The 68,436-nt window shown below is 45.9% G+C and overlaps 2 protein-coding genes across 3 annotated transcripts in view; both read left to right on the top strand.

Moving 5' to 3' along the window:
- The first annotated feature begins 7,750 nt into the window (after positions 1-7,750).
- On the top strand, positions 7,751-53,151 carry plekhh1 (pleckstrin homology domain containing, family H (with MyTH4 domain) member 1). The gene is made up of 30 exons (XM_035380914.1): positions 7,751-8,065; positions 15,272-15,453; positions 27,048-27,110; positions 29,231-29,380; positions 29,478-29,561; positions 29,799-29,880; positions 30,068-30,205; positions 30,439-31,355; positions 32,078-32,156; positions 34,810-34,901; positions 35,275-35,425; positions 36,272-36,408; positions 37,317-37,427; positions 37,789-37,875; positions 38,572-38,730; positions 40,046-40,126; positions 40,237-40,416; positions 40,825-40,936; positions 41,326-41,438; positions 42,910-43,086; positions 44,117-44,214; positions 45,676-45,853; positions 47,177-47,332; positions 47,630-47,727; positions 48,134-48,275; positions 48,772-48,914; positions 49,152-49,281; positions 49,504-49,593; positions 50,215-50,361; positions 51,172-53,151. The coding sequence occupies exons 2-30, from the start codon at positions 15,310-15,312 to the stop codon at positions 51,358-51,360; spliced, it is 4,428 nt and encodes a 1,475-aa protein (XP_035236805.1). The 5' UTR covers positions 7,751-8,065; positions 15,272-15,309; the 3' UTR covers positions 51,361-53,151.
- Positions 53,152-56,913: 3,762 nt separating this feature from the next.
- Positions 56,914-68,436, top strand: part of slc25a21 (solute carrier family 25 member 21) — a 114,573-nt gene continuing 103,050 nt past the window's right edge. Inside the window, exons 1-2 of one of the 2 annotated variants that reach the window (XM_035383967.1) lie at positions 56,914-57,135; positions 57,493-57,581. In XM_035383967.1, coding sequence (XP_035239858.1) covers positions 57,512-57,581 — 70 coding nt within the window. In that variant the 5' untranslated portion in view covers positions 56,914-57,135; positions 57,493-57,511. Of the gene's footprint in view, positions 57,136-57,492; positions 57,582-68,436 lie in introns of those variants that run through there. The other variant, XM_035383977.1, reaches the window with a different exon arrangement.

Genomic DNA, 68,436 nt, shown 5'->3' with positions numbered 1-68,436 from the left:
CTGCAGAAGAGAGGTGTGGAAGGATATACGGCCTGGGCTCTCTATAAGTAGGAAACACTCGGCCAGGCTCTGACTGAACGGGGGGGGGGGGCGCTGAAGGAGAACAGCTGAGTCCTATCGGGGGTTGGGGGGGGGGGGGGGTGATCTTCAGCACAGGAGAGCTGCTTTCCCCTGGGTCTCTGCGCGGGGGCTCTGTGATGTCACTGAAAATGTGTGGTCTGACAAGGTTTTTTTTATTGATGTTGGTAGTTTGTTGAGTACAAAACATGGATCTGTTGTGGGTAGAAAAGTGTGTCATGTGATGATGCAGGTCGACCAATGACCTGTGGGAGGGGCCTGGAGCACCCTCACTGGCTGTAGAGCCTGCAGCTTGCTTTACTGTCCTTTAGGGAACGGAAAGAGAGAGTGATGAGAAGAAAGAGGACAGGGTGGCAGAGTGAATGAAAGAGAAGGAGAGGAAAACCATAAGCGGACCTCATCGTAAATCTTCCTGTTTTGTCAAAGCTGGGGGGCAGCGGCCTGTAGCTGGAAGCACACCTGGGCTGATACCTGTATGCTAATGAGCTCAGTGTGAAGCTCCTCCCCCTTCTCAAGGTATTCTGTTGGGTGCCCCAGAGGTTTGCGAACAACATGTTCCCTGTAAAAGGACTGTTGTCTGCCTATTGTTTCTGAAAGAAGGGGATGTTAGGGTCAGCTATTGTTTAAGGAAGAGGCCCCATTCACAGGGGCCGGTGGGATTCTCAGCTTTGAAATTTAAACTCATGCTAACCATGACATTTTCCCCCAGAAGTTTTATTATGGGAACAACAGACGTCAGCAAACCCAAAACAGGTGTAACTGAGCGGGGGTTGGGGGTGGGAATGTGGGGATGGGAACTCAGTGTGGGCCTGACTACCTCACATGCACACACACACACGCATACACGCACACACACACACAGTGAGTGAGTGAGTGCGTGAGTGACCGTTTGAGTAAGTGGATGAGTGAATGGGTGAGTGAGAGAGTGAGCGTGTGAGTGTGTGAGTGTGTGAGTGTGTGAGTAAGGGAGTGAGCGAGTGTGTGAGTGTGTGAGTGTGTGAGTGCGTGAGTGACCGTTTGAGTAAGTGAGTGAGTGAATGGGTGAGTGAGAGAGTGAGCGTGTGAGTGTGTGAGTGAATGAGTATGTGAGTGAGTGAGTGGGTGAGTAAATGACTGAATGAGTGAGTGAGTGAGTGAATGGGTGAGTGAAAGAGTGAGTGTGTGAGTATGTGAGTGAGTGAATGAGTGAAGGAGCTCATTTGTTCATCACTTGAGGCGTCTGTGTGAGGTGCTGCATGGCTGTACCAGAGCCTGGCCACCCCAGCAGGCCCCTCCACACTACAGCTGAGAGGCATCCAGCTGGGGAGAGATCTATCTGCCCAGGATCTCACCAGCTCCCCACAACACTTAGTGCCCCCACCCCCCTTCCCCACCAGCCCCCCCCCTCCACCCCCCCCCCTCCGAGGATCAGCGGCCAAACACCCATCCATCCTGCCCCTCCGTGCATCTCTCAGCTGTGTCCCCCGACTGTACGCTGGAGTAGAGAGTTTATCATCTCTCCCTCATAAACCCACGGGCCAGCGTGACTGTGTCCTGGCCCGCCTCTCCTGTTCGGCCGGGGGGGGGGCGACTGGTGCCGTGCCACGGGGGCTGTCATACCCAGCGTGAATGAATGAATCACAAGCTTGGCCGCAAAAGAAAGCGGTAGACGCGTCTTGTCTTTTTTCTTTTTTTTTCCTTCGGCGGATTCATCGCCCGCCAAAGCGAATCGGGAGTTTTGCCGGTCGGTGTGTTCCAGACAGGATGGTCGTGTGCCACGTGTCACCGGTGGAGCGGGCGGGAGCTTTCGGCAGGGCTGCCGACACAGGGGGGGAACACCGAGTCACTTGTCCCGGGCCCTGGGTCAAGGGGGTGGGGGCCCAAAAGGGCCCTCTAACCTTTGAATAATCTGCCGGAGTAATTTGTCAAAAATGCCTATTTGTGAAAACTTTATATAGTATTTGTGAGTCACATGACAGCTTGTTTTCTGTCTTAGTTTGTTGCTGCATTTCATCTATTGCGCACAGGGGGGTGGGGAGGGGGGGCCTTTTGAGATCATCTTGTCCCGGGCACGTGCAAGACACACGGCGGGCCTGGCCTTCGGCACCCAGAGATGAACCAGCCGAACATTCTGGAATCCGTGTGAGGACGAAACGCATCTTGGACCAAACGTAAGGTTGGCAAACAGTTAGCTCTCGTTAGCCCAGATTAGACAGAACGTCCCGTGTTTCAGCCAAAAAATGATTTGCCAGGGGTTGCTCTATGGCTACAGTGTGCTGAAAATGTAATTAACTTGTTGAATAATGTCCCTGTGACTAGTGTGCGTGCATGCATTGTAACCCATATTCAATGGAGGGAATGTTGGCAACATGAAGCATCGCTGCAAAAAGTCTGTCTTAAGACGTATTTTGGTCTTGTAATGAGACCTGAAATCTTATTTTTTCAGTCAAGTAGAAAATATTAGCTTGTTTTGCTTTTCGCTTGTCAAGTGAAATTATCTTACCCCATTTGGCAAGCCTAGAAAATGAGTCAAACTGTCTCATCTCATTGACGATTATTTTGTCTTATTAAGCAAAATAAAAGTAATGGAAATGAGATTTTAAGTCTAAATATAGGACAAAAACGCTTGTTGAGATTGACTTATTTTTTGGTTTTTGCAGTGATCCTTGGCCAAACCCTCGACAAGGCCAGAGTCATAAAGTCTCTTGCCTCTACGTTTCCGACCTCCCAGATTTTCCCTCATCACTCTCCTCTCACCTGTCTCTCACCTTCTCTCTCTTTTCTCTCCCTCTGCCTTTCACAACCAATTCCCCCATATCGCGTCTCTGCATACCAGACTGGGATTATACAGGGATGAACACAGACAGGAGTGATCTGTCCATTAACCCTGAGTGTGTTTGGGGGGGGGGACTTGTTATGTCTACAGGGAATGGAGGTGATTGATAAAAGACACACAAGATGTTTTCTACGCCAACTTTTAAAATAATTATTTTTTTTACTACATTTTTAACACCCCTCTCCGCTTTTATGGGGAAGGGTTGTGAGGCGGGCCTTGTTACTCCCGTACATTTTGACAAGCCCGAGTGCGGGGTGCGCATAGTCGTGCCAGCTGCAGTCTCCTCGTGTCCCCGGTAATTGATTGTGAAAATGGCGGAGCCCCAGGTTCAGCCAGCCAAGCAGATGTGTGCGTCAGGGCTCGCAGCCGCCAGTCCAGCCAGCTGCCACAAACGCGCGAGGTTTCCGGGCAGCGGCCGACCGATCAGTTGTAAAACGTTTGGGGGGGGGGGGGGGGGGGGTGGGGGTGCGGGGTGGGGGGGTGCGGGGGGCGGATGGGGTTTGAAAAGTTCCAGACTGGAACTTCTTTTGGAAACTCTCCTCTCAATAATAAATCAAATCAAAAGTGTAGGTAGTTGCGGTTTTTGCGTGGAGGGGGGGGGGGGGGGGGGGGGGGGGATCTGCACCACGGCGTCAGCATGTCCCTTCTTCTTCTTCTTCTTCTCCTCCAGAGCTGTGAGGGCCCCGGAGGAGACGCACACAAAACACGGAGGAGACAATAACAGTGTCCCCGGGAAAACGGCAGGGCAGCCGCCCCTAATGAACGCCTGTGAGTAAACTAAAACAACCTGGAGCCTCCGCACCCTCTGATTTAGGGATAACCGCCTGACCGTGCTCCGTTCCCCCCTGTCTGTGTTCGAAGGTGATCGTTTCCCTCGGGTGTGTGTGTGTGTGTCCCCCCCCCCCCCCTCCCCGGTGGAATCGCTGCTGAAAAAGATACAACATTTGAAGATTAGAAAGGATTTGCGAGACAGATTCGACCGACTGACCTGCTGCCCTTTCGACGTTTTGGTATAACTGACTGACGCCTGGCAGCATTTGAAGCATGTGAGAACACAGCTGACTTGTAAGGACCTTTTTTTTTTGTTATAAATCCATTACACCGACTAACATTTATTGCAGTCAGGAGACAGTCCTGAAGGGAATGAGATGGAGTGAACAACGAACCCTCTGCTGTGACTCCTTCAGCCTAAAACGCAACTCAGTGGCTGCTTTTGAATGAAGTCAGTGAGAGAGCCACACGAATACAAAGGACTTTGGTTTGAGACAGGGAAAAAGATTTTTTTCCCCCCAGTTGTGTTTACAGAAGAATCAGATGTGGCGCATATTCTCCAAAGAAAACACAGCCACGTGTGCAGTGTGACCTCAGCTTTAAATATTGAATTGACACATCCAGCAATTTTCACACCCTTCCATTGTCACCAGTTTCCACTATTTTCTTTCACATTTTCGGGTCCTTTTTTCATGTGAAGTTTCCATCGTGGTTCTGCTCACAAGACGGTTCCAGCAAGGCTGCCCAAAAAAAAAAGCGGTTAAACTCTCAAAGGACATTACGAAGATAGAAAGGGGGAATTTGAGCCCATTAAGCTGTCAATGACTATGTCACTGAACTGAAATTCGCCAACATGCGAACTGTCCAATCATGTTGTGCCGTTTTACATATTTCCTGCGGTAGAACCAATCATATCCGCGTGACACATCGTTGACATCATGCCGTGACCGACGCTGCACACTTCGGCAGTTCCCGCCAGCTCCACTGGATGTGGAATCACTGAAAGACTTAATTCAGGGGTCGTTGTCCTCCATAAAGCTCACCTAGCCCTGAAGTAATGCAGTAAAGGTGCATGTCTGAATTTTGCCCCCTTCCCCCCTTCCCCCCCCCGCTCCCCCCCTTCCACCCTTAAAGGATACCTTTTATGACCCTTTTAATGTTACGAAGGAGATGTGTCAGAGGCGAGGTGTTCATAAAAAGCAGAGCTCTTGGCACACACACACACACACACACACCCCGTTACCTGTTAAAATCAGGCAGCGGCCCGGTTCAAAAGCATGTAAACAATACAGGAGGCAGGCGGGAGTTGTTTTGACTGAGAGCACTGACTCATTATCCAGCAGGGCCCTCCGTACACCATCGCCTAAGCCCTGAGGCTGAACCTGAGCCATCAGCCACCCAGCGCCGCCAAAGCTGCACAGCAGGGCACAGGTACTATTATAACCAACCGCCTACCAGCGCAGGCTCTCACTCTCTCCCTGACACACACACACACACTCACACATACACAAACACACGCACACAACCACACACATTCACTCACCCACACTTACCCACCCACTCACTCATACACACACACACACTCACTCACTCACTCACTCACTCAAACACACACACACACTCACTCAAACACACTTACCCACTCACTCACTCATACACACACACACATTCACTCACCCACACTTACCCACTCACTCACTCATACACACACACACACTCACTCACTCAAACACACACACACACACATACACAAACACACGCATACAACCACACACATTCACTCACCCACACTTACCCACCCACTCACTCATACACACTCACTCACTCACTCACTCACTCACTCAAACAAACACACACTCACTCATACACACACTCACCCACACTTACCCACCCACTCACTCACTCAAACACACACACATACACAAACACACGCATACAACCACACACATTCACTCACCCACACTTACCCACCCACTCACTCATACACACACACTCACTCACTCACTCAAACACACACACATACACACGTTCATTCACACACAAACACATACAAACACATACACACACTCACTCACACACAAACACATACACTCACTCACTCACACTCACACACATACACATACTCACTCACTTACTCACTCATACACACACACACACACACACACCAGCCAACTTATTTAAAGCGAGTAGTACATGAAGTTGTTGGCTTCAGACTTTACACACTGCCGAAATGAAGTGACTTATTAGCTTGTCTTAATTTGAATTGTGCATCATTTAAAATCGACGTATTGCAACTCTTCACAGAAATTTCAAAATGTCCTCCCACTCGGTGAAGAGATATACAAAATGAGTGTTCTGGAACAGAAGCATTGATTGTGAAATTTTTTTTTGGCCCAAGGTATGCTCACAAGTGGCTCTGTCAGAGATAGATTGAACAGGGTTGATTTCATTCTGTCGGTAAGAAGCGGACACTGTAAGTGCGAGTTGGAACGACGCCCCAAATATTAGATGTCATTGGTACGTGTGCTTTGTCTCTCTGACTGGATCCGGAATTCCCAAAGACTCCGGGGGATTATACATCCAGAATCTTGGCGGACGAGATGCGGAATCTTTGCAACCATTTCCAATAACCCCATTAGAGTGCAGTGACTGATCAAATCCCACAGCAGTATTGTCTGGAAACACTGACTAAGCTTATAAAGATCTTCCCTAAATTAATATCACAGACACTGCAGTGAATTGTGTATTAGGGGGCTGGGAGATGAACACAGGAAGGCAATGGGGATGCCTGTCTATATTGATACAGTATGCATGGCAGATTGATTATGCACTATACTGGCCACCAGCATTCTCCATGATGTTATGATGGAGGCACTGCTATTCTTAGTGTTTATTTATTGCTGTTGATCTTCTCGAGAATCACCTCGAACACATGGGTGCAGGAAGAATAGTCAGGGTTTCCAAGGAAACTGTGGTCACACCTTTTTTTTCCCCCAAGTGTTGAGGGTGGTGATGTCATGGCTACAAGAATGGCGGTAACAATACATTTATAACCGACTAGGAATTGTCCCACCCATTCTTTTTAAATCATTTTTTTAATTTATCAAACAACATCTATATAAAAATAAAGTATATACAGTACCTATATAAAGGTAATGCATATACTTAGTGGCATCGGCTGTGTCCTATGGATATTTCTGGATATTTAGGCACATCACTAAGACAGTGATGTAAGTAGCTTATTTGATCACAAGATGTTCCAGCTGGATCAAAAAACAAACAAACAAACAAAAGAACATCTCCCTTCTTAAGTAGATATGCCCAGTGCCAAGTCACTTTCAAACTATTTAAGCAAACCACCAATCAATCTTTAAATAACGTCATAAAAGCACAGAGGATTCGTGTTAATTATTTTGACCAGTGACACTGCATATGGTCAGTGTTTTAGCTCCACGGGCATACTTCTTCCGTTACACTTCTGGAATGTTTTGTTTGAAAATGGCGAGTAAAGCTCACAGACTGCAGGTTCCTAATTATTAACCAAGATGACCCGATGGGTTGAAAGCAGGTTTTTAGGGGCCTTGCTATCTCCGTGTAGTAGGTAAGAGAAGAGACATGCCTGCAGAAATACAGGGTCTGAAAGTTTCTCTTAATTGCCCCCCTCACAAAGGTTTTACTGCTCAAGTAATTGCATTTCACACAAAATTTAAACGGCTTGAAATATTTTTACACACGTGCATCCCCTAGCCCTCTATGAAAAACATTCTACTTAGAAACGAGTAATAAACATTCTTCAAATAGGAGTGAGCATATAATGTCGGAAAACAACTTCCATGTCCTTTGGATTCACGCAGGTTCTGCGGTTTTGAAAATCGCGTTGCCCCCAAACAAACATAGCCTACACTGTGAAATTAAGCAGATCCACTCAACCTTTTCGATTTCGGGAAACAACTTTAAAGCATAATTAAAGTAACTGAAAACAACATAACCTGGACCGTTTTTTGATGAAAAAGCACGCAACAAGTGTGCTGACATATTACAATGCAAACTCAAATAGGTAAACGCGAACTCTGATGCAATATCCTGTGCAGTACATACACAAGGGGGCTTGGCTCCCGGCGTAACCCGATCCACGCAGCTCGCCCTTTAAAGGAATAAGGGATGATCCCGGTGAATGGGGATCAGCGGCGCGGCGTCAACGTTGTCTGAACTGTGCATGTTAGGGAAAATAGCAAGAAAGGGATAGGAAAGAATGGGTTCTTAAAAGAGAGCATTGGGGAAGTACTGCGGAAAGGAGAGCAAGTGTGTAGCACAACGATCCGAGCGCCGTGATGTGAATTGCGGAGAGAAGGTGTCGGTGTGAAAGCGAGAGGTCCAGGAAAACGCGGAGAAATTCACAAGGTAATCGCTTTTATTCAAACGTGGAACTGTCTTTATATCGAACTGGGAGTTCGACAGCGGCGCGCTAAACTTCTGCAGCGCTTACTCGCGCGAGGGTCCTTCCTCCGCTGTGCACGAGATTGTCTGGGAATTCGGGATGAGACCCTTCATCTCGCCGCTTCTTGTAAATGAAATCAATGGAATCGGCAACAGTAGAGCAGCATCAGCTTTACCCTGACATGAGCAGGGTGCCGAACATGTTGTAGGTCAGGCGGATTATGGTAGCTCGAGAAAGTCTGTTCTTTGTAGCAGTTTCTCGTCTCATGCACCTGCACCGTGTGTATATTTTCAGCAGCAGTTACGTGGTCGCGGTATAGGGTTATTTGTGACGTTTAACGCGCTTTTCCACATTATTGTAAAAAATGTGCACGCGATTCCAAACTGTTCTATTCTGTCAGATAAGAATAACGACGCTAAAAAAAGTATTCATAGTCCTGAGTTCGTAATGTGTTTATTGTACTTATGTGTAAATGTTATTTCATTGTGTTCATGGATTTATGGGGTCATAATGTTAAATATTTATGATCAGTTGATAGCCCCATTGTTCCAAACTGTTTTGACTGAGCTTAATCTACATTTTACTACATTGGTTCCTGCTCAAATATAGGAACCATTTCGCTTTAATGTCTGGTTATTGTGCTGTTTTGACATCTTCACAAATATAATCTAAATACTCTCGACCTTAAGAGACTGTCACAGTGTTAATGAGCAGCTTGTTATCTAACTGATTGAGATGACAGGGAGTCAGTAAAGAGGATTTGGTAGGCTTTTGATCCAACTCCAATTCAACCGCACTGTACATCATACAGCCTTATTATTTCCCCAGTTATACCTTTATTAAATAAAATATAAAACTTGTTTTTTTTCATTTTACAAAACTGGAATACTTCACTGAGGGGCGTGTGATTATTGCAAGCTCACATCCTATTGTCTTATTACCGTCTTATTATTTTTTTATAACTATGCGTTTATGAAATAAAATACACTGTATTACTATAAATACACTACATTGCTAAATACACTATGTTACTGAACTGGAATCCTTCACGGAAGGGCATGTGATCATTACTAGCTCGCATCACCTCAGTGCATGATTCACCCTCCCCCTTTAGCCGTGTGTCACTAAATCAAACAACCTTTCTGTTACCTGGACCGTGTCTGCTCCTGGCTGCCTTTTGTCAGTTGCCAAAAAACTTCCCAGAGCAAACGTGACTGTGCTGTGGGTGACGGCGTATGCACCACAGGGTGCCCTCATTGTTGAGTGGGGGGCAGGGAGGGGGGGGGGGGTTGGCTTGTTGAGTGTTTTGTGTCAGTGCGGCGGACAGTGAGAGGAAGATGTTTACACCTCAGCGCGGAGGAATGTCTCGCGCTATATTTACTGCTCCGGCTGATAATGAGTGTGGCCAGTTTACGGAGGCCTGTCATTACTCCGCGCACCGCGCACGGCTTCCTCTGAGGCGTAGGTGGGGGCTCCCGCCGGCTCCCGAACGCCGCAGCTGCCGCCTTTTAAGAGAGTGAAATTAGGCTAAGCTGTGGAACGGCGGTCTGCTGTGTAGGCTGCCCGATATTTTTATGGTTTTTTTTTTTTTTTTTTGCTCCACGCTGCACACCGCGGCCGGGTTCATCTGTGTTCAGTGGCTCGTTCGCCGCCTCCACGAGGTGCCCCGACTTTCGCGGTCTGAGTTTTGTCAGTTGTTTGAGTGTCTGTGTGATTGTTAGGCCTCCAAAACCTAACATTCTGCCTACGTCGCCGTGATGTTTATGTGACACGGCAGTGCTGGCACTGAGAAACAGCGGTTGAATGTCACGTGTTTGCAGGTTTTCTGCTCCCTTATTTCTTGTTTTTTTATTTTTAATTTATTTTTTATTTTTTAAAGGATGGAATTCCCCTTCCTTCTTTCTGAATGTATGTGTTCCACACTTAAGCCGATGTCCATTTATGTGATCATAAACCTGGTATGGAAACAAAATGGAAAACCAGAACTCTGCTGTTGAGTCTGTTTTCAGTGGCTGAAACAAGCTTGCAGTAAAGCGATGTCTGTGTGTGTGTGTGTTTGGTGCCTGTGTGTGTGCGTGTGTGTGTGGTGTGCGAGCGTGTGCGTGGGAGTATTTTGCTAGGCAGGCTCCGTCCCATACCGCGGGACTGCTGCAGTGGAAGTGACGGTCACGGCCTTCCAAGTTTGGACTCTTTCGTTTTGTCCAAGTCCGCGCTTGCCAGCTCGCTCTTTATTTGCGCACGCCGGCACAGATTCATGCGCCCTTATTAAGGCGAGTCAGATCTCGACAGAGATAACGAATTAATTGGCTGAAAAAGTCTGCTGGCGTGACATCATCGAGTCTCTTTATTCGCTGACATCACCGCAGCTGTGGCGCTCAGCAGCTGGGGAGGAGGAGGAGGAGGAAGAGGAGGAGGAGGGCGGCGTGTGCTTGCTTGTGCATGCGTGTCTGTGTCGGCGTCTGCGTGCCTGCGTGTGCATCTGGGGACTGTGTGCATACGATGGAACTTTGGCCCTGCACACCGTCTCTGTTCTGACTCGTAACTGAAAGTAACTTGGGGGGGCACTTGCTTTTCATACCCCCCCCCCCCCTTTAAAAAAAGGCAGATGTGGACCTGCTTTTTAATCAGGTCCACAGCTGCAAGCCCCCAAGATGCTTGGGACAATAGTCTGAGGCTCCAGTTCTTGATTGTAAGAGCCTGATTCTTTGGCCACGACCGCTTTTCCATTTTATATATATATATTTTTTTGCTATGAGACAAAAGGCATGAATTCAAGATAATGATCCCAACAAATGCAATCAATATAGCAGGGATTTTATTTGTATTTATCCACCAGTGCGTTGTTTTTATTATGAAGATCCAGTGTGTCAGTTTTTATTGTCCTGCAGAAATGTATGATGACAAAATGAATTATGTCATTTGTCGTGTTTTAATGGCATTCTTGTGTTGGGCCTGTGTGGTTGGGTTTGGGTCCTGCTCTTGACCGACATAATATCTTTAATTTTAAGGAGCCTGTTGCAGTTTCAGTTTAAGCATTTCCTGGGTGCCTGGCCTCCCCTCACGTACCAAACCACTCCAAAAGCGGCCTTTGTCTGGCCCTGACTTGCCGATGTGGATCTGGACAAATTACAGTCATTGGTGTTTGACTTCCGCCGGTCTGTCACCCTGTATTTGCACTTGTGCAGAGTTTCCCAAGGACTCCCGTCCCTTAGATGTTTTTTTTTAAAAAAAAGTGCTATTCAAGCCTGTTTCCTGGAATGAGAATGAATGGCAGTCCCCACAGTGGGGGGTTCATATCTGGGGTTGGTTTGAAGCTTTGTGTACCTTGTCATCAGGCAAGTGCTGGCTGTGTGGAAAAAAAAAAAAGTGAAACTTCAGCAAAAAAAAAGAAGAAAAAAAAGTCCATTGGACAAAAAACTAATTAAGAAAAAAAAAAAAAAAACGATTCCGTTCTGCCTCTTAATAATTGTCATCTCACCTTTTGATAAAAGTCTAAAGTCAGCATTTTGGAGGTCGTGAAGTGGGTGGTAGAATTAAAGAGAGTAACAGCAATTCCCAGCCAGTGTGAGTTAAATCTGTTCAGTTGTGCTGGTTTTGCTCCAGAAAACCAGGTCACGTGTGTCTTGGGCCACTGGTCTGAGTGGTTCTGCACACTGCTGAATCCATTACATTACATTGCAGGCATTTACCAGAAACTCTTATCCAGAGTGACACACACAACTTTTTACATAGCATTTACTATTGCATCCATTTATACAGCTGGATATATACTGAAGCAATGCAGGTTAAGTACTTTGCTCTAGGGTACGAAGGCAGCATCCAACCTGGAAATCAATCCTGTGACCTTTATTGCCTTATAGAAGAGAGACTATATCCGCACACTGTTTTTTCTGCTCCCAAAGTGATTTAATGGTACAACGTTTCGACCTCAAAGGTCTTCGTCAGGTACATCAACTAGAACATGTGTCTGGGTGGAGATATATCTATAAACTATCTATAAAGATATATATATATATAAACAGTGTGCGGATATACTCTCTCTTCTATACTAACCATTTTTTTAAAATCCTGCACCTGTTTATCCTGAATATTTCGGATGTGCGTGCATTCCCCCGGACTGCATCTGTAACCTTTATCTGCCTCACCCATTATACAGCACTGTTGCTATACAGCCAATGAGGTGCTGTGCTTCTTCGCCACGGCCAGCGATGACCAAAGCCTCTGCGCTTCCTGTGTGCCCGCTACAAAATGGCCAATAACACTCTCTGGACTCTTGACTTGATGACCCTCGACGTTCTGACCCGATGGAGACCACGCCGTTTCGAAATGTCGGTTTGTAAACCGGCTGACTCTCTGGGAGTGTCTGCTACGTTCTGAGATGCCTGCCCCGCCCCCCCCCCCCCCCCCGAGTCTCCCGAGCCTCCCCCCCCCCCCCACGGGAAGACTTCGGCGCTGGTCGTGGAGGTGGTCCGAGGGGAAGGGGTAGCAGCTCCTCCCCTGGTTCAAGCCGTCCTGGAAAATGCCCTCGGGGGGAATTAGCACGCCCCTGCCGAAATGTCTTTAGCCGGCAAATGGCTTGTTTGCAACCAGCTGTCATCTTGTCGGCATGTGGACGCCTCCTCCGGTGGAACCGGCGTCCTTTCAGCTCCCCCCTCTCTTTTCTCTTTCTCTTGCCTCCTTTCATCCCTCCTTTTCTCTCTCTTTCACTCCACGCCATCATCCCCTTCCAGCCCGTCATATTCCCTTTCCTGGTTTCTTTCCCTTTTTGAAGAACAACAGCAAAAAAAAAAAAAAAAAAATCAGAAAATCTGGATAGTGTGTAGTTTGCAGTTCTTCTTTCCTTCTTTTTATTTTTTATTTTATAGCATTTCTGTAATTTGTCAGCAAGCCTGTAGTTATAACCATGATAATTGCAGAGCAAGCGCTGAACTTTTATATTCTGCACTTTGAACCTCGGCTCTGCTGGACAGTCCCGTCTCAGTTCCTTGCTTTCCTTCGGCGTCGATCGCGTCTTTGGGAACGCGAGGCGTAGCGCGTCGCTAGCAGCGAGCAGGTTGAGCCTACTCTTTAAAATGTTTACGCTTCCCCGACCGTGTCGTAAAAAAAAAAGTTTTCAAATAGAATTTTGCTCTATTTATGTCTGGAAATTTCACACTGCGCAACAATATGACCCTAATACCCTCCGCTGAACATTTTACGACAGAAATCTTTTTCTGTGCGCATTAATTTTAGACATTAGTGGTTCGTGAATTTTTTGTGGCGCTGTATCGTAAAGAATATTTATAGCTGTTTGGATCAGCGCTGTAGAGATTAGGCAGATCCATGAAAATGCTTTTTTTTTTTTTTTTTTACTTTAAAAAAAAAAAGTTTGATTCTTTGGTGTCCTCCCCCACATTGTGTTATTAGTCATCCACCCTGAAGACCCTTTTTGCAGATTTCAGGCTGGGTGTCTGTGCCAAAAGCTGTGTACATGGTCCAGCCGTTTCACCTGTGGGACGGGTGCGTGTGAGCGCTCAGCCGGTGAAATGGCTGCCTCTCATTCTCTCCCAAAAAAAAAAATTGTTGTCCCGCCTCGGGTTCCCACATTTTCGAGGCCCTACATTCATTCCGGCGCATTCTTCCTCTTTCTTTACCCGGGGCCAGCTCAGCGCCTCCCTAATACCCTTAATGAGACTGTCATGCAGAAAGACACTCACCCCTATTGTGTTGCGTTAGATACCATTTCACCCATGGCTTGTAATTAAGAAGGGATTGGATTGACAGGGATAGTTGTGGTGGTTGTCGGGGAGGGAGGGAGGGTGGGAGGGAGGGTGGGAGTGGGGGCAGGGGGTGATGGCGGGTGATGGTGGGTAAAAGCAGCAAGAACAGAGCTCGATTCGCCCTGGAACATCTAAAAGGGCATCTAAAAGTCAGCCGGATCTGATCCAACCGAGGGTAGGGGGAAAGGGGGGAATTGGGGATGCCCCCGCACCCCGTTTGGGAATCCCCCCCTCCCTCCGCCTGCTCCAGAGGGGGGTTCATTCCCCCCCCCCCCGGCCTGAGCTGCTCTCTGAAGCGGCGGTCCGCGAACCCCCGCGCTGCCCGCCGGGCGGGGTTCTGCGCTCGGACAGGAAGCTTTTGTTTAACCGTGTCATCGTGATCTCACGGGCTGAAGGCGAAGCGTAACTCGCCTTCCTTTTCCTGGGTGAACCGCGCGGAGTCTGCTCAGCCCGAAGAACAAGAAGAAGGAGAAGAAGAAGAAGGGGGACAAAAGAAAAGAAAAGAGAGGGAATAAAATGAGAACTTGCTCTCGGTGCTAATTTCAGAGTCTTTAGAAGTGCCTTAGAAGAGCTGTCAGCAGTCTCTTCTCTTATGACTCATAGTCATACATTACCCTGGGAGGTTTTTGCTGGAGTTTATGCAGGGTGAATGGAAAGAAAGCAGAGAGAGTTTTTGGCTTAGAGTCTGGGTCAAAAATGGAAACCCTCCCCCCCCCCCCTCCCCACCCCCCCCATGAGGTACTCCTGAGGTAGATTAGATTTAAGAAGTTGTTGTTTCATGTGGTATTATGACCTGTCCGCTCACTTCCCCGGGCTTCTGGTTCTGCTTGTCCTGTCTTCTCTCCTTGCGGAGGTGGTAATTGGAGAAGGCAAAGATAGCCACTGACCTGAAGAGCCACGGTTGAGTTAAACTGGTGGAATATAGCCTGGTGTACGTGAGTGTGCGTGTCTGTGTGTGTGTGTGTGTGTTTGTGTGTGCGTGTATGTGTGCATGTCTGTGTGTGTGTGTGTGTGTGTGTGTGTGCGCATGTGTGCCTGCCTGTATGTGTCTGTGTGTGTGTGTGCGTGTGCGCTTGTGTGTGTGTGTGTGCATGTGCATGTGCATGTGTGTTTGTGTGTGTGTGTGTATGTGTGCGTGTGTGCATGTGCTTGAGTGTTTGTGTGTGTGTGTTTATGTGCATGTGAATGTGTGCTGCCTGTCTGTGTGTGTCTGTGTGTGCACATGTGCGCAGCCAGTGACCTGGTGCTGTTTGTTCCCGCAGGGCCATGTACGTGTGTGTGTGTGTGTGTGCATGTGTGTGTGTGTATGTGTATGTGTATGTGTGTGTGTGTGTGTGTGTGTGTATGTGTGTGTCTCTATGTGTGTATGTGCGTGTGCAGTCAGTGATGAGGAGCTGTTTGTTCCTGCAGGGCCGTGAGCGCGTGCGCGTTTGGAAGGCGGGGTTTCGATGGCGGACGTTGTGGAGAGCTCCGGGACCGGAACGCTGGGGCTGGAGGCCATGGACTGGCAGAAGCGCTGCGTTGCCCTGGAGATGCAGCTGCTGCGGTTCCGTCTGCAGGCCGGGAAGATCCGGGAGCTCCTGGCGGAAAAGGTGAGAGCGCGCGCGCATGTGCGCGCGCGGAGAGAGCGGCGTGGCATACCCGCGCACTGCGCCGCCGCTAACGCTAACGAGGAACGCCATCCCGCCAAAACACTTTCACTCTCTGCCCGCCGTCTCCGCCACCTCGCAGTAAGACATCCGGCGTCAATTAAACTCTTAACAGAGTTTATACGAGTCCACCTGAGCCACCGTGGACCCCTGTGAACTCTGTAAGAGTTGATTTAACACTGAGCGCTGTTTTCACAGTGCTGCTCGCTGCCGGTGTCCTAGTTCTCAGTTTTCACGGGCTGTTCTTTGGGAACCCCCGGTTGGTTTGGGCTGATGCACACGGCGGGACAGGTCTGTGTGATGGAGTAGCCCCCCCCCCCCACCCCCCCGGTCCCCACGTGCAACATTCTTCACGCTGTCGTAACGCATTGACTTCCACCACTGTAAGAAACGGTTAAACTGTAAAGGCTTGGCAGGGAGCCAGAGAGGAGCGTTCGGAGAAAACCACTGAGTCGTGTGAGCGTGTATTTGAGCGAAAACACAGTTCTGTGCCTGTGTGTGTGTGTGTGTGTGTGTGGGCGTGCATGTGCGCGATCATGTGTTTCGGACAAAATGTCGTTTTTTTTGTGCGCAAATGTAAATCTATAATTTATAGCAAATACAACAAATGGAAAATTCCGTGGAAAAAACCAGGATGGAAAGTGTTTGCATAAACTTGCGGTTGGCTGAGGGCATCAGCTAACTAGCTCCTGCAAGCACATACAGTGCAGTGCTATTTATGTCTTTAACACCATGGCTAGTGCTCAGTGTTGTTATTTGCATGATTATAGGACAGAACAAAAATATCTATATCTCACTATTCCAGGTGGAGACATAATCAAGTGACCATGTTTACCTGGGTACAGAAGTACCAACTGTTAAAAAAGAAAAGAAAAGAAAAGGCCATTGGGTTTAGTCAGTGCTGAGCTTTCCCTTAAAAACAAGGCCAAACCCAATTAACTCACATTGTGAATTTCTTCCCCTCTAGAACAAGCTGTTGTGTGTAATTAGAAGTAATGGTCAGTTTACTCACCGAGAATACGCCCTGAAAGATTTTCATTGACTACTCACTGTAAAAGCTTTATGTATTAATTTAATATGTATTTTAAAGGTGCTGTGTCTCTTGTTTTGTTTGTATAAAATTTGTCAGTGAAGTTTTTTTCTGTTTTATTGGAATATTTAATTTGGCACTTGTGTGTCATAGGAAAAAATGAAAAGGGTGTGGATGAAGCCAAAGGGTATTTCCATATTTTGTTTATTTTTTCTTAGCAACTTAAACAAATAAGCCACACTGTGCGTCATTAGGTTAAATCTAATATGGCTTATTGTGTTTTGCGCAATCCTTGATCCGAAACGTGCACGCTAGAGGAAAAAAACAAGCGAGGGCAAATAGCTGAGGAGGCTCGAATGGATCCGATCGTCCTCGTTCCGTTGTGGTTCGGTCGGCAGGATGTTTACAATCCAAACGCAGATAATAGAGGAAGGAGGTTACTGACGGGACACTCGAAGGAGCTCGTCCCATTGGTCGGTTTTGGTCTCCGCTCCTGTCAGTCTGGGACCTCGGGTCAACCCGGGACCCCATACTGTTTTTTTGGGGAATTTTTTGTTTTTTTTTAAGTGACCTTTTGGGTTTTGCTGTGGGGTTACTGGGGCAGGAAGGGAGCAGAACAGCGCTCTGCCGCCGCGACCGATCACAAAGTAGCTGCTAAAAAAGGAAAGGTACGGGGAGGAAAATGGGATCATGGCGAAGGGGTCGGTTGCAGCATTAGGGTAATGCTAGTATCAGGGTTCGTTCTGTTTTGCAGAATCCTTGATCCGAAACATGCACGCAAGAGGAAATAACAAGCGAGAGCAAATTGCTGAGGAGGCTGGAATGGATCCGACGATCCTCATTCCGTCTTAGTCCAGTCCGGTCGGTTTTTTTGTATTCTGTAGTGTTTTCGTGGCTTTTGTGATTTTGCTGCAATAAGAGTTTCCCATCAGGGACGATAAAGTCTGAACTGAACTGAACTGAACTGAACTGAACTGCTTTTGTGTTCACCAGCTGCTCAACAGGCTTCGCGTACGAAAACAACGCAGCCTGTCCAGCTCTGTGGATAATCTAGAGCAAGAGGACAGGCCTGGATTGAGAACAGACTGAGATGTTAGGATCCTGTTGGTCGTTAAAAATTTATTTGCCTGTGATCAAAGAGACTGCTTTATTAAACACCATTCACAAAGGAAACCTTATACATCTATTTATTCAGTATCAATTCGGACATTTCTGATTTTATATACAGTTGTGTTGCTCAAAATGGCTAATTATAATAATAAAAGTTAGGCTTATTTTATTTAATTGGATGCTAAAAAGTACTTTGTATCACAAATACAAATACAAATACAAAAATGCATGTTTTTCAGGCTTACTGGCCTCTGCTTCTCTAAATTGGCTCTTAGATACAGATGAATCCGGAAAAATACTTTCTTTCATGAAAAACGCAATTTTAACTTTTCACAAGGTAATGAACTAGTCCAGTGTTAAATACAGTCAATTTTTCACCTGTGTTTAACTTAGTTCTTTAACTTTTTGTGTATTGAAAAACAAGTAGAGAAAATGCATCACTTGCGTAGGCTCATATATCATCAATATTATCTTGTGTAAAAAATCTGAACATTTTCTGGAAGTTTCTTGTGTGGGAGTATCATAGTGTTTTTGTCATTGTACATAGGCTGTCCATAAATTAAGCACACGAATGACCAAAAAATTGGAGTCAGAAGTCTCACGTTTCCTGAGAGGTTAGCGTATCCGTCTGATTGACTCACACAGACCACAGTCCTTAGGGACTCTGTGTTTTTTTCCGGGTTGTTTATAGTTAAACGGTTTTGGGGCTATTTAGCATACTTTCTCCATGCCTCACTGTAACGAACTGTGATTAATCTAATTAAAAAGGTTCGAGTCCCTTTGATGATCATACCGCATGGACCAGTGTGGTATTAAAGTACTCAAAGAGAGCTTCATCACCTCCAGCTTCCCAACAGAACCCCAGGAAGAAAATGTCCGCCAGCGAAGCCTGAGCCTTCCTTCCTGTGGTTGTAACCCCATTAAACGCGAACATGAGTCAAATCTGATTCATTTGTGACCGAGGGGACGTGAGGCATGGTTTGCTCTTTCCTGTTTCTGTAATAAAAAAAAAGGTTAGCTCATATTTTTTTGGGTTTTCGGATATCATTTCGGTTTTAGTGTATGTTTTTCACTGGCCCGGATAGTTTTTTTTTTTTGCATGTGACGAAGGATGTTTTTGATATTTAGAGAAGTCTCTGATGGCCGGTCCACTTTTAAATGGCAGTTATAAGTTATATATAATTGTAGTCAAAAACAAGAAAATACACTTCTGGTAACTAAAGTGGCTTGCACAGAAAGCTTCTGACCACAGGCTAGACATAAGAGCAAATCAATCTAATAGCGTTTATTTACAATTATAAATGTCACTTTTTATATTGAGCCAGTGCTTCCATACCAGTACTTCTTCATGAGTTCAACAGTCTCAGGTTGCACTCGCCATCGGAAAGAGTTCCAACCGAGCATGAGATTAACATAATTTTTGGAAAATAATCTGGTAATATACATACGTACAAGCTCTGAAAGCATAACGTCACTGTACAAGCTACTCCAGAGTTATTTGAAGTTTATTTTCTAGCTTTATATCACATGCCCCCTCAATGGCCTAAACCTGACATTTTAAAGCTGGTAGTTATCAGAAATGTCTGGAAATATCCATTCGTTGCATGTTAGAAAATGCCTGGGCTGTTCGAAGAAATACACTAAAACTTGAAATAATCAACAACAAAAAAAAAAACAAGAAAGTGAACTGTCCCTTTAAGGGGATCTCTAAAGGAAAGAGTGGAATACATGCACATACAAGGGGTCATAATGACCTGTAGTGAGTGCAGACTGTAGTATTCTGTGCCTTGTGACTGATTTTGGGATCAGTGCACCACACAGACCCTGTGCCTCTGCCCGTTGTTATTTTAAAAGAGGAAATCAAAGATCGCTCTGGGGAGCAGGAGCGAAGGGCTGACTCTGTTTCTACGGAAACCCACGTCCGTGGAATTAAAACCACAGGTGAGGGCGGGAGCGTCAGAGAGAGAGAGAGAGAGAGAGAGAGAGAGAGAGAGAGGAAGAGGAGGAGTAGGAGTAGGACTAAAGGCTAAACTGTGGTCTGCTGTGGAATGGAATGAAGTGGTCATTCTCCCTGTGTGTGTGTGTGTGTGTGTGTGTGTGCGCGCGTGCGTGTGTGTGTGAGTGTATGTGTCGGTTTGGTGTTTTTCTGTGTATATGCACGGACATGAAATGAACTGTTGTGCCAAGCTGAATTTAGTGCAGGGAGTTGTTTGAAGACTTTTGAAAAAAGCCAATTCAGCATTTAAAATGCTTGCAATCAATGGTAAAATAAAAATAAACCAAACTGTAATATAAGCCAGTGTTCATTTTCCTGTGTAAGTGAGCTCTCTCCTTTCCTGTGCTGAAGGCCACACACTGACCTCCAAGGCTTTTCTCTCAGGTCCTCAGACAGGGCTGTAGCCGTCCAGCGTTTTTGCCCGTATCGACACTTTCGCACGGTGCAATTAATGATTGAGCCGTGGCTCGCAGTAACCATTAATAGGCTTATCTGGGAGGGTTAATGTTTACAGGCCCAAAACGGGGAACTGACGATGGGTCCGGTGGAATTTGGGGACGGGATTGTCTGCAGGCAGAGGTGGCGTGCTCGTTAGTGAACCGCCCTTTAATTACAGATTCAGAAAGGAGGAGGAGGCCTCCTTTGGGATTTGGTCTTGTTGGCAGAGCCTGCTAACTCCAGCCACCTGGCTCTCGCCCTGCCTGGGGTGGGGGAGGGACAGACCGTGGCCTGCATTCAATCAACATTCGTCCTTAACTGAGACTAAATGTTTAAATGTACGCGTTTGCACGGATTCATTTTAGTGATTTAGTGAGGTTGCCAAACTGTTTTTGTGAAGGAAAGAAAAATGATTGTTAATTATTAATTTAACTCTAACATAGTGCATATGATTCCAGTAGAGAGTTGTAAGAGTTGATTTAACACTGAATTGTTTTGTGTTTCTGGTGCTGCTGTGTGTGGGAGTGGCCTGTGTGTGAGTGTGACCTGGAGTGGGAGTGGCCTGTGTGTGAGTGTGACCTGGAGTGGGAGTGGCCTGTGTGTGAGTGTGACCTGGAGTGGGAGTGGCCTGTGTGTGTGTGTGTGGCCTGCGGATGGGAGTGGCCTGTGTGTGGGTGTGGCCTGTGGATGGGAGTGGCCTGTGTGTGTGTGTGGCCTGCGGATGGGAGTGGCTTGTGCGTGGGTGTGGCCTGCGGATGGGAGTGGCCTGTGGGTGGGAGTGGCCTGAGAATGCTGGTGACTGAATGCTGGTGATTTGCATGCTGTAGTCTCTTCTCTCTTTAAGTGTGCTTAGTGTCACTCTAGGCCGGCATTGAGACCCATCACTGGTGCTGAAGGGTCGTCTGTCCTGACAAAGCTATCAGCTGTCAGTGGATGCTGTTATCTGCCTCTGGGTTGGGGCTGTTATCTGCCTCTCTGGGATGGGGCTGTTATCTGCCCCTGGGATTGGGGGTGTTATCTGCCCCTCTGTGATGGGGCTGTTATCTGCCCCACTGCTGGGCGCTATCTGTGCCGCGGTTGAGGTGCTATCTTTCCCGGCTCTGACTGTTATCTCAGGCTGACTGTCTCCTTCGTTTTTTCTCTGTCTGGGGAGCTCAGCGCTCTGGGATAGACGGCCAATGGAGCCTAGAAACCGTAGCGCAGACAGGGCGCTGCTTTTTGATATTTACAGCTTTGTGCAATCAGTCTCCTCACGTCCTGCCCGTGGCCCTGTCAGGTACCGTACTTGACTTGTCTCCTGTTTAAGCTGCTAAAGAAGTCCGCTTGTTTTTTTAAAGCTCTTTTATGGTATCACCTTTGCCATTGAACAGCGCCATTGACGCAGAATTTGAGAGAAAAAGGTTGCGGTCTACGCTGCTCTGCTCTGCCGGGTTTGCTGTCGTTGCTTCTTCTGTGAGCTCGTTTGTGCGGAATTACAATGAAGTGAGTGACACCAAGAGCTGTCTGTTTTGGTGTTTTGCGGACTGAATGCTTGACCTCAGAGCGTGAAGATTGCCTTTTTGTGTCGCGTAAGGGCAAGGCCTTAAATCTTCTTTCTCTTGAGCCAGCAGGATTGACTCGATGTCTGTGGCGTTTCTTGGAGCTGACCCCTTTCCTCTGCTGAAGAAGAAGGCAGTTAACATAGTTAATTAAGTTCGCCAGCATCATTTTTTGAATGTGCAGAGGAGGAACGCACACCAAATTTCCCGGATGTGCACAGAATTACTAAACTGCCACTTAAATTCACTCAATATTGTTTTACTTCCTGTCCAGTTACTTGTAAAACAAAGCAATACGATTATTGCTTAGCAACTGAGCTATAGCATGTTAACCAAGGTGAACTATGCTGGCCTCAGTTCAATAATTGACATATGAGAGTCCACTCTTAAAACATTTGCAGATAGTGGAGCGGGTTGGGTACAGGTGAGGAAACCTTGGGTCTCTGGCCAGGGCTGGCCAAACAATGTGACCAATCGGGCGTTATTTGGAAACGTTTATACAGCGCCTTTTAGAAATCCGGCTGGTTATTTTTTCCCCCCTCGAGCCTCGGCGTGGCGTTCCTCCTCCTGTGTCTGTGTCCCGCGTTCAGCCAGGCGCGCAGAAGGCACTCAGCAGGTTCAGGTAAGGATACACGGGGCAGAAATTTGAGTTGAACGAAAGGGGATCCCCTCCTATAGTTTCTCAGCAGGCTGAAACATGCCATTGTAGGTCTCTCTCTTTCTCGCCCTCTCTCTCTCTCTCTGTCTCTCACTCTCTCTTTCATTCTCTCTCTCCCACTTTCTGTCTCTTGCTTTCTCTCTCGCTCTTCCTCACTGTCACGCTCTCTCTTGCTTTCTTTCTGGATACTGGAACTCTGGTTATCCAGGAAGACCCTGGATGGGGGGGGGGGGGGGGCAAAATATGTACCTCCACTCTCGGAAGAACGTGTTCCAAAAAGCTCCTCTGTGTCTCCATAGAGGAACCCTATCTAGTCCAAAGTAGTTAAACCTGGGGGAGCTTTCACACGTATCAAACCCACCATAGAGGGTTCCATAAAGAACCGAAAAACGGTTCCCCTGTGGAAATGAGCCAAGGGACCCAGTTCTCTTTTCCTGGAAGTGTGGGAGATCACACCTCGTATGAATGGCCCATTTTTCCCGCTGTCTAGCTGTAACCATTCCCCATTCGCTTACGCCAGATTCCTTGTGGTTTCCCATGATTTCGCTGAAAATCCCTCTGATCCGAGTCATCTCCGGTAGCTGGCTGCGGCGGCGGTGGCCTGCTGACCTACTGAGCATGTGCGGAGGAGCCGGGCGACGCGGGTGTCTGCGTTCGGCTGCTGTAGCCCAGGTGATGAACTCCCGAGTGGGGAAAAAAAAAAGAGGCACTGGAGGTTAGACGGAATATAGAGACTCAACTTTATTTTTTCCCCCAAGAGTTAACGGCAGTCTGGGACTGAGGCCAAAAAGACCGGAGATCGCTTCGATCTGGGAAGACGCCAGAATTCGTTGTGAGGTCATGTGCTGCGGCTTCGGTGGGGCTGTTGCTGTGGCAATGCGACTGTGCTGCACAGTGCAGTTGTGCGGTTGGCTTTAGCTTCTGCTATTAATAAGCCTTTTATAAAACATTCATAAACGGCTTCTCGTCTTACTGTTAGAAAGGTATTACTACTTCATATAGAGAGAGCTAAGAGGTGTCGTGCAAAATATAAAACTTATCTGTGCAGCATGTCACTTAATATCCACTGTCGTTAAACTCTCCACTTTCTTTGAAATGCCATTTAATATTTAGTATGTTTTGCCATTTAGTTTAAAACGCTAATGAATGTGTCTTTTAGATTATAACAAGAGATTTCCTGATCATATATTGCATTTCATAGATTGAATAGACAAGGGCAGAATTTTTAAGGTCATGCAACAACATAACTAATATATTTTTAGTCGAAACCAAAGATCACACATTAAAATAAGCATGAAATACTCTACCCCATTAGGACTATGAAAGAAAACAAATCTGCCGTTTCTTTCTGCCTGCTCTTTATTCCATTTCCGCTTTTACTGGAAAGTTTGCTGCTTTTGGATAAATAAAGGAATTTGGGAGGGAAAAATAATTGAAATGCATACTTTTTGGATAGATTCCAAAATTATATTTCGCCAGGACCATTTGCCCAAAGAAAACATAGTGTAGAGGACACCTTAAACTAATTAACCTTTAAATTATTATTGCAATGAGAAATCTAATTACATTTTCCTCTATTATTAGTATTTATTTTTTCACAGAAAATGTTTCACATTTCACTGATCACTTTAGGATCACACACACTCACACGCACAAACGAACAATATACTGTATATATGATTATATATTTGCCTATATCTGAAACTTTTAAACTCTATATTTAATACAAAATATTCCATATTCAGAATTTCAAAAATTCCAGTTACAGCATTGGCAATCAAAGGGACTCAATTGGCAGTTATTATTTAGAGATCTGTTTTTACTCCACGGCTTCAGCTCCTTGCAGGTTAATGTGTGTGTGTGTGTGTGTGTGTGTGTCCGTGGGGGTGTGTGTGTGTGTGTGTGTGTGTGTGTGCGCGCGTGGGGGTGTGTGTGTGTGTGTGTGAGTGTGTGTGTGTGTGTGTGTGCATGCGGGTGTGTGTGTGTGTGTGTGTTTGTGTGTGTGGGTGTGTGTGTGTGTGTGTGTGTGGGTGTGTGTGTGTGCGCGTGGGTGTTGTCCTGGCGGGGCCAGTGCTGGGAATTTGCCTTCTCGCATTGTTGGGGACTGGACTGCTGAGCTTTTGAAGGACCCGAATGAAAAGAGGTGGAACAATGGAGGAGGAGGTTCCAAGTGTCCAGTCAAGGGCGGGAATCCATCAAAGTCTCCTTCTGCTGTGATCAGGTCACTGAACTTTTCACAGGGCATGACTCCTCAAATAAACCCTTTTGACCAGCCCGTTTGAGTGTGTGAGTGTTTTTTTTGTCCGTGTGTGTGTGTGTGTGTTTGTGTGTGTCAGGCAGGGTTTTTTTTTTTTTTTACATTTCTTTTGTCTTTAAAGGTAGACCCTTGATGTGACGTCAGACGCGTGCAAACAGAGTAAAGATGGTGTACTGAGTGACTGCAGAAAAGAGTCACATCCATTTCACCGCGCTGCTTTGTCTGTCTGACAGAGCGTCACCGTTTAAGTGTGAATCTTTACTCCCCTCTTTTGCTGTAATGTCTTAAGCGTCCACGCGCTTTACTGGAAGTAAACAGACCTGGATGCAAGGCAGGTAATGAACTTCTGCATCGACAAAAAAAAGTGTAGCTAGTTTTACTTATGTTATAGTGTCTTGCGCGTGTGAATGTGGTGTCGTGAATGTCTATGCAGTGTTGCGTGTGTTTTGCGTCTGTATGTAGTGTCATGTGTGGATGTAGCATCACGTGTGTTGCGTGTGTATGTAGAGTCGTACGCGTGTATGTAGTATCACGTGTGCTGCGTGTGTATGTAGAGTCGTACGCGTGTATGTAGTACCACGTGTGCTGCGTGTGTATGTAGTGTTGTACGCGTGTATGTAGTACCACGTGTGCTGCGTGTGTATGTAGTGTCGTACGCGTGTATGTAGTACCACGTGTGCTGCGTGTGTATGTGGCGTCGTACGTGTGTATGTAGTGCATCATGATAAAAGCCTCTCACTGCCGACTCCGCACAGGGCCTGGCGTATCGGATCTCCCAGACGGCTCTGGTCAGAGGGGATCTGATTACGGCTGGAAGTGGGCGTGTTTACTCTGTCCTGCTGCGGCCCTCGAACGCCGGCGTCTCAGAAATGTGAAAACATCCGACGCCCGTCCGGATTAGCGCCCGCCTGTCGACACCGCTCTTTCCCGGCGGGTTTTTTAAAACGCGGAACGGTTCGACGGTTTCACCTTTGCCCCATAACCTGTTCTGGATAAACGCTCTCTCTCACTCTCTCACTCTCTCACTCTCTGAGGACTGCAGTCTCCCTCTTAACTTTTTGTGTAGTTGTTGTTTTTTCTTTTATAAACGTGACATAATGTTATGTTGGTGAGGGCGCACTCGTTCGGGGCTGGTTCTCTCTATGCCTGTCCCCCCCCCCCCCCCGTCCCGTCCCGTCCCGTCCCGTCCCGTCCCGTCCCGTCCTTTTCCCAATTTGAGTGTTTGTCTTTCTGACAAAGACAGTGAAGTCTGACATAGGCCAGGGTTTCTCTGGAAGAGCCGGCCGGCTTGTGCAGGAGGTTTGAAGTGCGAACCCCCCACACAGTGGCCTTGGGGAGGGGGTGGGGGTTGGGGTGGTGGTACTGGGGGACTCCTGTGGTGGAGGATTAAGTTCGGTGTTAGTGCACCCCCCCCCGCCCCTCTCCCTCCTTCCCATGGCTGACATGGTGGTCTGATGGGGGAGGGCAACAGATATGTGAGAGTATCCTGTCTGAGCCTGTGGGACAGTGGGAAAGCAAAGGGGGCGGGGGTGGCAGAGGTGGTGGGAGGGTGGTTCACAGCAGCACACCGCTGCTTTTTCGCTATGGCAACAGATGTCAGTCTCATTCCCATTCCGCTGGCATGGGGCAGGACCTGGCTGACCGGGTTTCCGTGCGTATATCAGGTTCACACAGGGATTCTGGGTGATCTAAAGGAGACGCGACCGTGACTGTGGGTGGCTCTGTTTACGGCGCTTGAGTTTACGTGTGTGTGCGTATGGATCTGTACAGTGGCTGCTTTATTGAGCTGTGTTAGGCCCTGGAATGTCTGGATTAAGGGGCATTTCTCTTAAGTAGTCTGTGACTCGCACGGGCGTCATGTAGGGGTCATATAAGGGTGAGTGAGTCAGACCCTTCCTTGACCCACTGTGCCAACTCAGCCACTTTTTTTAAAGCAACCAACCAACTCACACTCTCTCCCATCTTCTCCCACTCTCTCCCATCCTTTCCCACTCTATTCCTCTCCCTCCCACTCTCTACCACATCACCCACCCACTTCCACTCTTTCCCACATTCTCCCACTCTCTCCATCCATGTCTTACCCACTTCCACTCTTTCCCTCTCCCTTCTACTCTATCCCACATCACCCACCCACTTGTACTCTTTCCCACGTTCTCCCACTCTCTACCTCAACCTCCAACCCACTTCCACTCTTTCCCACTCTTTCCCACATTACCCACCCACTTCCACTCTTTCCCACTGTCTCCCACTCTATCCCTCTCCCTCCCACTCTCTCCATCCCTCTATCTCTCTCTCCATCTCTCTCCCTCCCACTCTCTCTCTCCCACTCTCTCTCTCTCCCCATCCCTCTCTCTCTCTCTCCACCCCTCTCTCTCTCTCTCTCCCCATCTCTCTCTCTCTCTCTCTCTCTCTCTCTCCATCTCTCTCCCTCCCACTCTCTCTCTCTCCCCATCTCTCTCTCTCTCTCTCTCTCTCTCTCTCTCTCTCTCTCCCTCTCTCTCTCTGTCCAGATGCAGGAGCTGGAGCAGAGGGTGACGGAAGCTGACCAGCGGGCGGAGAATGCTGAAAAGCAGGTGAACGTCCTCTTCTCTCCTCCCTTCTTCTCTCCTCCCTTCTTCTCTCCTCCCTTCTTCACTCCCCGTTTCTCTTCATCTGTCTCTCGAACAGCTCTGTTGATTAAATGCACAATTGGGGATTTGATCTGAACCTCGGTTCATCTGTCAGTTGGTTCAAACCACACATTCGTCTCCACTGGGTTTCTGGGTATCTGAGTTTTTTGTTGGTGTTCAGGCTTCAGGCCATCAACCTCAGAACTGCTGCCAGGCCCCTGCGGGCCATGGGAGTTTCCTGCTTCCGTAATGTTAGCTTATAATTTGGAGGCTATTTGTTGCATTTCCTCTCACCATTTTTAGCATGATTAAATGCTGGATGTTTTAATTACTGCCAGCCATTTTAGATACACATTGCTTAGCTTGTTATAATACACAATATCAGTGAAGAGTTCCCAGACTCAGACTGGAATGAAGGCCTTGTCCTTGGTCCTTGCCCATTGCCCTTGGCATCAGACCTCTCTTTCCAGATAAAATAACACTAGGTGGGTTCTGTCCATGGACATGAATAAAGCAAGAAGCCAGCTAGCTTTGTCAAATGTGCAGAGATTAATTTTATTATCCATCTATGGCAAAGGGTGAAATGAGCTCACTTCATCAACCGTCTATCTTTATATATTAAAAAAAACACACATGAAATAATAATTGGTTACTAAACAACGCCTCACGTCTTTACCAACACACAGAATTGCCAGAGTGCCTGTAAAATATCCCTTCTCATTTAGCAGGGAATCTAGCAGGGGACTGAGCACTCTGGTTGCGAATTAAGTTTAAACTGGTGTTTGCCCAAATGGACTTAATTGTAAACTGGTGTTTGCCCAAATGGAATTAGGTGTAAACGGGTGTTTGCCCAGTTCTGGTGTGAGTGTGAAAGCCGCATGGCAGGGCTTTGCTGGGGGTCTGCAAGGTTTTATGGGTGCCTTGCACTTAGCAGTCAGTTAACAGCTCAGGTTTGACCTCAGGGACTGGTGTGAGAAGCCTAATACCCTACTCCAGCAAAGCTGCTGAGATGAAGGAGACCTTACTCACAGTTTTACTGGGTCCTGCTTGCCTGCTTTCCTGCCCTGCCTCTATGCTACAGGATACCTCCACTCAAGTGCTTGGGGGGTGGGGGGGGAGGCCATTCATGCACAATAACACAGAGTGTTGAGGTCATTCAGGAAGGGGGACCAACTTTTGTAGCTTAAGGTGGGGGGAGTTTGGGTTAGATGGTGGTGGTGGGGGGGGGGTGGGGGGTGGTTGCAGGGGGGTTGTGGTAGAGCGTGTTTGAAATACTAGAAAGGAGGTATGTGGGAGTTGTTATGTTGGCTGTGGTACACTGGGGGCTCTTATGAAGGCCATGAGGCTATGGGTGTGCGTGTATGGACGTACGCCCATATATGGTATTCCAATCTAGAGCACCCCTGTAAACCAGAACAATCTGTGAATTTCTTCTACAGTCCAGTCCAGTCCTCAGGGCTTTGGTCCTTCTTCTGTTCCCTTTGTTCCTAATTGGGTAATGGCTCTGTTAGGTAGAATTCCAGGTGTTCATCCGTCACTAATTTAAAGGTGCCCTGCAACCCTGAAACAGCAGACCTACTGCCTTCACAGACTGGGGCTATCATTAATTGTTCCCTCTCTCTGATTCTCTCTCTCTCTCTCTCTCTCTCTCTCTCTCTCTCAATCAATGACTCAAACTTTATATAGCACCTTTCATACCAGATTTCAGTATAAAGTGCTTAACATTCTCTTCTTATTCTTCACTCTGAAATACTGCTTTTTCAACTTGGGAGGCCTACACATTTATTATCTTATAATGTAGTTAACTGAATTATTTATCCCGTCATATTTGATGCAAATGATTGTTTGGTTGTTGGTCGCTAAAAACTAATGCATAAGAATGCAATATAAATGGAACCTGCTTTTCACGGTAGTGTAGTAACTGGGTTCATAACCAGAGGGTTGTAGGTTCCCAGGCATAGTTTAAATGTTTTACTGGATAGCTATATTTTCCAAGCTAATAACTGACATAATCATAGCCGTGATGCTGAATGCCTGCAGTCTCAGAAACAGGTAATTTTGGTGTGATTGATGATGCGTTACAGGTACATGTGATGGAAGCGAAGCTGAAATCGGCCAACCTACAGCCCAGCGAATCAGAAAACTCGTTGTACAGAAGGTATCAAGAACTGACAAATCAGGTGCAAGAAAAGGACATGGTGATAAAGAGGCTGGAACTCCAGCTGGAGAAGCAGGTATGGAGATCATGTCAGTTGAAGAAGAAACTACATTCTGAAGTTGTAGTCAGTTCTGATGTAAAAATGGATGTTTCTCCTCTTTTTTATTGTACAGAACTTGGTTCGAGCTCAGGAGGCAAAGATCATAGAAGAAAAGGCAGCCAAGATTAAAGAATGGGTCACCTTCAAGTTCAAAGAGGTAACACTGCTTAAGTCTTAATCGCTTGACATACCCTTGAAAATTTGTGTGGCTTGGTTGAACAATTCAATGGATTTGTCTGGACATGACACCAAAATAACCTCCAGACTCGCATGTGCATTCTCTGAGCTGTTTACACACTGTCAAACTGACTCCTAATGATTAAAACTAACATACTCTGTCTCTCACTCCCCCCCTCCATCTCTCTCTCTCTCACTCCCCCTCTCATGGTTCCAGATGGAGATGGAGAACCACCAACTGAAGATGGCTAACACCAAGCAGGCAGAACAGATTCTGGCACTCAAAGACAAACTTCAAAGTGAGTTAATCATTTGTCGACCCCGGAATTTTCTGGTAGCTGTCCCTCTGAAGAATAACCTCCCAATTCTAGAACACTGTGACTTGTTACAATGTTGCCTCTTCATATCCTTTGACAAATCAGTCCTTGGGTGACCATACACCTATGCTGGTATATGATTTAATGTCCTGTTCCTCCCCCCCCTTAGCTCTGTTGGAGTGCCCCATGTCTTCTGGAACCCCGGCGTCTCCACCTGCGGACTCTCACCTGGTTCCCTGCAGCCCCCTGTACCCCCCGAGCAGCCCTGGGTCCCCCACTGCCCCTTCATTCACAGTCAACAGCCCAGGTCACTGTCAGCCCATTTAAGCCTATCCCCTTAAGCCTTCTCTGCTACCTTGGCTATTATGTACACATTTGTTTATGTTTGCGCAGCAGTTTTGTTCTTTGATAAAAGTTTATTCATTTAATAATTGAAAATGTTAGCCCGGTTTTTTTTCTTCTTGTCTTCTCATTTTATTACATTTTATTTTATTATTTTATTACTGACCCCCGTATGCGTTCCTTGTGCTTACCACACAGAGGTGAAGAAGAAGTTTTCGGAGAACCCCGGCTGTGGGCCCCACGGGGTCTTCCTGACCTCCTCCTTGATGAGATCTCCATGCCACGACAGAGGCGACCCCCTCTCCCTTGGCTGCTGCTGGGACGGGCCCACACAGGACAGGGAGGACCCGGGGGCCATGGTGGTGGTGCCAGAGGCCCATGTTCCTGGCCGGGGCCGGGAGGGAGTCCCAGGATTTGGGGGGAGTGAGGGGGCCTGTGAGACAGCAGAGGGCCTCTCCCCCAATAGGTCGCACCCCGAGATGGGCCGGGGCAGGCAGGAGGCGGGGTTTGTGTCGGGGGCGTCGCCAGGCTCGGAGCGGGACCACTCCTCCGACGAGCTCAACAGCAAGTTCCGGTCCCAGCGGCTGCACTCCTCCTCCTCGTCCAGCGAGGCCGCCCCTCCCAGCCCCCCGGGAACGCCCGCCCTGGCGCCCAAAACCCCGCCCCCGTCCCCGTTCTCCGCCTCCCTCCCGCTGGTGCCCCTGGCCTTCCCCTCCGGCAGCAGCATGACCCTGCCCAAGGTGCGCACCCCGCTCACGCCCCGCGACAGCATCCAGCTGGTGAAGAAGCACCACAGCCAGCCGCAGCCCGGGTTCGAGAAGCTGCACCAGGTCAACGTCAGCATCGACATCGCCTCCCCAGACCTCCTCCGCCCCTGCCACGCCCCGCCCGCCCCCGGACCCGGACCCGGACCCGGACCCGGCCCCGCACCCCAGCAGGTGGAGGAGACGGACATCGACGAGATGCCCGACACCATGGAGGTGGTGGAGGGGACGGAGGTGGGCGGAGCCTCCCGCGACCCGGTCTCCCTCATTGGCCTGCCGGAGGAGCTGGAGTTCCTGGACCCTGACATCCTGAAACCGCCCACCCCTCCCCTGCATCGCTTCCCTTCGTGGGTGAGCGGAGATGAGAGGGGGATTGCGGAGGGAGGGAGGGAGAGAGGGAGGGAGAGAAATTTACTGTTTACAATGTCAGCAGTTAGGGGATGCCTTTAAACCAAAGTGAGTTAAAGTAAATGCATTTACTGTAACTGGAAAACCACCACTAATCTAATCGAATCAAATCAAATTAAATCAATTTTATTTGTACAGTTCTTTTTACAGAAAGCTGTCACAAAGACGCTTTACAGAGTGGCAGAAAAGAGTAAAAACAGAGCAAGAGCACTAGAGTTAGAGATCAGTAAAGTGGCAGTGAAATCATAGAGAATCTGCAAGACCAGCAAAACAGAGAGAAAGGTGTTGGGGTTTTTTTTAAATCTTTTGGCTCCACACTGTAGAGTCCTGATTGTTTGATAAAACAGCAACTCCTGTGGCCTTGCCTGTAGACGTGTCTCCAAGGTGTCTGTCTTGCTTTGGGTTCGATAGCCGCGAGAGAGAGAAATTCAGGGTGAAAAAACTGATATCAGCAGGAGAGACAAAGAAAAACATCTGAGATAATGTTTTTTTTAAAAAAATGCTTGGATTTCAAATGCTTGGAGTTGCATAGGAATGCCTGTAATGCATAGGAGGGAGTAGGAAGGATCATTTTAGGAGTTACCCGCAGAACAGCTCATGCATATTCATTAGCTCATTAGCTCTGAAGTTCTGCACGTGCTCATTGGTGCGCTCTCGTCTTCCAGGAAAGCCGAATATACGCGGTGGCCAAGTCCGGGATGAGGGTGTCGGAGGCGGCCCCTGGAACCTGGTCCCCGAGTCGAGGTGAGGCTGCGCGCGGGGCTTCCACGGTTCCGTCCTCAGCATTTAAACGTTTCCTCCGCACGCATCGAGCCGTAAGGACGCGGTCCTGTACCCCTTCGTGTGGCTGTAACCCTCAGTGCCAGTATGAAGGATCACATACCCCCTCACCATACCCCTCACCAGTGGTCAAATTGTCAGTGGTCAAATGGTCCACAGTAAATGTTCAGTGTTAAATGAACTCCTACAGAGTATATGTAGTCCCAATTGGATGCATATGTTCTCTGTTATAGTTGAATCAACACTGAACATTATACCGTGTCAGTGGTCAAATGGTCATTGTGAATATGTAATATTTCGTATACATTCACTATTCTCTACCTGTCCCTGGGAACGCTTCTCAATGTATCCTGAATTTAGAAATCTATGCTATTTTTAGAGGCACAGACAGATCCAAAGCAACTTAGAAGAACTAAAGTTTGAAAATAGACAGCCAAAGAAAGCATAATCATAACCATAGCCCCAGTTTAAGCAATTTACATGTGAAACTTCAGTGAGCACTACAGAGCACTAATCGTTCTTTTTACATTATAGGAAAGCGCAATCATGTTAATCGCATGTCTAAGTCTTTCAATTACAGACATTTTAATTACAGTTATTGAGAAGATGAACCATTGAAATGTTTTTCAGCCTGATTCAAATTGACCTAAATTGCATGACATTCGTGAGTCTTCATATTTATACGAATTTGATTTAGACTCGGGATTTACATTGCATCAACAATGGCATTTATGTTTATTTTTTAAGTAAACGACATATTTCTTTATCTCATTGTTGAGAATTGAGTTGGTATGCATGTGTACATTTTCACTAATGGTTTATCTTGGCTAAGCCGACCCGCAGTTCATTACATCTGTGGGCTTCACAGAAGCACATAATTCTACTCTGTAAATCAGCTGTTAGCCTCCGGGGCGTCTTGCATTTTGACAGACGCACACACACACACACACACACACGCGCACACACACACACACGCGCACACACACACACACACACGCACACACACATGCACACACACACACGCACGCACACACACATGCACACACACACACGCACTCATACACACATGCGCACACACACACACATGCACACACACACACAAGCACGCACGTATGCATGCACGTACGCACACTCATTCACGCACACACACACACACACACACACACGCACACACACACATGCACACACACACACAAGCACGCACGTATGCATGCACATACGCACACTCATTCTCGCACACACACACACACACACACACACATATGCATGCACATACACACATGCACACCCGCACACACACGCACACCAACACACACACACACACACACACATTCACAAGCACACACAAACACACACACACACACATTGAGTCACATACCTGCTCTCCTAAAGTTCCTAATACAGAGTGGTGGCATCCCCTGTGATTTAGGCTGAGATATGGGGGGTGGGGGGTGGGGGGTAGGGGGTAGGGAGGGGGCAGGGAAGGGGGAAGAGGGAACCCCAGGTGGACATGTGCTCTCACATCTGTTAACGAGAGGGGGGGGGGGCTCAGCTGGTGGGACCCTTTGATGTCACTTCCTCTCACCTGAGGCAGCCCACACCTGCGCAGGTGGGACCCCGGCCCTGGGAAGCCTTTAAGAGGCGTTTAAGAGATCTAAAAACAGGGAGGGGAGGAGGACCAGAATGTAAACTCCACTCTGTAATCTGCTGCGATGAAAGAATTGGGGGGGAGGGGGAGTGGGGGGGGGGGGTATAATTATCGCAGAGGTATGCATTATCTCCCCCACCACCATGGCTCGGCTGCTGAGAGGAATGGGAATACTGACAGAGGTTCTGCGTAGTCGGTTCTGCGCATGCTGTGGCCAGCCAGCCAAATCAGCAAAATCGAATAATCGTTACCAAATGGATTTAGTGATAGTGATGCGGTTGCAAAGCATCTATCGATGAAGGCCAGAAACAGTTCAGCAAAGTAAAGAAATGGAAGTTTGGTCAGGGCATTAGGGGTGAACAGGAATGGAATAAGAGAGAGCACAGTGTGAGCTCCATAACGTGCAGGACAAAGACATAATTTTTCTTGATTTGGCTCTGTACTCCATAATTTTAGATTTGTAAGCAAACAACTCACATGTGGTTAAAGTGCAGATTCACAGCTTTTATTAAAAGATATTTTTATACACTTTGGTTTCACCCAGTAGAAATTACAGCTTTTTTTTTATACATAGTCCATCTGTTTCAGGTTTTGTGGAGCTGGCTGTACATTAGCAGTTGGAACATTAGTGGTGGTTTTCTAGCTGTGTTGCTTTGATTAAAAGCATCTGCTAAATTCCCAAATTGAAAATTGAAATTAAAATTAATTGTCGGTATGTTGGCAGGGTATCCAATGAGCTGAGATGTATTTGAATGATTGTCCAGTAGTTTCTTAATGTAAATCTCCAGGTGATGTTTAAATAAGAGTTAACATTTTCATCTACATGTTTATTTCTGTTGGTGTTCTTAAACCCTTTCAAATGCTTTTAACAAAATGGGGAGATATGATAAAAACTTCATTTGAGTGTTAAATCATCATCAAGTTTCTCTGTGTTAATATTTTTTACCGTTGTTTGTTTGTTTAACGAAGGCTCCAGCTTACCTTGCTACCCAGCTACCGGCCCGTTCACACATCTGATCTACAAGAACGTCAGTGTGCCAGTCTACGCAACACTCAAAGGGGTAAGAATGGGGGGTAGTTTGAGAGGGGTTCTGATGGGTATAAACAGGGTCAAATGTCAAGGGTGGGTCAGAACTGGGTGGAGAGGGAATGACCATACCGGATACGCTGTGTCTGTGTGTGTGTGAGTGTGAGTGTGCATGTGTGTTTGTGTGAGTGTTTGCATGGACGTGTGCATGCGCGTGTGCGTGTGTGTGTGTGTGTGCGTGCATGTGTGTGTGTGAAATATTTGATGTCAGGATACAGGGGCCCAGCTGAGGCTGCTGTAAGGCAGCTGTTTTGAGCAGGAATGCTAATGAATGATAGCAGTGCGTTCTCCAGCCGCGTGAGTAACGGTGGGCTCTGTTTCCCTGTGGGGGGGTGTGGTGATGTCAGAAAGCCACCCAGATCAGCACCGTGCCCCTCCCTGATGAAGACTCCGGCTCTGAAGATGACAGCGGCTCGCTTGCCAGCCTGCGAACCTCCACCCTGGGCCCGGAGGGCAAGAAGGGCAGCACCCCCGGGAGCCCCCGTGCTGTCAAGAGAGGTGAGAGGGGAGGCAGACTCATTTGGGGGGGGGGGGGGGGGGGGGGGGGGGGGGGGCGGAGGCCTGTGTTTGGGCAGCAGGGCTCACTGTGGGTGATCAGGTCTGTCTGTTCAGAAGTACCCTCTGTATTGGTGTTGTCCTGTCAGATACTCTAAAATATGATGTTTATAACATAATGTTTTGCTTCTTTGCCTTTCATAAAGAAAACTGCAACTGCAGCATCAAGGAACACCTTCCTGGTCACTGTAATGACTTGATATAACTTGATGATTTAGTTCACTCTTGGTCATGGTTACACATCAGTACCAGTGCAGTTTGACCATGTATTCTTGTGTGTGGGTTTTTGTGTGTGTGTGTGTGTATGTGTGTGCGGGCATATGCATGTATGTGTGTGTGTTTGTCTGTGTGTGTGCTTGGCTGTGGATGTCTGTGTGTGTGTGCGTGTGTGTGTGTGTGTTTGTGTATGCATGTGCGTACGTGTGTGCATGCGTGTGTGCGTGTGTGTGCATGCTTGTGTGTGTGTGTTTGTGTACGCATGTGCGTACATGTGTGTGTGTGTGCATGCTTTTGTGTGTATGTCTGTGTGTGTGTGTGTGTGTGTGTGCGTGTGTGTGCGTGCATGCTTGTGTGTGTGTGTGTTTGTGTATGCATGTGCGTACATGTGTGTGTGTGTGTGTATGCTTGTGTGTATGTCTGTGTGTGTGTGTGTGTGTGTGTGTGTTTGTGTATGCATGTGCGTACATGTGTGTGTGTGTGTGTGTGTGTGTGCATGCTTGTGTGTGTGTGTGTGTGTGTGCATGCTTGTGTGTGTGTGTGTGTGTGTGTGTGTGTGTGCTTTCCTGCCAGGCATGTCAATGTCCTCGATCAGCTCGGAGAGTGACTACGCCATCCCGCCGGACGCCTACTCCCTGTGCAGCGACTACTCTGAGCCCGAGCACAAAGTGCAGCGCACCTCGGCCTACTCCTGCGAGAGCAGCGGCCCGGTGAGCAGCGTTCCGATGAGTGGGCGGAGCAGTGGTCTGGAGTAGCTCAAAAAAAAAAACCCTACCATGACCCTTAGGGGGCTCCATATTTTTTTCATCCTGTCCAGGTTTTTTTTTAAATTCCAGTCCAGGTTTTTTTTCCTTCCAGTCCAGTTTTTTTTAAACTCCAGTCCAGGTTTTTTTCCCACCCAGTCCAGTTTAAAAAAAAATTCCAGTCCAGGTTTTTTTTCCACCCAGTCCAGTTTTTAAAAAATTCCAGTCCAGGTTTTTTTTTCTTCCAGTCCAGTTTTTTTAAAATTCCAGTCCAGGTTTTTTTTTCTTCCAGTCCAGTTTTTTTTTAAATTCCAGTCCAGGTTTTTTTTTCTTCCGGTCCAGTTTTTAAAAATATTCCAGTCCAGGTTTTTTTTTCTCCCAGTCCAGTTTTTTATTTTTATTTTTATTTTTTTACAACAAGTTATTTCTCAGACATCTGGGGACATCTGGGGACATCAAGGGACATCTGGCCTTTTAACAGTTCTAAAATCAATGCGCTACAAAATCCAGCATTCTAAAGCAGTTTAAGGGGAGGCAACACTGTCAAAAACAATGATTTTGGTTCCATATGCCAATTTTCATATTTTTTGATATTTTGCTTCTATAACTTCTAGAGCTTCATAAAATGAACAAACTAAAGGTAAACAATCGTTATAAATAGTTAATTTAGATGATAATATAACGCCATCGTCAAGTACAAAAAGCATAAAATGAGCTTATGATAGCATCCCTTATGATTAAATGCCTCTGCGGTTTTAAAACAGACCTGGTTGGACACAGTATTTCTTGAATTATTTTAATTGTACTGGAATACAGAGACGGATCCATGGCAACCAGGTAGCCAATGCTGCTTGTGGTTTTTTTGTTGTTGTCAGGAGCCTCTGGAGAAGTCGGGGTACCTGCTGAAGATGGGGTGCCAGGTGAAGGCCTGGAAACGGCGCTGGTTCATCCTGAGGAATGGAGAGATCCTCTACTACAAATCCCCCGTGAGAGGGTTTTTTTTAAATAAAAAAAAACACCACTTTCTAAGGGCAGCAGGGGGTTCCTCTTATTTAAAAAAAAAGCTGTTTTCTTCACTGTAAAACATTTCCTGAAAGTTTGCCAGGTTTTGGAGACGTATCCCAGTGCGCTAATGGGCGATTGTTGTTTAGTGGTAATATAACAGCAATCATAACAACCGCGGTCATGAGCATAATAAGCGTTTGATTGCGATTATGATTATGATTATGATTGTGTTGGTGATTATAATCTTTATTTATTTATTTATTTATTATTTGCTGGTGCCCTTGGCCAGCGTGGCGGCTGATGGGACTCAGTGGGCCTCTCTGATTGTGGGTGTGTTTTCAGAGTGATGTCATCAGGAAGCCCCAGGGGCAGATAGAGCTCAACTCGTCGTGCCGGATCGTGCGCGGGGAAGGGGCGCAGACCTTCCAGGTGAGTGGATCACTCACCGCCGGCTCACCAGATCACCGGATCAATCACCGCCGGATCACCAGATCACCGGATCACCTGGCGAACCCGGGATACAAAACTACACAGATTGATTTAGCCTATAATGATATCACGGTGTCCATTAGGCTTGTCCATGGTAATGAGAATGATATTTAGATGTGTAACACGATCAAGGACCTGGGTTACTCTTTTACAGTGGTTAATACCTGTGCCAGGTTAATATTCCAATGCCTGCAGCATCACAGGTATTGAACTGAACTATGCCATCCAAGTCACAGCATGTTATGCTTGGTAACATGACATGAAATGACATGATGTTTTTGGTTATGTATACTTACTTACCCTTTTAATATGATACAATAAATAAAATATGTGGGTTGAATTTGTGTTGCTGTTTCTCTGTTTCTTTTTCTAGCGAGCAGAACATTTAAGTAAAATCACACAAAAAAAAAATACATTTTATCTCCTACTGTGCTGTACATGTAGTGCTGTACTGAAATAATGTATTTAATTTTCCATAGTTAAGTATCCAGTAATACAAGGCTGTTCTGTTTGATACATGGCTGTTGTGTTGGAGATACGCAGGTGGGGCTGCTCCACAGTGTGCAGTCACTGTGGATAAAGTAAAGCTATTGCCAGCTGAACCTTGCAAAGTTCACTGTGTTCCTTTTTCGTCAGCTCATCACGGAGAAGAAAACCTTCTACCTGACAGCGGACTCTCCCAACATTCTGGAAGAGTGGATCCGGGTCCTGCAGGGCGTGCTCAAGGTCCAGGCCAGCACCCCCATCGCCATGGAGACCGGAGCCAAACCCACAGTGCGAGGCTGGCTGACTAAGGTCAGCCAAAGAGGAGAGGGTCTGAGCCAGCTGGAACCGGCCTCCCTCCCTCCCTCCCTCCCTCCCTCCCTTTCTTATCCTGCTAGAGCCAGAGTGAAGGACAACCGAGCCCTCGCTCCCCAGCCAGAAATTACTTTCTGCAAATTCGTTACAAAAGTTCAAAATGGATTCTTTTTCGGAATCCCGTAAAAAACCACTGTTGTGTTTTATTGAGGCAGGACAATGGCCTGGGAGTGAGAAAGAGGTGTGCTTCTGGATGAAAAGGGGAGAAGGGAGGGGAGGGGGGGAGAAGAGGCGCTTCTGGATGAAAGAGAGAAGGGAGGGGAGGGAGAGTGAGTGAGTGAGTGAGAGAGAGAGAAAAGAGTAAAGGAGAGGGAAAAGGTTAGGGAAGATTCCAGAAACTATTTTTTTTCAGGTTGGGGCAAGGCTGGGGTTGGGGCCAGAGGAATGTGAGGGAGGTCTATGTGGGCTCCCAATGCTGAAGCATATCTGTCAGTGGGACACAAGGCAACGGAAGGAAGCACTTTGAGTGTTAGAGGTGGTGTGAGGAACGCGTCCCTGACAGATGACTGACAGCTGAATGAACAGAGATGGCACTCACCGGTTCCTACTGTCCGTTTGCCAGAACATTGTGCTTGAGAATGTGTGCTGAAACATTGGCTGGCTGCATTACCAATTTATGATTGAAAAGCGCACAAAGATAGAGTCAATGCCTCTGCATTCAGTCCTTCCATATCCATATCAGAATCGTCCTAATGTCAGTATCCAGGGTTAATGATTGTCATAATTTATGCACAGTGATTTTCTCTCCTTTGTAGGCAGATATGGTTATGGTTCTGGTTCTGTTAGCATCCTAGAAGGCAGCTAATACTCTGCAGTGACCGTTATCTGTTCTGTTAGCATTCTAGAAGGCAGCTAATACACTGCAGTGACCATTATCTGTTCTGTTAGCATCCTAGAAGGCAGCTAATACTCTGCAGTGACCATTATCTGTTCTGTTAGCATCCTAGAAGGCAGCTAATACTCTGCAGTGACCGTTAACTGTTCTGTTAGCATTCTAGAAGGCAGCTAATACTCTGCAGTGACCGTTAACTGTTCTGTTAGCATTCTAGAAGGCAGCTAATACTCTGCAGTGACCATTATCTGTGCTGTTAACATTCTAGAAGGCAGTTAATAATCTGCAGTGACCGTTATCTGTGCTGTTGACGTTCTAGAAGGCAGCTAATACTCTGCAGTGACCGTTAACTGTTCTGTTAGCATTCTAGAAGATACTCTCGCTCAGTCTGACCGAACCTCCCGATCCTCTCTCTCTCAGGTCAAACACGGGCACTCGAAGCTGGTGTGGTGCTCGCTCATTGGCAAGGCGTTCTACTACTACCGTAACCAGGACGACAAGGTGCGTGCTCGCTCCTGTCAGCGAACTGTACATGCACCACAGAACAGAACACAACCTTCCTTTCTGTCAGAACGTCATTTACGTTTTTTTTTAACCCCGTCTGTGGGCAGTTTCCGCTGGGGCAGCTGCGCATGCGGGAGGCCGGGGTGGAGGAAGTGGACCGGTCATGTGACTCAGACGAGGACTACGAGGCCGGTGGGCGGGGCTTCCTCTCCTCGCACTACACTCTGCTGGTGCACCCCAAAGAGCAGAGCCCCACGTATTTACTCATTGGGACCAAGCAGGAGAAGGTACGGTAACGTTTTCCCCAGAATTAGCTACAGCCCGCTACGCAAGCCGCAGCGTGCCATTAAATTGCCATTAAGGGAGACCCATCTGGTAAAAACATGTGCAGCCGCGTTGTTAAAGCGTGGTTAAAGAAGCAGGGCAATTCTTTACATGTCTTTCTTTATTTTCAAGTATTTATGAGAACTCTATTTGTAGATATCGCATCTTTAATATTCATCTTTTGACTAGTATGAAAAATGTCTTTGCTCACGGTGTTCTAAAACTGTCTTTAGGTGGATATAAATGATAGAAATCTAACTCGTAGTCTTGAAAAGTGACCAAGTCTCCCATGTGCATTTCATCTCCCTCAAACACACACACTCACACGCACGCACGCACGCATGCACACGCACGCACACACACACATGCAGGACGCCTGGCTGTACCATCTGACAGTAGCAGCGGGCAGCAGTGCCAGCCTGAAGGTGGGCACGGAGTACGAGCAGCTCATCGGTAAACTGCTGGATGTGGATGGAGACCCAGGTGAGACACACGTGTGTGGCACAGCCAGAGTACCGCCTCTCACTGCTGTGAGTTATTACAGAGCACACCGATAAGGCATCACCCCTTACAGTTAAGCTCCGCCCCCTAGCCTGCCACAGGCCTAATGCGAGCCATCCCTCCAGCCAGTGACAGCTTCTGGGAATTCATCTTTAGTGCTGACTGTTCAAATACTCAGTGCACTATTCATTCAGACACTGCCCAAATGTGTGTCTGTGTGTGTTTTTGAGTGTGTGTGTGTGTGCGTGCGTGAGTGTGTGTGAGTGTGTGTGTTTATGCGCTTGTGTGTGTCTTCTCCCTCTGCTTTTCTCACATGGTACTCTTTCCCACATGTGCCTGCGTGTGCGTTTCCAATGCGCGCCTGCACATAGACTCCGTGCTGTGGAAGAGCGCCCCCTTGTGTTTCAGCAAGGAAGGGCTGCGTTCGCCCCTCACCACCCTGCCCTCCGAGGCACTGCAGACAGAGGCCCTGAAGCTCTTCAAGGTGAGCACCCCCACACCCCCCACACCCCCCACACCCCCGCCACCAACCCCCCAAACTCCCACCATCTGGGCCCCCGCAGTCAGGGAACACTCCCCTGCCCCCGTTTAGTGTGTTTGTCCCAGTCGGTTCCTTCCCTGCACACTCTGCACTCCACTGTGAGCTGATAAGGGCTTCATGGGACAGACCTCGGCAGTGGGGAACTTTACCGGCATCCCCAACTCATTAGTGTGGTAAAGTGGAACAGTCCGCTAAGCAAGCCCCACGGTTCCCCTCGTTTGTTATTTCCTTGAATGGGGGGGGGGGGGGGGGGGGGGGGGGGGGGGTGAAAACAGAGTGATAGAGAGAGGATGAAAGAAGGGAGCGGAGTACAGACACGGGCGGAGGGGGCGGGGGAGTCTGGGACGGCGATGGACCTTGACCGTGTTCCCCCGAAAAAGGAAGACCGCGTTCCTCTGATATAAACACACTCCCCTCCCCTGTGCTCTCCCTCCATCCTTCCCCTCCTCTGTGCTCTACCTCCATCCTTCCCCTCCTGCATTTCACCCCCCCTCTCCCCTCCCCCCCTCCCCTCGTTCCATGCACCTAGAGTCTTACCGCTCCTTGCAGCTGTTTTCTCTTTTCTTATCGTGAGAAATGTGGGAATGGTTTCAGGTCCTCCTTTAATGCGTATGTAGCAGAAAAAAAAGCCTTTCATGTCTGTCACCTGAGCTCTTATTGCCCCTAGCGACGTGGGCTCCATTTTCTGTATTGATTTCATTTGAAATGTAATTACATGGAAACTATAAAATGGACCGTTCACAGCAGCCACAGTGGATGTTTGCTGCCACCTTGTGGCAGGGAGTTGCAGGACAACTAGATTCAACCTTTTCCCTTTCGAACCCCTGGCAGCCGTGTATTCACCCAAATCACGTCTGACTGTCCCACAAATCTTATGCGTTAAGCAGCATAACTCGGAGATAAGCTCATTGGCAGGGTACCAGCACATCTCTGGGCCATCACCCCCAATCGATCATGTAGAGTGGCAGTGCACATTATTTATACAGTCATATTACTGTATGACTCTATTACTGTATGTAACTTTCTGAGCACTGTAACCACAAGATGTCACTTTAAATCCATGGGCAGGATTAAGTCTATTCTATTTATTTACTTTCCCTCCAATCAAAACTCTTGTCTGAAAAGGTCGTGCTGCTTTCCACTTTGGGTTAATCATTTCTGATTTGTGATCAGTAAGTGGGTCAAAGTTGAACTGATGTTTTTATGTAATCTGCCCTCTCATTTCTGCAGTCTAAATCTTATGTCACTCCTATCAGTTAAAATCCCTTAGAAACCAATTTAGGAAAAAAAAGCTAAATTCCAAATTCAAACGCTTGGTTTTAATTACATTGGTTTCTTGATTACATTTTAGTTTTGGTGAGTTTAGCCAAGGTAAATGTAATCTTTTGTAAAATGTAATCTTTTTCTCTTCCAGTCATGTCAACTGTTCATCAATGTGCTTGTGGAGTCACCTTCTATTGACTACCACATGTCCCTGGCCCAGAATGCCCTGCAAGTGTGCCTGACGCACCCAGAGCTGCAGAACGAGATGTACTGCCAGCTGATCAAACAGACCAACTGCCGCACACCTCACAATTACTCCCTCACACAGGTGAGTCACTGACACAGGTATACACTCACACACCTCACAGGTACTCCCTCACACAGGTGAGTCACTGACACAGGTTAACACTGACACACCTCACAGGTACTCCCTCACACAGGTGAGTACTGACACAGGTATACACTCACACACCTCACAATTACTCCCTCACACAGGTGAGTCACTGACACAGGTTAACACTGACACACCTCACAGGTACTCCCTCACACAGGTGAGTACTGACACAGGTATACACTCACACACCTCACTGTTACTCCCTCACACAGGTGAGTCACTGACACAGGTATACACTCACACACCTCACAGTTACTCCCTGACACAGGTGAGTCACTGTCACAGGTATACACTCACACACCTCACAGTTACTCCCTCACACAGGTGAGTACTGACACAGGTATACACTCAGACACCTCACAGTTACTCCCTGACACAGGTGAGTACTGACACAGGTATACACTCAGACACCTCACAGTTACTCCCTCACACAGGTGAGTACTGACACAGGTATACACTCACACACCTCACTGTTACTCCCTCACACAGGTGAGTCACTGACACAGGTAAACACTGACACACCTCACAGTTACTCCCTCACACAGGTGAGTCACTGACACAGGTAAACACTGACACACCTCACAGTTACTCCCTCACACAGGTGAGTACTGACACAGGTATACACTCACACACCTCACAATTACTCCCTCACGCAGGTGAGTACTGACACAGGTATACACTCACACACCTCACAATTACTCCCTCACAAAGGTGAGTCACTGACACAGGTATACACTCACACACCTCACAGTTATTCCCTCACACAGATGAATACTGACACAAGTCACTCACTTGCAAAGGTAAGCCCTTACAAATATGGATTGCTGACCTAACCATTCTTACAAATGAATTGGGAAAGAAACTCTCATCAAATGATACCCCTAGTGCTTCTATGTGTCCACCCAGTCAGTATTTAGTGTTTGTATTTAATTTGTGTCTGATTTCAATTTTCTCTGTGTCCCAGGGGTGGCAACTGCTCTCAGTGTGCGTGGCCCTCTTCCTTCCCCAGCACCACTTCCTGTGGTACCTGAGGGAGTACCTGCAGCGACATGCTGACCCCAGGTATTTTACCTGCTCCTTTTATCTGTTACACCTGCACACAGTCTCCCTCTCTCCCACACGTCCGTTCCACAGAGGAGCCCTTTTACACTGCCATTACCAAACAAAGCGGTTCTGCACTTTCACCTTGATCTCAAGTCATATTCGCCCCAGCCTCCGACCAGACAACCTTGAATGCCTGACCTGGATAACGGAGGCCTGCTGTCACAACAACACAGACGCACGCAAGATTAAAGGTCATTCTGACACTGGGAGCTGACTTACTATGATGGTCAGGGCTGCAGTGACAAAGCCAGATAGGGTCTGATTTTACAGAAAATGGCGTGATCTACCTTCATACAGAAAAACGGTATTTACCTGCTCCTTTTATCTGTTACACCTGCACACAGTCTCCCTCTCTCCCACACGTCCGTTCCACAGAGGAGCCCTTTTACACTGCCATTACCAAACAAAGCGGTTCTGCACTTTCACCTTGATCTCAAGTCATATTCGCCCCAGCCTCCGACCAGACAACCTTGAATGCCTGACCTGGATAACGGAGGCCTGCTGTCACAACAACACAGACGCACGCAAGATTAAAGGTCATTCTGACACTGGGAGCTGACTTACTATGATGGTCAGGGCTGCAGTGACAAAGCCAGATAGGGTCTGATTTTACAGAAAATGGGTGATCTACCTTCATACAGAAAAACTCAAATTTTGACATTTGGAAGTACGACATTTAAAAACACTAGCTGTTAAAATAAAATAAAAAACTCAGCAGTAAATTCGGAAGTACGACATTTAAAAACACTAGCTGTTAAAATAAAATAAAAAACTCAGCAGTAAATTCTTATTGCGCTTTGGTTATTGTTGTCTAAGCACAAGGAGCCTTTGGAAATGCCTTAGGTGTGTTTTTGTAGGTGTGTGTGTATGCGTGTGTGGTTATTGGTGGATCCGGTGGTTATAGGTGGATCTGACTCTTCCCTCTCTGCTGGTCTTGCGTGTCTTTTCTCTCTCGAGGCTTGGCCCTGTCTCCCTCCCGCCAGGCTAAAGTGTCAGTTAGGAATGTTAGCAAGACCAGTGCAGATTCCACAGAGATGGTCCAAACGGTGCCTGAAAGACTCAGATAAGGCACAGGAGTGGCTGAGTTAAGATATCATAATTATGATGTATTGTCGGATAAGCCATTAAACTAGCTACAGTTCCAGTCTCTGCAAAGTGTCATTTTATTACAATTATAGAAACAATTAATGAATTGATGATTATATTCAAAATATAATGGATTTACCCAAATTAAATACAGTATGTAATTTTGGAATATCTTTGAGTAATCATCAGTTGGTTTGAGATATGTGATCATCAAAACTTGAATTCAGTTTTCCTCTATATTGAGCCATGAGTGATGCTTTTAACTCTGAACTCTGTGTAAGCTGAACTGATTGGTGAGATGATGGATCGTGTGACGCATGTGGTCCTGCTCAGGACGGAGGTGGGGAAGTACGCGGTGTACTGCCAGAGGTCGGTGGAGCGGACGCTGCAGAATGGCGAGAGGGAGGCCAAGCCGTCCCGCATGGAGATCCTGTCCATCCTGCTGAGGAACCCCTACCACCACTCCCTGCCCTTCAGCATCCCTGTGCACTTCATGAACAACACCTACCAGGTACTACAGTGCTGCTCTATCACACACCTTAACCTGTATAGAGCTGCTCTCTCACACACCTTAACCTGTACCAGGTACTGTAGAGTGCTGCTCTCTCACACACCTTAACCTGTACCAGGCACTGTACACTGCTCCTCTCTCACACACCTTAACCTGTACTAGGCACTGTACAGTGCTGCTCTCTCATGTTATGTAGGCTAACACACACCTTGACCTGAACTTCACCTTGCCCTGTATGCTCTTGAACAGTGCTGCCCAACGATGTTCCTAGAGATCTGTCATCCGGTAGGTTTTCATTTCAATCTCAGTTTGACATAACTACTAATTAGCAGCTCAACCATATCATTAGCTGTTGAATGAAGTGTGCTTTGTTAGGGTTGGATTGAAAACCTATAGGCCTGTAGATCTCCAGGAACAGGGTTGGGCAGCCTGCTCTGTAACTTTGACGTGCTGTTTATGCAACAACTAAATGTTTTGGTTCACGTTCTTTTACGTCAGCAGTTCATTGTTTAGTCTTACAAACTGTGTGACCAGGAATGCAGGTTCTGCCTTCAAGGTTTTGTTGCCTGTGTGATGACATGGATTCTCTGTTCTAGCCAGATTATTGAAGACTCACGATTGGTTAATTATTTTAATCAGGTGTTACAGTATTGGGCTAAAATGAAAACCTGCACCCATATCAGCCGCTTTTGTATAAAATTGGACACTTCTAGTCTAGAAGACTCTGGCTCTGTTTACACCTGGCCTTTTCATGCATCTTGAACATCCAGATTATATCCAGATAGGGATTAAAAATCCCTATAAAAATGCAAGTGTAAGTGCACTCAAGATAAATTCATAACAGATTCAAATCTGATCATTTAAACCACTTCAAGGTGATCTCAGACGCATTCAAAATATTATACAAGTAACAGACTAGTTTTGCTATGGCTGCAATCAGGGCCGCTGCTGTATTAAATGATCTCATCAGCAGTCTTCAGTTGTACATTATCTCCTGAATATGGCACCTTTCCTTAACTTTAAGAGACTGCAAAATGCCATACAAACTTGCTAATTTGGAAGCGGCTACCATCTTTGCTCTCCGAGAGGCGGAAAAAAGTGGGTTGTCCAGGTTTTGCATATTACTCATGATCGGATTTCAACCCAGCTAGCCAGAGACGCACCTGACTGCCATATTTAAATGCAATGTGGTTAAATCTTATCCGGATGCAATCTAGGACACAAGTCGCACAAAACGACCAGGTGTAAATGGGGCCTCTGTGATCACAATCAGGGCTCTGTGGTTTGGGTTCTGTGTCAGAGTTCAGTTTCCTGTGTGACCAGGTGGTGGGCTTTGATGGATCCACCACGGTGGAGGAGTTCCTGAACACTCTGAACCAGAAGGCCGGGATGAGGAAGCCTCTGGTCTCCGGCTTCGCCCTCTTCACAGACGACCCGTCCGGGAAGGACCTGGAGCACTGTCTGCAGCCCGCTGTCAAGGTGAGGAAGCGCAGGGCTGGAGTTTTGGTTTCGAGACAGGAAGTTGTGGTTTGCGACAGGATGTTGTGGTTTGAGACAGGAAGTTGTAGTTTGAAACAGGAAGTTGTGGTTTGAGAAAGGAAGCTATGGTTTGAAACAGGAAATTTTGATTTGAGACAGGATGTTGTGGTGTCAGACAGGAAGTTATGGTTTGAAACAGGATGCTGTGGAGCTTGTGGTTTAGGGCGGATCAGGATTAAGTCATGTGATGCACTGGAGCTGTACCCAGCTGATTAGCCTCTTTTTCTTATGGACCAGATCTGCGATGTCATCTCAAAGTGGGAGCAGGCTCTGAAGGAATTGCACCCTGGGAAATATGAGGGAACCCGCATCGTCCGCCTAACCTACAAGAGCAGGTACTATTTTGCTTTCACGTTCGGGTTTTTGTTGGGACAGTGTTGATTTAGAACGTCCATCCATCCATCCATTATCTATACCTGCTTAACCTGGTCAAGGTCGCGGGGGTGGGGGGGCTGGAGCCTATCCCAGCGTGCACTGGGTGAGAGGCAGGAATAGGCTGGTTCAACGTGGCCTTTATTATTCATAGAATGCATCCTGCTTTTATTTTGGTTACTAGAAAACATAGATCCTGATATGTAAGATGCCATGCATTCTGACAGAAAACCGGAAATCGAATCATGACAGTGATTTGTGGCAAACAATGCGTGCCAGAATGTGTGTGTGTGGGTGGGACAGTGTTTAGACTGCTTCTTTGTTGATATGTGATTTTTATCACTCCCTGTGTGATTGGGGCGTGTCCAGACTGTGCTTCCGAGCCCAGGCGAAGGGTGAGACTGAGCGTGAGCGCCTCTTGCTGGCCTACCAGGTGAATGACGAAGTCCTGAAAGGTCACTTCCCCGTCAACAAGGAGCTGGCACTGGAGGTGGCTGCTCTCATGGCTCAGGTACATGGGCGTGGCTGTGGGAGGGTCAGAGGGACACTGTGGGCTTGCCCAAATCAGCACACTTGCCTACTATTGAGTATAGTTCTGGAGTACACTGGATGAGAAACTTGTTAAGTATGTAAAATTTTCTCTAAATATAGTGTGCTTATAATCCCAAGATGAAATACTTATTTCCGGGGTTTTTCTGAGTATATTCAGGAACATACTTTTCAGGAAGTGAACGACCATTTTGGTCTCATGAATTCAATTTGCAGCTTAGCTTTTAAAATGACGCACGGCTTCACTGCTGTTCTCCTTCAACAACATCGACACGTGCGCATAGCCACACAAGGGTAGGACAAATTGTGACACTTCCAGTATGATTTAAAAATAGTATGGAGGTATGGAGGGTATTCCATGCATGCTACATACTTTGAGGACACGGGAATTAGGAGGCTAATTCCAGACACGGCCTGCGTTTTTCTTGGAGGTTAATGACCATAGACCACGCCCACAGGTGGAATATGGCGACCTGGACCGCCCCGCCTCCTGCAGCCCCAGCAGCTCCTTCCCACCAAAAGTCCAGCAGATGCTGCTGCAGGTCCTGGAGCGCTTTTACCCCAAACGCTACAAACAGGACTGCAGCCTGGAGCAGCTCAGGTACTGCTGGAGCCTCCCTCTCTCTTTCTCTCTCTCTCTCTCTCTCAGACAAACATACACACCTTCATAGACATGAGCACGCGCACACACACACGTAGGCAGAGATCATTTCAAATATTCTGTTTGCTTTATCACATGACACCCATCAGATAAACAACCTCCCTGACAGTCACACAGCACACCTGAGTATGTGTCACTAATCTCTGTGCACAACCCCCCCCCCCCCCCCCCCACCAGAGACCTGATGGAGCGCCTGGCCACCAAATGGACGGTCCTGCGGGGGTGCAGCGTGCCAGAGTGCGTGCGCATCTACCTGACCGTCGCCCGAAAGTGGCCCCTGTTTGGAGCCAAGCTCTTCAGCGCCAAGGTTAGTGATGAAAGGCAATCAGTCTGCCTCTGCTCTTTCATATGCAAAGCATGCGTTCTCACCTATGTCTATGTCTCTCTTCTTCTGTGGTCCTTGGTCTATGTCTCACTTCTTCTGTGGTCCCTGGTCTGCGTCTCTCTTGTTTTGTGGTCCCTGGTCTATGTCTCTCTTCTTCTGTGGTCCCTGGTCTATGTCTGTCTTCTTCTGTGGTCCTGTGAGCAGCCAGTCCCACCATGTGCGATGGAGGACCATCCCCAGCTGTGGCTGGCAGTCAATGAGGATGGACTGAGTGTGCTGGAGTTCAACACAATGGTGAGAAAGCAAGAGCGTGAAAGCGAGAGAGTGAAAGAGATTGTGTGCTCTCAGAATAATGTCAGATGTGGTTTGTTTCTGTATTTTCAACTCTTTTCATTCTCAAATTTCTCAATGGAGCATTGAGCATTCAAACATTTGGTTTGTGATCTTTTTTTTTGCCCGCCTTCCAAATTAGGCCAAGCCAAGCCCACAGATGTGGGTGGCCAGTTGTAGAAATATTGGTCTAGAATGATTTTTTTTACTTATATTTCAAACGGGAAACTTCACGAGAAAAAAAACTGCAGTCTGATTTGCCGTGTTCTCCCCAGAAAGATCCAACCAGCTCAACAGAGAAATAAACAATGTCAGCTGGAACTGTTTTCACCAGGCCTTTTCGCCTTCATGTCATTTACGTGTTCTCGCTCCTTTACTTTCACAAGCTCCCAGGGGAGAAAGACGCATCTGGAAATGTGTTACAGAGCAAAAGAACATGATTCAAGTCATGAAAGAAAAAGAAACTGAAGAAAAATAATCAGTGTTCAAAGGCAGGGGGTGTTTTTTTTTCAAAGAAATCGTTGTTCAAGACTTCACCTGTTCATTATGACATCATCAATGAAAACTCTCCCTTCTCTGCCCAAGCACCTGCTGGTGACGTACTCCTACCAGTCGGTGATAACCTTTGGTGGTTGTCGTGACGACTTCATGGTGGTGGTGAGCCAAATGAGGGACCAGGGTTTGGGGAAGAGGACCGTGGACAAGCTGGTCTTTTCCATGGCCAAGCCCAAGGTACAGTGGGAGGGGGTAGCTGCCATTACATACCTGGGTCTTTAGCCACTGCAAACTCAACACCTCAGAATCGTTTTTTGGAAGAGGGGCACACATGGATACTCAAATCTGGACCTCAAATCCAAATCCGGGCCCTGGTTTTTCTTTTTCCCCAGGTAATTAACTGAACGATTAGTGCTACTGATTGGCCGGACTGTATTCACACTTGACTCCCACATAAAGGGAGGGTGGAGAACCAGCAGTTCTTGGACTTCGAGGGCCATGATTTGAGTAACAGAGTATTAGGTTATTGATTATAGACAGACAACAAATGCTAGGTGACCCATAGTGTAACACACACTCAATGACAGGTTCTGCCAGCAAGATGTTTCACACAAATTTGTGATGTGTCCAATTACCCCTGTGAAGGGAAGTGTTAAGGTATGGTATGATTGGCAAGCAGAGCACTGTACTCAGAAAGCAACAGATTTGGAAAGCAATAAAAATAGGAATAGACTTGGGTCCAATTCATTTTTCCAGACTTCAACCAAAGGCTATTCCTTTTTTATTCTTGTGTGTCTCGTGGTGAATTGGATTACGCCTCACACAGATGGGAATATCAGGTAACTCTTAAGACTTTGACCTACTCTGTGTGCGTCAACTGCTTTTTAACGACTTTCCGCTCTCCGTGGTTTTCTCATTGGCGTCGGCGAAGTGCGAAGGCCCACTCATTCCCTTGAATCAAATGAAACACAATGAACTTAACGGTAAAATAATCGTCCCCCCCCCCCCCCCCCCCCCCCCCCCTTCTCCTCTCTTCTCTCCCTGAAGATTCTGGAACTGACCCTCCTGATGGCCAGCTACATCAACTACTGGGCCTCCACGTTATCGCCCTGTGGCCCCCAGCCCTCTGGCCCCTGCGCTCCGCTAAGGGCCATGGGGGACAGGAAGTTGTGGGACATAGACAGCCGACACTTCCCTTCCATGACACGCACCACCAAGGGCCCCACGCTACTGTGATGAAACATGGGGGGAAAAAAAAAACCCCAAAGCATCATGGGAACCAGAACACAAGAGAAAGAAATCCCAAGAAAGCATCGCAGCAGCAGCAGCAGCAGCAGCTCAAACCTGAAAATCACCATGGAGACCATAACATAACAGGAAGTCATCCAAGAGCATCACTTCAGTTTCTACACCCTACTCTGGTGCACTTGCCCTTACCATGCGTTTAATACCACCTACTGGTGAACTACCTGCAAAACCATCTCCCTGCTGTGAGTCTAAATGTGTTTCACCACAGAGGAAGCACTCTGTAAAGGGGGAGATTTGGAATTTTTGGTCTTAGAGACCATTAGTATATGGGTGGAAAAAGCTGAGGAACAAATCTTTGATGCTCATCTTATGGATGTCACGGTCTCTGCATATAAATTGCTTTTTTTCTATTTCCATGACGAAAGAGCGATCCTCACTCTTTCTGCTCAAACATGCAAATGGAGTAATGCGTATTCTAGGACTTACAGAGTTGACACTGTGGTCTAGAACTCTGTGTAAAAAGATAAAATGAATTTTATTTTGAAGCCAGAATGAGGACTGGTCTAACTGGCACAGCCGCTGGGCGATCTCTACTTTGTAAGGAGATAATCAGGTTCTAATCCTGGAACTCTGGCCGTGACTCCTCTTCAACGTGCATCCATGCCAGATTGGCTTTTTTTTTTAACAGGAAAGGAATGCAATAAAAAAAGGGAAGACGATTTTGTTTGCTCCAGTCGCTTATATGGAGACCGTGTGCATTAGATTTTCCTTAAAAAGACGAGGCTGTTCTAGGGAATCTAGTCAGTCCATAAGCGCTGTAACAGACGTTATCTTAATTCGACAGCATGTGTCATATTTCGCATGTTTCTGAACTGGCTATGAACTCGGCCAAGCCTGAAGCCACTTTAAGTCTTGTTTTGTCATTTTGACTCCTTAACTTTATATAAGCTGTGGGTTCTTTAAGAACTGTACGAGAAATGTTTATTTTCCGGTGTGCATCTGTGAGATTTATGTGTGAAATGTCAGAGGTATTGAGTTTGCTAACACAGTAAAGAATTGCTGTATCAGGCAAGTATTGTGGGATATCAACCTTTAATATGTCTGTTGTATCTCTGGAGTATGAGTGAATCATCTATGTAGTTTTTACTATTTTAAGTGTGAAAACCCTGCTAATGTTGTCATTTTAAAGATTGAACCCTGATGTTGGCATGGACATCCTGGGGGACTTACATCTTTGTAAGTTTTGGTTTACCCAGTTAACTGCAATTGTCATCTTTTAGATGATAAGAAAATAATCACATGTATTTGGACAAGGCCTGTGACCCCCCCCTCCCCCTCCCAGGTGCTGTGCAATGTTTAACACAACCTTTGCCCAGACCTCTCAAAGTTTGTAAAATGGGAAGTGTGGTTGACTGCAAAATTGTGGCGACAGCCTTTGAGCTTTTTAAAGCAAATATTCATACACAGCAGTTGTTATTCTTAGTGTAGTAATATTATGAGGTTTAGTTGTCATCCACAGTATTGCTCTCATATTAGCATATTAGCTCATATGGGCATCTTGTCTCACCAAATGAACACAGTGAAGGGTTAAAACTGTTTCCTGAAAACCAAACATAATTTGATTCAAATCAAGTTACCCATGTTTTCATCCTACAGTATTTTGTCAAAATTACAGAACGCTACTATTGTGCATGGATGTTGTTCTATCCAACTAATGGTTCAGCTGGTAGCAGTAAATGTTCCAATATGGAACAAAGATGTTTAGACTTGACCTTCAACACTTGAGATAAGAGATTAAGTTTTTTTTTTTTAGGTAGAAGACCAAGTCTGTGTTATTATTTCATGTGCTATTTGTCTTTATTCTTGTTATTTTTTTCTCTGAATAATTTCTAGGATTAATGTTATCTGTGTTTTGTTTTCTATTTCACTGAGAAGTCTGCTTTTCAGGAGTGGACACATATACTGCAGAGAGGACACAGCCCGAGTGATGGCTATGGAGGTACCTATTAGAGCAGGCGTGTCAAACTCCAGTCCTGGAGGGCCACAGTGTCTGCGGGTTTAACTCCAGTCCTGGAGGGCCACAGTGTCTGCTGGTTTAACTCCAGTCCTGGAGGGCTGCAGTGTCTGCTGGTTTAACTCCAGTCCTGGAGGGCTGAGGTGTCTGCAGGTTTGACTCCAGTCCTGGAGGGCCACAGTGCAGGATTTTGTGGTTTCCTGTCAATTGGCAACCAATTTAGGCCCCGGATAGCCATGAGTGTGAGTGACTCTTTAGCCAATCTGTAAGTTTAAAATGAATCACTGAAACACACTGAAAGCCTAATAGACACTATGCCCCCCCCCCCCCCCCCCACCACAAGACTGCAGTTTGACACCCCTGCATTACTAACGTGGAGGAAAAGACCAGCGCTTGAAGGCGGGTTGAAGTGGACCCCCCCTTGCTAATGCTTCACTGACAGGTTTGCTCTGTGGGAAACAGAGACAGACCGAAACTGTCTTAATGCTAGTACACTTGAATATTGTTTTCTTTATTTTGGATCAAACCACTTTGTCAGTTTAGCTCTATTTATTTGCTTTTGGCTGTTTTGGGGGAAAACATGTTTGTAGTAAGCGAGCGAATTATGTTAAGCAAGTCGGTCAGCCTTTTAAATTTCCTTAAAACCTAATCTTGAGTGGCTGAAGTTGTTTAATGTAGCAGAAGGAACTAATGAACTGTACTTGACACGTGTGCTGTATAAGGTAAAGAAAAGAACAAAATATGTCAATGTGTTGGACTCTGTAGGCCTTTGTGCATTAAGAGCAAAAAAAAAATGTGTTGAAAATAAATTTGAAACTTTTTATTCACCTCTCATCTCTAGTTATTCGAGAGAAAGAGAGAGAGATCAGCGTATCAATGAACGATAGCTTCAGTCTGTGAGTGTTGCACCTGCTCGATGACAATGTACTGTATGTTCCCCTATGCTCTGTATTGAACACTTGAGTCATCTGCAGTAGACTCAATCTATGGCCGTGTAGGGAAACTGAGTGTGGTCTCGGCAGTGCTATCCCTCTTCCCTGGTGAACTGCAAATGGGATTAGGGCCGGGTAACGTGTTAACTAAGTAATGGACCCAATGTGGGATCGAGAGCAGGTTCCTAAAAGCCGTTAACGTGAATACGATCTATGATCCGCCATGTCCAGGGACTCTGCTAATTCAGCCATCTGAAGAACTGCCAACAGTCCACAGGGGTACATGAATAACTAAATCATGTGCATGAAAATGAACAGGCTTATTTTGGACAGGCTATCTAATGGGGATAAAGACTGGTGAGGAAAAAAAAAAAAAAAAGATTTTGCCTATTTATTAGACGACTGACTGGAGCCTGACTTGTTCACAAAGAGACAGAAAAATTGAGGGGAGGGCCACGGAGCCAAGGTGGGGGGGGGGGCGAGGTGGGGGGGGGGGGGGGCGAGGTCGGAATACTTGGAGTTACACAACTCAGGAGGGACAGAGTGTTAATGGCAGTTTCCTGCCAACAAAGTCCCATAAATCAAATTTTTTCTCATATTCCAAGAAATTCTCTGTTTGCATGCAATACTCCCGCGAAGAAAAGTCTTGTAATTAGTAACAGGTAGGTCTACTCTTTTACCCTCACATGAGTTAAACTATAGCAGTTTTGGACTCTTTCTCTTTAAATACACACCGATTACGTGCAGTAGGGACGGCATGTATTGTTTAATAAGCTGTCATGTTTCTTTTTCTGAATTTGACTTCAGCTTAAATGATTAAACAGTAGTTTCATGACTACAGTACATATGTCTGCACATTTCATGAGGAAGGATATCTAAAAAAAAAAAAAAGACGATGTTTACAAGAAGATTTGTGAACATAGACATGTTTACATACATATTGTGTAGCAACAAAGAATTTGAGGACTCCATTCAGCTTTTGCAGCTACAAAGACTCCAGTGATTTTAGATTGGCCAAACAATGTTTCATTAACATAATTTTTGAAAACTACCGACAGGTATGCATGAAAATACATTATGTACCCCTAACTGATATCCCCATATAGCTGCTTTCCTATATACACAACATGGCCAAAGGTATGTGGACACCAATTCTAATTAGTGGGTTTGGCTACTTCAGCCACACCAATAGCTAACAGGTGCATAAAAACAAAAATACAGCCATGCAATCTCCATAGACAAACATTGGCAGTAGAACGGTAGAACAGGTCGTACTGAAAAGCTCAGTGAACTGTAAGTGCCGTTATTGAGAAGTGGAAATATCTAGGAGCAACAAAAGCTCCTGGCAACAGTTTGGGGAAGGTCCTTTCTTGTTTCAGCATGACAATACCCTCATGTACAGGTCCATAAAGAAATGGTTTGCTGAGTTTGGTGTGGAAGAACTTGACTGGCCAGCACAGAGCCCTGACCTCCATCCCATCAAACACCTTAAGGATGAATTGGAATGCTACCTGCAAGCCAGGCCTTATCACCCAACATCAGTGCCTGACCTCAGTAATGCTCTTGTGGCTGAATGGAAGAAAATCCATGCAGCCATGTTCCAAAATCTAGTTGACAGCCTTTCCAGAAGAGCGGAGGTTCTTATAGCAGAAGAGGGGGGACCAACTACATATTAATGCCCATGTTTCGGAATGAGATGTTCAACAAGCACATAGGGGTGTGTTGTTCAGCTGTCCACATACTTTTGGCCATGCAGTGTACCTCCAAACTTATTTTAAAAATATTAATAAATTATTCTGCCAAGATAACGTTTTTAGCAACTGAAGCTACAGTGGAAAAAAACAAATAAGGGTTCCAATTCTCTAGGGCTATAAATTCATAAAAAATGAGGCCAAGAAAACTACTGAGGAATCTGGTTCCTGGTTGAATACAATTTTCACCAAATTTACTTCTCTGAATGCCATCGGTGGCATACACATGCTGCATTGTGTTTTTAATTCAGAATCTGAACAAAGGTGCACTTCTGTTAGTTTAAATTACAGCTGCTGGACTCATTAATACTAAGTTTACAATGTTTAATTTTATATGACTTTCCTGGCACTCTCAGAAGAGTGTAATGGTTTTAATGTATAGCGCGTGACCTCAGTGGACTTGGGCATGTCAGATGCACATTCCAAAAATTGTGCAGCTCACGGCCACATGTGTGTACAGTTCTAAGCATTTATCTCTCATCTTTATTCGTTGCATAACGAAATGTAAGAAACATTTTATTGCAACTGAAATTCGGCATTGGTGGTGTTTTTCTTCGGATAAAAAACGGCCAAATAGGAAGTAGCCCAACTATTTTAACTAACGCCAAACGAACAAGAAATCTGTTCCACGTTAGGCCTAGGCTATATATTACAGGAACATCCATAGGTTTCAAAAGAATACTTAAATAGAAGCCGTATATCACTATTTAAAGAAAAAACTATTCATTTTTTCCTCTTCTAACAGCTTATCTCACTGTACCTGAGATTCTTTTTCGTCAAGGACGACCGCGACGTTGTTGCCGATCGATACTTGAACAAGAGAGATTTTAAACAAACCCCCTGGTTGTAATAAAGCACGTGTCACGACAGTCCGCAGGTTCCAAACACTTAACGTTGGTACACGAACTCTTCCCTTACCCCCCAGTTGCGGCTTCTTCCTTGCTTAGGCTACCTACAGCTCACTAGCGTATCAGCCCTAAAGCACTTGCTGCTGAAAGTAGTTTCCGATAATCCACAGGCAGTGTGTCCTTTTCCAGTGGTTCATTCCCAACAGCTGCAGAGAAAAGTAGGTATCTGTAACCGATTTAATACAAATCATTTGACGCATGTCTACACAATTAATATATACACTAACGTACACTACAACACTTTTTTAACCAAACAAAAGTGGCTATTGAGTGAAAATATAACATTAACTACTTGTTCGGAGATGCTAATTAAGTAGGCTAGATCTAGCCGCTACATAGCCAATTCCACGTGAAATACAGGAGGTTTTGGGATCTGTAAACTAGATCGCTAGCCAGCAACTTGGCTATTTTTTCCCCATCCGTGTTCGCCTTTGGTGGCATTAAGAACGGCGCCTGTAAAATAACGTTGTAAGAAGTTTCACTGTGGTGTTCAGCTAACTCTGGTTTCTTTGCAGCTCCAACGCAACGCACAAAATGTCTGCTTTAAAACAGCAAAGCTTACTACGGGAAGCATCTCATCAGATCATTGCTGGTGGATCGGCGGGTAAGTCACTCCAGTTACTTTGAAGGCAGTAGCTTTTAAATAGCGAACTATAACCAAAACACGTGTTTTGATAAAGACTGCCAATGTGTGCTGGAGTAAAATGCGACTAGATTCCACCTTGATGCATTTTCGAGGCATAGTCCTTAGGGCAAATTGTAGCTACGTGATTAACAGAACTAGATTTTCTGGTTGTCACAAACAATTGGAAATGTATCCTTCAAAGCAAATGGTTACTCGTTTTTGGCTCGTGTTTACCGATTATTAAACAAGATTCAAACCGGATGGTCTTCTAAATTGAAGCCTTCCTTAAACACACACTCGTGTGCATTGGTTCCGCGTTCATTTTAGGTCCTTTGTAAGCGTATGTAATTTTCCGACAGTGGGCTACTTGTCTTGTGCCGTACAGTACAAACATGTACTCTGTGTTCAGAGTGTAAGTAACTAACACGTTGTTTTAAAATTGCATTGGAAGTAAAACAAGTTATTAAATTTCCCAATGACACAAACAAATGCTGACAACGGTTGTAGGCTTGTCCTAGCATGCTGTTATTCGCCCAGAAAGGCTTCAGTGTTGTTTTCGAATGAAATTAAGACTTTTATATTCCGGTTACTTGTATGTTGTGTTGTATCCATAGACCGTATAAAAATAGGTTGTGTCTCATGAAAAATACACCCATACGTATGACCATCACGCGTGTTTACTGCTGTGTTAACATTTTAGTAAAGTGATGTGCTATTAGAATAGTTGGCACTACAACAGCTTTGGGGAAAAATATTGCCTGTTCCACCGTTACATTGTTATACAAGTTATTTATGTCAGAACATATTTTTGGAGAAAGGAATAGGCCTATGCCAAACCCTAGACTATAGTTTATGGTGTTACAGGCAAACATATTCAAAAGGTGGGATTTGAACCCGAGCCCTTTTATTTTCACAGGCAAATGGCCTACGTTACCAGTCAGCAAAAGGCGAAATCGCCCCTAGCCAAGGGCAACCTTTCCTGTGTTTTTCACTGGCGATCTAGCCGAGTTGCACGCGCTACACTTAATAATAGCGTTGCTTTTTGTTGTATTCTGACCTTGTACACTTGCGGGTTACAGTCACTTTGGCGTTTTGAAACGTCTGTGGTTATTTTATTCATGTTAACTAGGTAGATCTCGGATGCATGTTCAGATTCCACTGTGAAACTCAGCTGACTTGCCCAGGGATTTTGGCCTACCTTTCTCCAGTTTAAAAATGCCGTTGTTGCCACGGTGTTGGGTTATTTGGATATATGCGTATGCAAGTTACCGGTAGCTCACAAATTGCGAAGACTTGCACCTTCGTGAAGCGGAACTGAGTCCGGCAGAATTCTCTGGAGGCAAACCGTTCTTTTTGAAATGAGACTCAACACTCCTGGTCTGCGCAGCACAGATAAGATATACTGTTAAGCGTGCGATGGTTGCGCCTTTGAACGAAGTGGAGGATGTGAACCAGAGCAAAGTGTCCTGTGGTTCCCGCTAACACACTCATGTCTTCTGGTGGGACAGCTATCTCTAGAGGAAGTGAAGACTGTGGTTCACATGCGGAGCAGCATGGGCATTCTACTGTTTGTCATATGTGCAGCTTTTATGGAAAGCTGATGGTCAAGCCTTGTCACTGCTGGAAAAATCGCTCCATGCTTTGGATGCTAACGGGCCCGTTGTCCAGGTAATTGAGAGCCCTTCAACCCCATGTTCTTCCTCCAACACCATGGTCTCCCTCCAAGCCCTGGGTCTCCCTCTGACCCCTCAGATTCAGTAGAACTTGGGACACCCATGTCTTCTGTCGACAGAGGTGGAAAGTCTAGGGGTCAACAGTGAAGGTTCTGCCATGTGTTTCTTCCACCCATGAGCTCTGCTTTCAGCTGGTTTCACTAATTAGTTCTACCTCCTGGCTGAAGAATTGTGCTAATTTGCAACTTTTGGAACAAAACACTGGGGAGTGGGGTTACTTTCTGAACCTGGATTTTCCACCTCTGCCTGCCAATTGGTCCTTGAAATGAAGAAGAAACGAATGGGCGCAGCCTCCTAAAACAGTGGTAACCGACCCTGTTCCTGGAGATTGACCATCCTGTATGTTTTCATTTCAACCCTAATTTGGCACACCTGACTAGTAATTAGCAGCTCAACAAGATCTGTAGCTGTTGCATGAGGTTGAGCTTTGCTAGGGTTGGAATGAAAACCTACAGGGCGGTAGATCTCCAGGAACAGGGTTGGTTGCCACTGCCTCAAAATGATTACTGAAAATAGTTCCTACTGTTTAGTGCAAATTGTTTTTACTACACGATGGGCAGTATACAAAATATCCTCCATTTTGTTTTCCAATGGCACTGAGGACGTCTCACCCTCGTAGTAAAAAGGCCTCTTCCTCTCTGATTTATGGGACTCAAAGACGGCTCTGCCTCTTCCTCTTTGTGGGACCTTCTAAAAAAAAAAGTGTGGTTTACTTCCAGGAAAGTGAGCTCCCAAATACACTCAGAGAAACCCTGGAAATAAATATATTATCCTGGGATTTTAAGTGCACGACATTTAGAGAAAATTTCGTCTACTTAACAGCTTTCTCCTTCAGTGTGCTCAGCTTACATACTCAATAGTAGGCAAGTAAGCTGTTTTGGATGCAGCCCTAGTTTGCTTGCGTAACCTTGGGTGTGAGCGGTATTTTGATCAGAACCACCTGGAGTGGATTTCTCTCCCGTTTACCGTGAGAATTTTGGTTTCAGCTGCAGCTATCATGGGACGTGAGCAGAAGTGTCTGTATGGATCATGTGTTTCCTAGCACGAAGCAGAGGTTTCCGCGTGTATAATGCGTGAACGTGCTGCTAACCATGTGATGTAACCAGAACGAATAGTAATGTGGATACAGCCATCATGACTTGTTAGAAGCAGACGATGGGAATGTGTTGAAGCAGAAGCACGTTTTTTTCCCCTCCCCCGACGGGAAAATGTCAGTGATGTAACGGCAATAAAGCGGCCGAAGGTCAGGAGTTTCCGCGGTGCGCGAGCTCCTGTCGGGACCTGCCGTCTGTAGGGCTCCGCGGTGCAACCGGGACATCGGCGAGCACGGTCTTGCCGCGCGATGATGTATTCGGTCCCGAGGCCTTCCTGTGCAGCCTCCCGTCTGTCAGTGCCCTGCCGTTCGGCTTCCACGATAGAAACATGCGTGGCAGTCAGCTGAATGACCTCACTGTGTTTCGTTTTTACTACCCCGCCTCGGGCTTGAACCGCGAACACCGCCCCTCTCAAGGGGGGTGCCGCTTGTCTCCCAGCCGCTCGTTAACGAGGTGGGGAGAAACATTAGCACTAATTTATGTGCGATCCGGTCATGGTCCGGTGTGGTTTTTCCAGTTGGTGGATGGTCCCGGGCTCTTTTTTTTAAACGTGGCCGGATAAAAAGGGCTGTCCACCCCCCCCCCCCCCCCCCCCCCTAGGGGCCCTCCACTCAGGCTTCGGTTATATAATCCTTGGTGGTGTCACCTACACGCCACGCACCGCGCTTTGAGTGAAGTCATAGCCTCAGAAAATGAGCTGTACAAATAAAGACTGATTGATTGATTGATTGGTTGAGAGCGCCGAGTAGGTGCTGGAGCATGGAGAATAAAGACTGAACTGTCACAGGCGAGGTTTACTAATGACAGTTGTACCACAAAGGGCAAATGGATTAAAGATGGCCTGTTCTCAGTTTGTTAATTCTAATATGTTTTCATAATGCCAAAATTAATATGTGCTTGTTATTTTTTTCAATGTAGAAGTCCTTTGAAGCAAATTGTCAGGAATACCGGTAAATATCTGACGAATATTGAATATCAGACAAATATTTATATATTTGACCTGTAAAAAAAGGCATATGTAGAAGTAGAAAGGGGGACTAAAAAATTAAAGAATAAGTGATTGATATATAAATGGTGTCGACCAGCCATTTGTGGGGTTTTTTTTCGTTGACCAATCTGTACTGTTATAAACCAGAAAACAATAAATGTAATCCCAAAAGTGTCCACAATGGGGCAGTGATGCTCTTCTACTGGTGTCTGTGAAATGGCTAGAAATTGAGATAATATATTCAGATTTAAAGGAGTTTTGTGTTCCATGGCAAATATTGGCTTCATGTAAAGACATTCACACAGCTGTGTTTAGACTGACTTATGAAATATGACATACTTTTGACTGGTAATGGCATAACTAAAGTATTGAAAGAGCTTGACAGGTTCTTTAAACCAGGTGATTCCTTGTCATCTCTTTTTTTAAACTCAAAGACTGTTCACTGTACCTAAGGCCACCAGCTACCAATTATGATGACAGTTAGTTCTGACTCTGGGATTACATATGTGCTTACTTAAGATAGACCAAAATGATAATTCCTTTTCCTTCAAATTTGCACAAGGCTGAACCTTTCTGCAACAGTTCAGTAAAGGCTTTGGCATTTGTGCCTGGCCTGTGGTTATTGGATTCTGCATGCGTTGCGCACTGGGTAGGAATATGGTGTTCTGGGTGAAAGGTTCTGGCGTACGCAGGATACCCAGCAATATTTGCTCTGAGACGTCCTGTTTTGTGTTTTCTTCGCGTATTTGGACTGCTGTGGTGTTTGCCTGCCTGGTTTTGGATGACACTAAAAACCCATTCCTTTTATTTTCTCTCTCTCTCTCTCTCTCTCTCTCTCTCTCTCTTTCAGTTTCAACTTTCAGCTTTATTGGTATCTGACTCTCTGAGAGATTGAGAGGAAAAAATAGTGAATCATCTTCTGAACAGAAGATTTTTATGATTTTTCCTTTCCTACAGGTTTTTATACTGATTTACAAATGTGTTTTAAAGACTAAGTGCAACTCCTTAAAATTTGTGAGTAATTATTTTTGCAGTGTATATCCCCATTAGACCATTGTCATTTGATAAGATTTACACCAAGACTAGTTTTTGATTTGTTGCTTGGAGAGAAGATCAAATTTCGGTAAATTAAGTTCATCAGGAAGAAACAGACGCCTGTGATTAAAGTTCACGCCATTGTCTGAAGAGCACAATGTCCAGAGCCCAGTTAAAAGTAAACTCGCCTTTCCTACGTTTTAATTTGTTTAAAACTGCGAAACTCAGATTAGGCAAAGTTGAATAAATAAATCCGCTAAGCTTAAGTAAAGGCAGAGAAGAAAAGAAGGAAAATGAAATAAATAGAACCAAACAGAGTTGACGTTTTAAGAGGATTATTCGCCGACAGAGATGTCCTCTATAAATAAGAGCTTCCTTTCCAGACCCCCGTCGAGTTGCCACAATCAGAGCAGAATTAGGTCTAATATTTATTTCCAGAAACGATTGTACATGCTTAACGGGCTTTGATTGAACTCCTGGCGGACATGTTGTGGACAGATGTTTAGATGACCTCATGTTTGAAGCAATGTTGGTTTTGGAACCCGCTCTGCGGCGCGGCGTCCAAACGCTCTCCGTTCTTTCCGTGTTCAGGGGAGCGCATTGGTTTTTGCGCATGGTTTTGGCGCATGCTTTTTGGCGCATGTATTGGCGCGTGACTCGGGCAGAGAGCAGAGGCGCAGCCCTTTTTCGCGACGTGAACTGAGTTCTGAGGGGTTTCTGTCCTATTTTCACTTTTTACCGTCAGTTGCACCTCCTTCATGGCCGATTCTCGGAGTATAGAAAACCGTCGTGCTACCGGAATCAACTTAAAATGGGGAAGCTGCACTGGCCAATGGGTGATGTGCCAATGTGTGCACAGTTGTGTGCTATTACAGAGCATTCAGTCATTAGATCAGTAGCTTGGCAGTAGAACAAATACATTTTGTTCACAGACAGCCAAGAAAACTGCACCGGTACAGACAGCACCTCACTTTGAAAGTGATTGGCTGGTATGCAGTAAAATCTTGTTCTGCTTAGTCTGTGGTCTTTGCAGTTTATGTTTCCCAAGTCTCTTCTGGAGGGCCGTCTTCAGGTAGAACTGGATGATAAAAATGAGTGTTTTAAAGAGACGGGATGAGTAACAGTTTCATGTGACGGCGTGGATACGATAACATCTTTTACTCGGGTGACACTACAGTGAGATTCTAAATGTTTAATGACACTGAAAACTATAAACAAAAATCCTTCATAGTCAATAGCAGCTGCTTGATATTTAACACCTATTTTCCATCATAAACAATTAAAATATAATGTATAGTGGCAAAGAAAAACATAGTTATAATGGTTAGGTACTGTATGAAAATCATAGTTGATAAGTGTGACATGCATTGTGTACATTTTAATTAAAGAACTGTATCTTAATTTATTTAAAACTCTTAGCTGTAAAATACATATACTATTTTTAGGAAAGAATCACAGTCAGAATTTATTATTTGTGACCGTGGTTTTTGTACGTTGTCAAAAATTATTAAATAGATGTGCATTGAGTTCCTTTTCGTGAAATAGTTGTGTGGCTGAGCATAAGGTATTTCACAAATTATAACAATTCTCAAGCTATATAGCATTCTTCTTGAATGAGAGAGTAATACATTTTTCTGTTAAATAATGCTGTTCACGTGTGTCCTGTCTGGCTCATGTGTGTTCTGTCTGGAGAAGCACTGTGAATTTGTAACAGAGCTAGTCACAGTAGTTAGCTTAGTACGTGACACATTCATTGTCCATCTGTTATTCATGAGTAGCCCTAACACCCCGTGGGCAATCACTGGAGAACTCGTGCAACATAGATACATATGCAGTACACCCAGAGGATTTTTTGGAATTGTGATAATTATTTTTTATTTTCAAATTTTGATCATAAATATATATATATATATATATGTATACAAATAATGTTAAAGAACAGATACTATCACAACAATGCCTCCTGCAATTTTTCATGATCTTGACATAACTGGCACAGTGTCTCGCAAACCTATAAATGTGTCTTCTTGTATTCTGCAAAACATTTCACTGAATTATATAAAAAAATAATAATAAAATTCCTCAACAATGCTGTATGTTACACAGATTTTTACAATGAATCTGAAGAATGTGTGCTCTCTTTATGCCGTGACCTTTGACCTTAAAAGTATTTTGAAAGGTCGGCTCACTCTTCAGGAAGATGGTGCATTGTGATTAATGCAAAACTGCAAGTTATAATAGTTATTTAATCTGATATTTTTCCTCTGGTTCTCTGACTATAGTCCTCTGCTTCCCTGGTGCTGGTAGAGTCTTACTATTGTGAAAATCTGTAATGTACAGCTCTTTTGTAGACTAGTGACATTATCTTAATTGTGTCATTTGTAAAATCCGTTCATGCACTGAGTGGTCTAGGAAGAAAAAAGTACATTTAAAAACCTTCCTCCCACCACAAAGTAAATAAAATAATTTAAACACACACACACACACACACAGTAATGATAGTAACCCTGTTATGGTAAGAACAGATCTAGAAGGAAATTATGATTTGTCTACGTAGCAGGCTGGCCTCTGGATTGTTGCAATTTTTCATTTTCAATGGGCAATTATTAAATTTTGTATATTGTAGCATTATAGTGCAGAAGAAGCATGGTGCATCTGGACTATCCTTGGCTCGGCATACTGCTAGACACTGCAAGATTATTCACCTCAGCAACAAGGAAAAAAAGTCATTTTCTAAAACCCTCTTTCAAATCTGACCATGCTGTCAATTGAGAAATTAATCGGATTTTTGTTCGTGAATGATTCCATAAACAAATCTTTTGTACTTAAATTTTTTTTTTTTTTTTACAAAATGTATTTATTTTTTATATTTTTTAATGGACTTTTCAGCTTTATTGGACAGTACAGTGTAGAGAGACAGGAAGAGCAGGGAAGAGGGGGAGAGACGTGCAACCAAGGTCAACTGCAGCTGGACTCTAACCGCCGACGTCGCGGCTCGTAATGAGCATGTGGACAGTGCTCTGCAGGCTAAGCCACGAGACACCCCTAAATGTATTCTACTCTTACACCCTGGTTTCTATTCCCTGGCCTAAGCTCTGGAGTGATGCTAGCATAGATGTGGCATTGTGTGGCACCAAACCACTAAGGAAAACATTTTCTAAACAAAGTATTTACCGCGGTTGTACGCACACTGGCACGCTGGCACGCTGGCACGCTGGCACGCTGGATCTTCCTAATGTGGCACGTCCTCGAGGAAGACACCCTTTTCGATGTTTGGTGTAAAGTTTAGCCTAAACCCAGTGTGTCCTGGACCTGCTTAATTTGGAGGCTCCCTTCCCCCCCCCCCAGAGCCGGACCGCGCATGGATGAGGAGGTTTGAGATGCCGTAGACGGGAACGTCAACACCGTGTAACAGCGCCTCTCCAGAGGGGTCATAACTCACCGTGCTCCACAGAAAAAGAGTAATTTATGAGTGCACATGTTTCCTATGGCACAGGTAGACATTGTGTCCACAGGCCTGAGGTCTGTTTCTTTTTTTTTTTTTTTCTTCCTTTGCACAGCCTCATTAGTATCACCACATGTATGTGACTTCTACCCCCCCCCCCCCCCCCCCAAAAAAAAAAAAAAAATCCTTCCGAAGATATCCAGCGTCAGTATCACCCTTCTGTCTGATCAGCTCTATCCTGCTTTGAACACTCGTTCAGGTTGTGCAGCCATACCTGCCCCTTTGCACCAAAGCAAATTAAGAGCCCTCTTGCACTGTATTTATTTATCAGTAGCTTTTAACTGTTTTTTTTCACATTATTATTATTAGTAGTATTAATAATAATAATAATAATAATAATAATAATAATAATAATAATAATCGTATTAGTAGTAGTAATTTGTGTCTATGGTGCATATTAATATTAGTTTTATTTATATCTATTTATATCTTATAATGGAAAGACCCGCAAGCTGACAGAGGCTAGACATTCTCATTGCCCTGACTGGCACAGGCCTGATCTTCTTCCTGTCATCGGTCACGTCACAGTCTCCTTGGTCCTGCTGCCACGGCGTCTGTCAGTAAACCCGCAAAAACTGCTTTCAACTGCTTCAAAAACGGACTGCCCGGGCAATATACAGGTCTGGCTAAACACTAAGACTATTTGGAGCATTTTAAATTTTTAAAAAAGAAGGGAAAAAGACGGAGAACGCGCAGCACATGGCAGCAATAAAGTAACTGGGACGGAAATCAGCTAAACAAGCCACGCTTAATTGAGCACTTATAGACTAAGTAGTCGGGGGGAAATCAGAATGACCCCATCACAAAAGCTAAAGTTTACAGTGCTGACATTTTTCATCCGTCCGTGTATGTACATGCGTGCAAGCCTGAATGCATGTATTTTTTGTGCCTGTATGTATATTTGCCTGTGCGTGAGGACACGTGTTTTTTTTTTTTTTTGGTCTGACTCTTATTTGCTCTCTTTTCTGTACCTCTTAATTAAGTTACGACTTGGCGACTTGGAAAGGCACTTGGCTGAAGCGAAGCCGATAATTTTCGGAATGATCCCTGAGAGTCCAGTTTCAGACAGATTGCAATAAAGTATAGCTCGCGTGCGGATCAGCTTGATCCTGGCTTGCTCTTTCCCACTCTCGCCCGGGTGGTTTGTGCTTCGGATGGGCCTACACTGTAACCGCAGAGGCTGATCGAAATTGATGTACGCTGGGATCCAGCAGTATTTAACGGCATGCTAGTGCAAGCAATTAGCCTGCTTTTAGCATAATAATCGGCACCGAGTTTAAAAAAGGAAACACTATGACCTCAGATTAGTTTTTATTATTTTATTTTAGTCCAGTATGCGAGCGAGTGTAGACCCTGATCAGGATGAGTAGGCCTACGCCGCTGCAGTGTCTTAAAGACGCCCTCATAAACTTACAACACAAGCGAAAATACTCAAGCATCTCAGCTTTCAGAACGCGTCTATAGTACCGCAAACACAGAAAATATAAATATATATACAACAAGCACCGTCAAACAAATCGATTATAAAAAAAGAGCCCTTAAATTATCCAACGCGGCCGCTTTTACATGATGAGTTGAAAACACAGAGAACGCAGGTTTTTATAGTATGCGCCGCCAGAGTCATTCCGGCTCTTCCTCCTGCTCTGACCACAGGTCTGCAGCTGGGTCACAGACAGTCCCCTTTTCTTAACTGGCTCAAGATGCACAGCATTAGTCCAGTACAGTAATCATAAATGTGATTTGTTGCGCATTTGTGCCAACTTGTTCTTCAGCATATAGCGAGTGTGGCTCAAGATGGGACCTAATTGAGAGCTGAGATTTATAGAAGGACAATTTGATTATTTATGATCTAGTGGAAGATGACATATTTGGGAGTTTGGCAGAATTAGAAGCAAATTTGAAAATGAGAAACAAAACTGAAAGAGAGTTTTTTTGAAAATGTTTACTATATATATTTGTATCCCTTCAGAAGAGCGAGCCCTGCAATAAAACGAAGGCAGGCACGCATGAGATACTCATGAATTTCAAAATTTTAAAGACGAGTGGGGAAAAAACGGTCATCGTCTTTATTATGTTTAAAATGAGAACAGTTATACAACGGAGTAAAGATATAAAACTGACGTGTAGATCGGGGAAAAGAGCAGAAGTCTGACGGCGAGGACTGCCAACTCCTGTGCAACCGCCTGGAACGCAGAAACGAAGGGCATAGCGCAGACTCACAAAGTCTGCCTGGGGGGGCTGTTTTGGGGGTGGTGGTGGTGGGGGGGGGGGTCTGGGTTGGTCCAAGCCTGATCAGTGAGATGCGTGTTGGCTTCACCACCGGGGAAAATTGGTTCTACTGACTTGTGGCTGTCTCACTGTGTAAAGCAAATGCCAGCTCATTGACCGCAAGATGAATGTGTCCATTTTTGGAGAAGTTTTCTTCAGCCCGATGCCATCTGTTGCATTTCTGTTTAGGGTGTTTGATTGTTGAAGGCAC

This window comes from Anguilla anguilla, chromosome 1 (assembly GCF_013347855.1).
Source record: "Anguilla anguilla isolate fAngAng1 chromosome 1, fAngAng1.pri, whole genome shotgun sequence".
NCBI lineage: Eukaryota > Metazoa > Chordata > Actinopteri > Anguilliformes > Anguillidae > Anguilla > Anguilla anguilla.
Note: the sequence above shows the minus strand (reverse complement) of the source record. Positions and strands in the feature narration are given on the sequence as shown.

What these genes read in the sequence shown, in the direction of transcription:
- plekhh1 (XM_035380914.1), top strand. Translation starts at nt 15,310, where the DNA reads ATGGCGGACGTTGTGGAGAGCTCCGGGACCGGAACGCTGGGGCTGGAG. An exon ending in ACAATTACTCCCTCACACAG is followed by an intron (nt 43,087 to 44,116) that starts GTGAGTCACTGA and finishes TCTGTGTCCCAG; the next exon opens with GGGTGGCAACTGCTCTCAGT. An exon ending in CGCCTAACCTACAAGAGCAG is followed by an intron (nt 47,728 to 48,133) that starts GTACTATTTTGC and finishes GGGCGTGTCCAG; the next exon opens with ACTGTGCTTCCGAGCCCAGG.